We start from the raw sequence: 65,359 nt of genomic DNA, 5'->3' as shown, positions 1-65,359 counted from the left end.
AGAAGGGACCTCAGTCATGCAAAAGTCAGTAGACCGTAAGTTAATTCTTTTGAATCCTGACCCAAAATGACATGTCCATTCCCTCTACAGATGCTGCCTGAGCCACTGTTCCTCCAGCACTTTGTCTTTTGCTCAAGATTCTGGCATCTGCAGCTCCTTGTTGCTCCACCTAGTCCACCCCCAAACCTGTTGTCCTTATATCGTTACCCTGTATGAAATACAAGGAACTGCAGATGTTGATTTACAAAAAAAGACATAAAGTGCTGGAGTAACTCAGCGGGTCAGGCAGCATCTCTGGAGTACATGGATGGGTGCTGCTTCCTGTCGGGAGAAGTCTGAAGAAGGGTTCCGACCTGAAACGTCACCTATCCATGTTCTCCAGAGATGCTGCTTGACCCATTCAGTTACTCCAGCACATTGTGTCTTTTTTGGTAAACCAGCATCTGCAGTTCCTTGTATTGACCATGATATCCTTATCCCGAGAGTGAATAAATTAGAATATACTAATTCAATGTTACAAATCTGAACAGCTGCGTTTAGTTCAGTTTAGTTTAGTTTAGTTTATTTATTGTCATATGTACCAAGGTCTTTAGTTGCATGATTATGACTATGCATGATTACATTCGAGCTGTCCACAGTGTAGAGGATGAAGGGGATAACGCTTAGTGCAAGATAAAGTCCAGTGAACGATGGTCCAATGGTCTTCAATGATCAGGCTAGCCAGACGGCATGCAGGGGCCTTATAAGTGTAGTCCTGGAATACAGGCATTACACACATCTAACGGTGAGTTTCATTGCCACAGATCTGTTCGGATGAAGTGACCTGAGGGTCAGTGGTGCCATCTGCTGGCCATGTTGGCATTACAGGCATATTCGCCACCAATGGTATTTGCTTTGTTTGAAAGACGCAGGATAGAAACAGGACCTTCTGCCCACTGAGTCCACTCCGACCATCGATCACCCATTCGAAAGAGTAGATATTAATCTTCCAATTTATGTTTGGCCTCACCGTGGCAATGCTGAGGATTTTCACAAAGGTGTGTGAGGAGTGAGAAAGAGAGTTAAAATGCCATGGAACCAGAATCTCAAGATGACCATCGAGTTCCAGCAAGTCAACGCTTGGGTTCTCCAATAAGATGAGGCCACCCTTCCTTTTCATGTTTATGACAAATGTATTTCTTCCTCTAGGACAATAGCCAGCATTTTTGGCACAGACATTGTGGGCTGAAGACAGACACAAAATGCTGAGTGGGTTAGGCAGCATCTCTGGAAGAAAGGAATTGGTGATGTTTCGGGTCGAGACCCTTATTCCAACTGAGAGTCAGGTGAGAGGGAAATTAAAGGTATGAAAAGGTACAGAACAATACAGAGCTGACAGCGATGACCCAGGAACGATGGAGCCTACAATGATCCATTGTTGGCTGTGGAAATGGTGATAACGAAAGGGATATATAGACAATAGACAATAGGTGCAGGAGGAGGCCATTCAGCAGTGATACTAGCAGGACAACTAGGGTGGTGGAGGGACAGAGAGTTAGAGAGAATTCAAAAGTTACTTGAAATTAGAGAAAGCAATATTCATACCAATGGGTTGGTTGTAAGCTGCCCAAGCAAAATATGAGGTGCTGTTCCTCTAATTTGCATTTGGCCTCACTCTGACAATGGAGGAGGTCCAGATCTGAAAGGCCAGTGTGGGAATGGGAAGGGGAGTTAAAGTGTTTGGCAACTGGGAGATCACATAGGGCAAACACTAAGTGTTCAGCAAAACGATCACTGGGCCGAAGGGACTGTTCCTGTGCTGTACTGTTCTATGTTCCACTGAGGAGAATCAAAATTGTTCTTAGTGTTAAGGCAAGCCGATGCCAAGAATGATGATGCAATTCCCTCAAAAGAGATCCATTTCAAAATTTTAAAAATCACCAGCATTTGTTTCTGCATTAACAGCTGAAAAGTCAACATGTCCCTGTGCATTCTGTGCATGGTGTCAATTTCCAGTCTTGACAAAAGCGGAATGCGTGTGCCACAATTACGACTTTCCATCAGAATTATCAATTTCCATTGGAATTTCCACTGACCCTTGTAACCAAATAAAATTGCCATGGAAACGGTGTCTGGTTCCAAAGCATTGTTAAAAATTCAGCAGATTGATTGGCAATGGTTGTCTTCTCGAGTTCTGTTTGGAACAACAGCTATTCAGGCTTCCGCGGCTGTAAAATTAGAGGGCACAGGTTTAACACGAACACAGTTCGTTCCTTCGACACTGGAGCTCTTTTTTCCATTGCACAGTTGTAACGCTTGAGCGTAGATATGTAAGGAGCATTGGACCGGATGGTCAATCAGCTCTCAATAAAGCTTGCATAGATATTGCAGGCTGGATGATTTTCGCACGTCTACATCTTCCTGAGAGATCTGTGGGAAATTTGGAGTGTAACTTTTATTCCCTGATGACCCATCTTTGAAATAATCAAATAGTTTTAGCAATAACTAATAGCAATATTTATCAAGCAACCGAACCATCCTTCCAATAACTAGATAGCAGTCCTGAGCTACTATCTACTTCATTGGAGACCCTCAGACTATCTTTGATCGAACTTTACTGGGTTTTATCTTGCACTAAATGTTATTCCTATTATTCCCTTTATCATGTATCTGTACACTGTGGATGGCTCGATTGTAACCATGTATTGTCTTTCCGCTAACTGCTTAGCAAGCAGCAAAAAGCTTTTCTCTGTACCTCGGTACACATGATAATAATAAACTAAACAAACTAAGATGTGCTGGCGTAACTCAAAGGGTTAAGCAGCATCTCTGGAGGAAATGGATAGGTGACCTTTCGGGTCGGGACCACTCTACAGACTGAAAGTAGTTCTTGAACCTGGAGGTCACAGTTTTTAAGCATTACCAGCATTTTCACTTTTTATTTCACTCTTTGAGAGAGTGAAAGGGGATATAAAGGTATTTGTACATGTAATTTATGGAGTAACAGGTACAGGTTTACATCATCTACACAAAGAGATGGAGGGGCGAGAGGAATGTCGATCGTGCGGAGGTGGCCAAGGTTGTAGGAATGGGTGCTCCAATAATGGTTGGTTCCAAATCCTTCATTGTAGTAGGTATATACTCAGGTTTATTACTGTTACGTCAGTAACAGATTGGTACAGATCAGGTAATACTGTGCTTTAATACTATCAAGTGAAAATCCAGTGCAATATATAAAGGTAAAGATACAGAGTGCAGAACATACTTCTCAGCATTCCAGAACCAGTGGTCACAGCTTAAGGATAAGGGGGAAGTCTTTTAGGACCGAGATGAGAAAACATTTCTTCACACAGAGAGTGGTGAGTCTGTGGGATTCTCTGCCACAGAAGGTAGTTGAGGCCAGTTCATTGGCTATATTTAAGAGGGAGTTAGATGTGGCCCTTGTGGCTAAAGGGATCGGGGGGTATGGAGAGAAGGCAGGTACAGGTTACTGAGCTGGATGATCAGCCATGATCATATTGAATGGCGGTGCAGGTTCGAAGGGCCGAATGGCCTACTCCTGCACCTATTTTCTATGTTTCTATTGTAGCGCACTAGTTCCATGGACAAAGTCCAATGTCCGCAATGGGGTAGAGGTGAATTGGGCAGTACAGCTATGGATAGACCGTTCAGAAACTTCATAATAAGGAGAAAGCTGTTTGTGAGTCTGTTGGTTCAATGGTGCTTCATTCAATGGCACTTTATTTGCCACAAATGCAACTGCACACTGAAATTCTTTTTACATATATTACACATGTTGGTGCCGCCTTTTTTGGCGCAGTTATTCAAAGTCCAGCGTCTACCTTGAAGGCGTTGATGGCATCATCCCAGTTCACCCTCCCACCAGCCCTTGCTCCTCGTGTCCAACGTTTCCAGCTCCCTTCCGGTCCTGCTGTCCGACGAGCCTTCGATACTGCCGAGCCTTTGTGCGCATTTTGAAGCTTCTGTATTTTCTGATGGACGGAAGCAGGTAGATGAAGGAATGACCAGGGACAGGGGGAAGAAGGATGACTGGCAAGGCTCATCTCACCCCATCTGGTTATCTTGAACTGAAAGGAAGAGGAAACTAGATCAGTAACAGTTGTGCATTGTAATTGATGGCTGCATGTCCTGCAGACTGTGCAAGCTGTGATGAATGGGTATGCAACGTGAATTTTTAGTTGAGTCCTGAGATTGTTGGTGATAGTTGTTTCAAATTGAGGAGGGATGAAAGCTAATGCAAAAATTGTTTTGTGTATTGAGTTGATTGATTGAAAGATAACAGCATGGAAGCAGGCCCTGAGGCTCACCGAGTCCACGCTGGCTATCGATCACCCAATTCACACTATGTCATCACACTTTCGCATCCACTCCCTACACACTAGGGGCCATTTACAGAGGGTCAATTAACCTACAAACCCGCACGGCTTTTGGATGTGGGAGAAACCAGAGCACCCGGATGAAACCCCGCTTCGTCGCAGGGAGAACGTGCAAACTCCACACACAGACAGCACCCCAGGTCAGGATCGAACCTGGGTCTCTGGCGCCGTGAGGCAGCAGCTCTACCAGCTGTGCATTGTGCCACTCCAGTATTTAAACCAATACTTGCAGACCATAGATAAACACAAGGTACTGGAGTAACTCAGCGGGTCAGACAGCATCTCTGGGGAAAAGGATGGCTACCGTTTCAGGTCGGGACCTGGCACCTTGCAGACCATAACCAAGTTGCTTACAGTACTTCCAAATTCCAGGACTTGATTGTCCTCCACATCTATTTGCTTTCACTACCTTCTGACCATTCTGCCGGGCCCCCTGCTCTCTCAGCTGGCAGATATCTCTCCTCTCTTCTCCCCCACCAGGATTTCAAGTGGAACTCACTTTCTGACCTATAAAATCTCCAACCTCATTGTTCACCAGCTCCACTTCTACCTGCTTCCAAAAGACTGTCTTGGCAGACCCATTGTTTCTGCCTTCCTGCCCCACTGAACTCATCGCCGCATACCTCAATCCTAACCCCCCCACTTATCCAATCCCTTCCCACCTACATCCAGGACATAAAAAGTCTGAAGGGTTCTGATCCAAAACGTCACACTGTTTTTCTCGAGATGCTGCCTGACAAGCTGAGTTACTCTGCCATTTTGTGTCTATCTTTGATATAAACCAGTATTTGCAGTTCTTTGTGTAGGAAGGAACTGCAGATGTTAGTTTACGTTAGATAGACACAAGATGTTTGAGTAACTCAGCGGGTCAGGCAGCATCTCTGGAGAAAAGGAATATGTGACATTTGTTTGAAATCCTTCTTCAGGATTCGAAGAAGGGTCTTGACCCAAAACATCACCTATTCCTTTTCTCCAGAGATGCGGCCTGACCCACAGAGTTACTCCACCATTGTGTGTCTATCTGTAATTCTTTCTTTATTCACTGTCTCTGACATTGTACTGTGTCACCTTTTAAATTTTTTTTACTATTATTTATTTATTTTTATTTTTACAAAACTTTTTAGAAAACAAGCCCTCCCACCCTTCCCCCCACCCCCTCTTATACTAACCCCAAATAAGAAAAAAAAAAGAAGAAAAGAAAAAAAGATTAAAGATTGCCTGGGTGTTGGGGGTCCTGCACGCGCCCCATGGAATTCCAAACAGAATAAACTGTATATATATGTACATCTCTCCCAAAAGAACCATTGAGAATATGAACAATTCTTCTATATATATAGGCCCATCTTTTGTAGATAAGGACGCCAAATATTAAAAAAAGTATCATATTTGTTCCTTAAATTATAAGTAATTTTTTCAAGTGGGATACAGTTAGAAATTTCATTATTCCAAAGGTCCATACTTAAATAGGAATCTGATTTCCAAGTAACTGCGATAGTTTTTTTGGCTACTGCTAATGCAATTTTTATAAATTCTTTCTGATATTTATTCATTTTAAGTTGTGGTCTTATTCCTTCAACATCACCCAATAACAAAAATCTTGGGTTGTATGGAAGTTGTATTCCGATAATCTGTTCTAGAAAACTTCTTACGTTTGTCCAAAAAGGTTGTATTTTTGAACAGGACCAAGTAGAATGAAAAAAAGTACCAATTTCTTGATTGCACCGAAAACATTGGTCAGATAAACTTGAATTTATTCTTTAATTTTTGTGGTGTGATATATAATTGATGCAGAAAGTTATATTGTACTAGTCTAAACCGAACATTTATTGTATTTTTCATACTGTCAAGGCATAGTTTTGACCAATTTGTTCCATCAATATTAATATTCAAATCCGTTTCCCATTTTCGCCTTGATATATGAATTCCTTGTTTAGGGGGCTTTTTTTGAATTAGATTATATATAATAGAAGTAAATTTTTTAATTTGTCCTTTTTGAATTAGGTTTTCAATTTCCTTAGATTTCGGCAATAACATTGTTTGACCCAATTTATCTTTTAAATAAGCTCTTAATTGAAAGTAACAGAAAAGAGAATTATTTGATATATGATATTTATTTTTCAATTGTTCAAATGACATCAATATACCTTTTTCAAAGCAATCACCTATATATCTAATCCCTTTTTGATGCCACCTATATAGAAGCTGGTTATCCATTGTAAAAGGTATCAATCTATTTTGAATCAAAGTAGTCTTTCCTAATAAAGATTTTTTTGTTTCATCCTCAAAATTTACCTTATTCCATAATCCGATCAAGTATTTTAATAATGGAGATTCTTTCAGTCTTTCAGTCCCCGTATCAATTGTCACCTTGTGTCACCTTGTGTCACCTTGTGTCGATCCCATTTTTCCCAGGCCTGAAAACAGTGTCAGATGCAGTCTAGTTTTAAGAAGGTGCATGGAAATTGACTTTGTTTGTGGGAATTTCTGTCATATGAACTATTTTTTGAGTTGCGTTCTTTTTAAAAAAGAGATTGCAAAGGTTGATGATGGTAGAGCCAGCAGATGGTGGAGCAAGGCTTTTAACAAAATCCACATGGTCACTGGGAGAACGTACAAACTCCATACAGACAGCACCTGTAATCAGGATTGAACCCAGATCTTTGGCGCTGTAAGGCAGCAACTCTATTGCTGTGCCACTGTGCCAACCTGAAATGTTAGGTTTCTTTGCATACATTTGATCTAAGCCCACTAACCTTTCCTATCCATGTACTTGCCCAAATGTCTTTTAAATGTTATTATAGTACCAGCCGCAACCTGGGCAGGGGACTCTCAAAACTAGTGGGTGTCGATTTAAGGTTGAGGGAGCAAAGATTGAAATGGGACACGAGGGGCAATTTTTTTCTCACAGATTATGGTGCATACTTGGAATGAGCAGCCAGAGGAAGTGGCAGAGGCAGGAATAATTGCGACATTTAAAAGACAGTTAGATAGGTACATGGATAGCAAAGATTTGGAGACCAGAGACAAGCACAGGAAAGTTAGGCAGCGGTTGGCTTGAGAGTTGGCATGAGGAACTAGCTTCTATGATAAAGCACACACTGTTTGTGAGGCCCTAGGAAGTTTCATAAGCTTGAGGAAGTTACAAGAAATAATGACTCCTTGGCGAGAAGATATCACTAAGGAAGAACTTATTGAGAGGAAAGAAAGCAAGCAGTGAATGCATTTATACATTTAAACCATGTGCAAATTGAAAAACAGACAACACAATTTAGTTTACAAATATGTTTTACTTCTGCACAAATGTTACTTAGCCTTTATTAGAAATCTTCGTACATTTTGCAAATTTAGTTGAGGCCAATTAGCAGAGCTTCATATTATAAATTATGATTTTTAAAAAGTTTCCATTTTGACTATATTTTTCCACAGTACAAGGATCTGGTGTTAAATGGGAAGACATTCTTCTCTCGGGATGTCCAACACAACTTCTGTGTCTGGCGTACACCTGCAAGGCAAAGGAAAAAGGACTTGGCACTGTGAAATTGCACTCTTCCAGTTACCATGGACTTGTTTTTTCCCCCCTCTAATTTTAGGGCAGCACAGTGACACAGTGGGTAGAGCTTCTGCCTCACAGTACCAGGGACCTGGTTTTGACCCTGACTTTGAGTTCTATCTGCATGGAGTTTGCACATTCTCTGCGTGACTGCGTGGGTTTTCTCTGTGTGCTCCGGTTTCCTCCCACATCCCAAAGGGTTGTAGATTATGTGGCCCTCTGTGAAGTGCCTCTGTGAAGTTTAGTGAATGGATGTGAAAATGGGATAACATAAAACTAGTGTGAATGGGTGATCGGCACGGACTTGGTGGGCTGAAGGGTCTGATTCCATGCTGTATATCTCCAAGATTAAACAAACAAAAAACTAAATTAATTGTTTTACACAGACATCATATTTTTTTCCACAGTCCTTCTACTATCTTGCAAAATTTCATGTGTGTGTATAGTTTTTGTTTTAGTCTATTTTATGAGTGATGATACCTGTGATGATGCTGCAAGCAAGATTTGCATTGTATCTCACCGTATCTGTGCATGCAAACTTGACTAAATGCCAGCGATGACTTGGTGAGCCAAATTCAAACTGCAGCCACTTTAAATGCACAAAAGGGAAAGCCTTAAAGTCTTAAAGTAAATAAAGTAATTAAAAAAACATTTACAGGAATCCACTAGAACCATGAGTGGATTGGGGAAGGTTTAGAGGGATAGGGGCCAAACACAGACAAGTGGGATTGCGTACATAGTGCATTTTGGTTGGCATGGATAAGTGGGCTGTTTCCATGCTTTAGTTCATTTTATTTTAGATACAATGTGGAAACAGGCCCTTCAGACCACTTGCCCGTGCTGACCAGCAATCACCCCGCACGCGAGCACAATCCTACACACCAGGGATAGTGTTACAATTGTTTAGATGCTAATTAACCTATAAACCTTAACCCGAGTATGGGAGAAAACCAGAGCACCTGGAGAAAACCCACACAGTCACAGGGAGAACGTGCAAACGCCGTGCAGACAGCACCCGTAGTCAGGTTCAAACCCACGACTCTGACGCTGTAAGGCAGCAACTCTAATGCTGTGCCACCGTGCTACCTTCATGACTCTCTGTAAGACTTCATTACTATTCTCTCGTCCCTGATTTGTATCACTCCATTGTTTGCAGCTGCATTTGTCAGGTGCCATTGCAGTGTGCTCTGGAATTCCCTCCCCAAACATTGGCCAAGTGCTTTTTTTTTTAGTCACCTCGCATATGGAGCTCTTTGTCCAATGTTAATTAAATACCGTCCATTATATGCCTCATGATGTTTCACTACATTAAAAGGTTGTTAGTCATTAGTTTATTGTCACGTGTACCAAGGTACAGTGAAATGCCTTTGTTGCGTGCTAACCAGTCAGTGGAAAGACTATACTTAATTACAATCGAGCTGTCCACAGTGTACTGATACATGATAAAGCGAATAACATGAATAACATTTAGTGCAAGATAAAGCCAGTAAAGTCCAATCAAAGATAGTCTGAGGGTCTCCAATGAGGGAGATAGTAGTTCAGGACTGCTCTCTAGTTGGTGATGGGATTGTGCAGTTGCCTGATAACAGGTGGGAAGAAACTGTCCTTTAATCTGGAGGATTTGCCCGATGGGAGAGGGGAGAAAAGGGAGTGGCCGGGGTGTGACTTGTCCTTGATTATGCTGATGTCATGCTGGTGCTTAATATAACTTGCATAATTAAGGTATGACATCTTTTTTTTTAAATGTACGCATTTCTTATGAGTGACCGATAGCTAAAGGAAGGCAGCAGAAGACGGACTGTGTAATGTGACAGCTGCTATCGGCATGCTATATTTAGAAGAACTACTTAGTTTAGCAGAAAAATGCAAGTAGTGCACAATTTTCTTTTGGAGTGGGGTTACTTTATATGGTTTGTCTGCCACCACAAATGTGCGCTTTTAACGGGTGCAATCCTTTCACCGTATTGTGGAATACATATTATTAATTTCCTCTTAAAAGTGAGGCCCAATAGAGATAATAATAATAATAATAATAATATTCATTTATTGTCATTGCAACGAGTACAACGAAATTAAAAAATAGCCAATCCTGACGGTGCGTACAAACATATATGCAATAAATGCAAAAACAAATAAATACATAAATACAATTAAATACAATTATATTAAGTACAAGATTTTTTAACGGTGTTGCCTAGTGCAAAGGTAGTGTTCAGTTCTCGTATGGCCCTGGGGTAAAAACTGTTCTTAAGTCTGTTTGTTCGGGATTTGATCGACCTGCCTGACTCACTGAGTTAGTCCAGCACTTTTATTTGTACACCAGCATCTGCAGTTCCTTGTATCACTCCAGCTTAACAGCTCGATTGCCTTGACAATCTAAGACAATCAGGGCACGTGACTATTAATAGCATACGCTTCTGGCATGCTAGTGTTTGGACCAATCGTTGGAGGGTAAAAATAAGAACTCCTTGTCTACTAGCACTGGGAAAGCAACTTCAGAGGCTCCAGTACTTCGGACTCAACACCAGAGAAGAACAAGGAATTTGCAATGTAGGTGTAGGAAGAAACTGCAGATGCTGGTTTACCCTGGAGATAGACACAAAAAGCTGGAGTAACTCAGCGGGTCAGGCAGCATCTCTGGAGAAAAGGAATAGGTTACATTTCGGGTCGAAACCCTTCTTCAGACTGAGAGTCAGGAGAGATGGAAACTAGTCACTTTGCCAATGGTGAAGGAACGCGCTGCCAGGGGTTGGTGGCTGCTTCAAGATTAAGTAAGAGAATTCTTTGTTTAGTAGTATACCATTGCTGTCACATACAGGTGTCAATGGTAACCTGTACCACAGACAGGTATTAAGTAATGACTTCAAGAATGAGAAATGGTGAGCCAGAGAGATTTAGGAGGGATGTTTCAGAATTCCACATCAAGATACTGTAGAGATGGACGGCCACCAATGCAGGACATCAGAGAACACTCAATGTGACTGAGTCTCTTGTGGCAAATCCAAATCATCAAACGTGATAGCTCTAGGATTGGTGCCGATGTCTTCAGCTACCTAAGCCACAAGCTCAAGGTCACTCCATAAACCTGTCTCACTTTTCCAAGATGCTCCTTTCACCTCTCTTTGGTTCCAACGCCACCAAAATTTAGTTAAAGCTTTACATGGGGTGCATTCTATTCAATACTCCAATAACATACCCGCATTATTTTCAGTCAAACTAAAATTCATACGTACTTTGACTGTCTATTTAAAATGTCTGTGAAGATTTCATCCCTGCAGACCTTTTTTGATTTCAGTAGGTGTAATAAATTCCGCTGCAATTCCAAGTTATTCCTTTCCATATTTTTGTTCAGCTGCACATTAAACAAAGTTATAATATTACAATTGGTTTATGTAAAAGACCTATTCATCAAGAGCTCAATCAACCTGCAAACAGCAAATTTGATGTCATGACCTGCAAAAATAACAGCTAACAGTGAGTGGCAAAGTTTAGAGGAGATGTGTGGAGCAATGTTTTTTTAATACACAGAGGGTGGTGAGTGCCTGGACCATGCTGTCAGGGAGTGGTGGTGGAGGCAGATACAATAGTGCCATTTAAGAGACTTTTGGATAGGCACATGGATATGGATTATGTGCATGCAAGTAAGAGTTGGTCTTGGCTTCATGTTCAGCACAGACATTGTGGGCCAAAGGGCTTGTTCCCGTGCTATACTGTTATATCTTCTAAATATGCTCACCTAAACCCAAACCACAGCTTTATCCTATTCATGTCATTTTGATGGGACACTATTGTATCTGCCTCCACCACCACCCCTGGCAGCCTATGTGCAAAAAAACCTTACCTACACATCTCCATTAAACGTTCTCCCTCTCACCTTATTGCTATGCCCTCCAGTTGGACATTTCCACTCTGGGGAAATACTTGTAATAGTACTTTGTTATAATTCAAGTATTACAAACCCTCAACACTGACCTCTTTGTGAATCTCTATTTCTTTCTTCATCATTGCATTGTGAAGAATTAGCTCTTGAAACCCTGGAGGCATGAAATTGATATGCTCCTGTCGTAATAAAGCAGCAAACATTAAAACAATTATTCACTCGGTAACTTTGCAGCAAAACTGGAAAGGTATGGTGTTGCACCTATGATATCACTGAAGACTTGGATAATAAAGCAGAGAGTGGTAGCTCAAAGTCCAACATGGTAGCGTGAGAATTCAAATACACCGTAACAGAGATATAAGGGAATTAAAAAACTGGCAGAATAACACCCAAACTATTGGATGAGGAATAGATCTCAATGAAACTTACCGAATAGTGAAAGACCTGAATAGAGTGGATGTTAAAAGGATGATTCCACTATTGGGAGAGTCTAGGCCTAGTGGGCACAGCCTCAGAATAAAAGGACGTACTTTTAAAAATACCCAATGACTTGGCCTCCACCGCCGTCTTGGCAATGAATTTCACAAATTCACTACCCTCTGACTAAACAAACTCCTCCTAGTCTCCTTGCTAAAGTGGAGATTGACAGATTCTTGATTAGTAATGGTGTAAAAGATTATGGGGAGAGGGCAGGAGAATGGGGTCTTGAGGGAATGATTGATCAGCCATGATTGAATAGCGGGGTAGACTCGATGGGCCAAATGTCCTAATTCTGTTCCTATGACTTATGAACTTATTGGATGGTCATTAAAAACTGAACCAATTCTTTGGCATCCATGAGAAAACAAAACTTGTGGTTCTTATCCAGTTTGGCCAATAAGTGACTCAAATTTGATTCTAGTACAGATGATTCTAAACAGGCCTCCCAAGGCCATGCAAACCATGATGAATTCTGTATTATAATAATTTCATAAGTTCATAAGTATAGGAGCAGAATTAGGTCATTTGGCCCATCAAGTCTACTCCACATTCAATCATAGCTGATCTATCTTTCCTTCTCAACCGCATTCTCCTGCCTTCTCTCCGTAACCCCTGACCTCCAGTACTAATCAATAATCTGTCAATCTCCACCTTAAAATATCCACTGACTTGGCCTCTACAGCCATCTGTGGCAATGAATTCTAGATTCACCACTCTTGGACCAAATAAATCCCTCCTCATCCCCTTTCTAAGGGTACATCCTTTTATTCTAAGACTATTACATTTCTCACTCTCCCATTACTGGAAATGTCCTCACCACATCCAAATTTCTTTTAAATGTTGTGTTTTACTTTATAAAGTGCACTGTCTAAAAAAATGTTCAGTCATGAAAACTGCTGCACAATTTTTTCTGGGTCACTTATGGATGGACAATTTGCATCAGCCATGGCGACAGCTTCAACAACATAGAAATGTTTGTTAAAAGTGTTAATCTCTATCTAAAAGATATTTTCCAATTTTCTGGCATCTCACCTGAAGTGAAGTGCCTGCCCTTTGTAATGGAAATGCATAAGCTGACAGGTTTGTGAAGTGATTCTTCTGAAGATAGCCTTTACACTCGATACCATTGTTACGCCTAAAATTGTGAAGCTACAATCACTTTTAAATCTGGTTTTACAGGATCTTTAGAGCACCATCAGAAATTCTCACCATTGTGTTATTCGCACCTTCACGGCACCAAAGGACAATTTTCCCACTCTCAGCCTAAAGCTCTGTGATGCCCCCTGTTCAAATATTATCTAAATATTAGGAGTGGAAATCAAGGAAAGAAAAGAAAATGACAGATAGATACAAAGTACTGGAGTAACTCAGCAGGTCAGGTCAGTCTCTGAAGAAAAAGGACAGGTGACGTTTCGGGTCAGGAGTCTTCTACAGACTCAAAAAAAAACCTCATTCTTTTCCACCCAAACCACCCCCTCCCCCGGTACTTTCCCCAGCAACCGCAGGATATGCAACAACTGTCCCAATACCTCCTCCCTCAACTCCGTCCAAGGTTCCCGACAGTCCTTTCAGGCGAGGCAGAAATTCACTTGCCTCCAACCTCATCTACTGTGTCTGTGGTTCTAGCTGTGGACTCCTATATATCGGTCAGACCAAGCACAGACGACAATTGTTTCGCTGAACACCTTCACTCAGTTTGCCTAGGCCTCCTCGATCTCCTGATTGCCAAACACTTTAACACCCCTTCGCATACTGACCTTCCTGTCCTGGGCTCCCTCCACTGTCAGAGTGTGAGGCCAAATGCAAATTGGAGGAAGAGCACCTTATATTTCGCTTGTGCAACTTACAACCCAGTGGTATGAATATTGATTTATCTAACTTCAAGTAACCCTTGTTTCCTTTCCCCCTCTCTCCGTCCCTCTCCCACTCTACATCTTCGACTAGTTTCACTGTCCTGATTAATTTTACTGATTGTTTGCCTCGTTGTCACCTTCCCCCGTAGCCAGTGTACATTTCCTTGATCTTCGTAAGCTTTAATCTGTCCATTTCACACCTCACATGCTCTTTGTACCCTTCTATATCTCTAGTTTCCCTCTCCCCGACTGTCTGAAGAAGGGTCTCGACCTGAAACGTGACCCATTTCTACTCTTCAGACATGTTGCCTGCCCCGGGGAGTCACTCCAGCATTTTGTGTCTATCTTCAAGAAAATGAATGCTCCTTCCAAACCATTCATGGTAAATCTGATATCCACTGAATTTGACTTGCCAGTGACATCTGGTGGTAGTTGAGCAAAATTAGGCCCTTTAAATACAAACCCTTCAATAGCAAATTTAAACTCTCTTCCAGGGCAAACAAAATTTAGTTCAACCGCATTTCATCCATTATGCAACTTACACACTCAGAAAGTTAGTTGCGAGCTAAGGGCGATTATCTTGTGGAGATACCTCATGGAAAACAAAGTTCTTAAAAAAGAATAAACGCAAGATAGTTTGGATGCTAGAAATCTGAAATGGAAAAGAGAAAGAGAAAATATTGGAAATTCTCAACAAATCTGGCAGCATCCATGGAGAAAAGTTAATATTTCAGATGAATGCACTGCCATTGGAACTGGCTAAAGTGGGCTGTTGAATTCTGGTAAAATTGAGAGGGAGGAGACAACAAAAAGGGGAGAATTTTAATAGAGGAGATTTCTGGAAGGGTTAAATAATTAAAAAGATGGACAATACAAGGAGAAAAGGTACAGGTGCTCCTCTGCTTACGATGTTTCGACTTGCGATAGTTCGATTGCGATGGTGCAAACGGACGTTTGTTTCCGGCCACGTGATCAGGTGTATTACAATGCATTTCGACTTACAATACTTTCGGTTTCCGATGGGTTTCTCGGAACGGAACCCCATCGGAAGCTGAGGAGCACCTGTATTAATAATATAAATAAACAAACAGGAGAGTTGTAAAAACAATCTGCAGTATCACCAGCTGAAATTGTCAGATTAAATTGAGTGTAGCGTTATTCCTTGATCATGCATTTAATTTTTTTGTGAAAAAATGCAAGAGGCTAGAGTGCAACTAAATGGGTGGGAAGGGAGAAAGATAACCCATGTGCATTTGGAAAATTAGTGTCACACTAGTGGATTGAATAGAGGCATTTTGCAAATTGTCTTTATTTGTAGCATTAATAGCCCCTTCCACCTTATATCATCCACAAACCTGTCACCGTCTGAAGTCAGTATCCCCTGTGTCCGGGAGGCTACAACAAGAGCAGTGAATAAAGAAAGACACGAATATAAAGAAGAGTCCTGACCTGAAACGACACCTACCCATTCCCTCCACAGGTGCTGCCTGACTCGCTGAGTTCCCCCAGCATTGTGTTCTGACCAGGGAACACATTATACCAAAATGATGTACGTCTCTCAGTAACTCTCAGTCTCACTTGGAAGAGTATTTGTGGTCATGGAAGGAAGAGTGGAGAGGGATAAAGAAAGAGAATTAAAAAGAAAAATACAAGAATAGTAGATGATGGGTGATATGTTTAAAGATAGCTCGAAGAAAGATTCCAGCCCAAACTTCACCTATTCTTTTTCTCCAGAGATGCTGCCTGATCCACTGAGTTACTTCAAAGGAGGTTAAATCAGAGGGGATGGGAGACAAAACCAGCCACTATAGACCACGTCTTCATTGTGACAGATACTAGAAAAAGGGGTCAGACAAGGGGTCCTTTACTACAGTGCCACCAAGCTGGGGGCTAGATTTCAGTTTAAATAAAAATGCTAAAGTTGCCCAAAATGTGTCAATGGAAAGGAAATTGAAATGCAACAACAAAAAAATAGCTGAGAGCATTCATCAGAAATGATTGTCAAACAAAATTTGACAACGTATGTAAGTCTAACAAGTAGACACAAAGTGCTGGAGTAACTCAACAGCTCAGACCCTTCTTCAGACCTGCAGAAGACCAACAGGTGTTATGATCGAGTCTACCACCTATTAAGTGTTATAAAATCATTTGTTATATATTGATTAATTCTAAATTCTAACAGCACTTCATTTTGCTGTTAAACTGCAGGGTTTTCAAATGAATCTGTTAAGGGCCTGTTCCACTTAGGCGATCTTTTTGGCGATTGTCAAAGTCGTAGAAGATCGCCGAACTTTTCTTTCAGCCGCCGACAATGCCGAGTCAGGTCAGGATTACAGCGTCTTCTGAAACATCGCGGAAATTCCCACGCTGTCAATGCTTCTCCGGCGTCCTGGTTTTCACTGAAATCACTGACAAGTCGATAAGTACTTGAGAGTTTTGAACTATAACACCTTGTACGGGTTACTTAAAAACCAAGCTTCACTGTAACAAGGAATAAACCGGATTTACTTCCAGTTTACTAATAGCTGTATTAAAATAAAATAAAATTAAAATGGTTACGTGGATTTTTGTGAAAAGTGTGTGGGCATTCTTTGAAAATGTAAGGGAGATGCATATCTGGTTTTTGGGTTGAATATCTGGGTTTGAAGCCCACTTTAAATGTAATGGCTGAGGCCAAAAACATCGCAAAAATTCCCATGCTTACCTGACCATCAAACTGTAGCCTCCAATCTACCTGTCAAATGTCCTGACGGTAAATAAATTGGTTAAACACAAGCATTTTATGGTATTTTGAACTGACTTTACTTATTTTAATATTATGTGCTTCTAAATGCATCTTAAGAGAACCTATCAAACCTGGGGACAGCATGCGACAGCGACCGCAATAAGCTACGATGCCTGGCGACAAGCCAGCTGTCGCCGAGAGATTTCAAACCGTTTGATTTCCCGGCGACGCGCCGAGATCCTCTACGATCTTTGGAAGACTCCTCATGATCATGCCCGCGACACCCCGGCGAACTGTCGGCAACAGCCTAGTCGCCGGCAATCGCCTTAAAATCGCCTAAGTGGGACAGGCTCTTAAGTTAAGGGAAGCATAAATTCATCAAATGTGGAAGAGTTGGCTAAACTGATTTATCTATTCAACAATACAACTTGATCATTCCTATCTTACCAACAGGTGTCTGCTGTGGGTTTCATACTTAATGTTTTCCATGACCAAAAGCTATGACTTCCTGTTATTAATCTTGCACAGTGACCCCTAGTTTATTTGTTTTTAATGGAGAGGATATTGGGAAGATGTCTACTTACTGTTACTATTAGACACCGACCTTAGCGATCTTGTGAAATATTTTCTGTTCCTTATCTTTCAATGTGCTTTCCATTTTTCTTTTTTGAGCAAGTGTAATGTCCTCCACATCAGCAAGTTCATTCTGTTTAATACCAAAAGAAATGTTATAATAAGTGTCCATTATTTTTAATACACTAACAAGAGCATCAATGGTAGGACCAGTATTTATTGCCTATCCTTAATTGCCCTTGAACTGAATGGCTCAATGGACCATTACACAAGACAATTCATCATGGTGTTGTGGATGAGGAGTTGCTTCCATGTAGATCACATATGGACAGCAGATTTCCATCCCTACAGGGTATAAATAAACCTGGTGTTTTACAACAACCTAGTGATTCAACAGTTGGTGTTACTGATAAGAGATTTTAAAAATAAGTTCCTAACTACAAGTTTATTACCTGCCACGCTTTGTCCTGCGTCTCTCAGCTTTCTTCTCCCAACCCTACAATTAGTCAAAAGAAGGTTCTCTGTCAGAAACGTCCATGGTCTCCAGAGTAGCTGCCTGACCCGTTGAGTTACTGTGTCCTTTCGTGTATTAACCAGCATTTGCAGTTCTTTATTTCAATGTAATTAATCAGTCCAATTTAAATTTCAAGCCAAACATGTCTCCAGTTAGATGCGAGTTTTGGATCACAGCACTCTGGTAACATAACCACAATGTCTCTGGAGAGCACGATTGACTATTTCATTTTTTGTGCACAATTTTTTCATCTTTTATTATGTTATCCATTGAATACTGTGTTTACAGACATGTTATGCTAGTAGGAATTTCATTATTCAGTTTCAGTACATATGACAATTAAATACTCTTGACAATTATGTTCATGTTATGTATAGAGGCCAAGTTATTGGGTATTTTTAAAGTGGAGATTTTTGATTCGCATGGGTGTCAAAAGCTTAGGGGGAGAAGGCAGGAGAACGTGGTTGAGATGGAGAGATAGATTAGATGGGATGGACCAAATGGTCAAATTCTGCTCCCATCACTTATGAACTACCAGGTCATACTTTTCACAGGCGACTATGTATTCCAACATCTCCTCCATCTCAGTACCAATTTTACACCCTTGCTATCTCGTCCATTAGCTTGCTGGCACCCATAACGTCATCCCCATCCAACATTAGAATTGGAGCGAATGCCACCTGAAAACGTCAAAAATGTAAAAAAGGCAAAACTGGATGTGTTGCCTGAATGATTTTCCCTACCTGAAACTTTTTTGTGAGCTTCTGGATCTCTTTTTCCAGCTGTGTAATTTTCAAAGCAAACGAAGGGAGCTCTTTGTCTCTAAACTCCTTCAATATACGAACTTCTATGTGTGCATTCCGGATCCTTGTGTTAATTTCTTCCACATGACTATACAACTCTTTGAAAATGAAAATACTTACTAGTGATTTACTAAAGAAACAACTCATCTTTACTGTGTAGATTTAACACCTAGTCATTCATCTCAATTTATCTATGCTGGTGTGATTTTTTTTCCAATATTTAAATTCGTTACACTTTAGAAATGTAAAATTTTACCAAAGCCAATTAACCTTCAAACCTGCACAATTTTGTAATGTGGGAGGAAACCAGAGCACCTGAAGAAAACCCATGTGGTTACAGGGCGAATGTACAAACTTCGTACGGGCAACATCCGTAGTCAGGATTGAACCTGGGTCTCTGGAGCCATCAGGCAGCAACTCTGCCATTGCACCACTGTGCATTCACGGGATATACTGTAGATGTTACGAGCTGTGCTGGCATTTATTACCCTTCTTCATTGGTCCTGAACCATGGAGGCAAATTACAGCCAATCACGCTGATGAGTCACAGACTAAAGATGGATAGCAGATTCTTCCTCTCCCCCCCCCCCCCCCCCCCACCCCCCACCCCTACCTCCGCAGGACATTGGTGAACTAGGTGAAGCTTCATGATTACCATTACCAAATTACATAGATATTCAAATACCCTTCCACCTATATTCCTTCCTCTGCGGTCACATTTCACTCCTCTTCTCTCATTAATATACACGCTTTGCTCCTTTATATCTCTCGCCCTTGTTCACCCATCTGCCAATCTAACCCCCTTTATCTGTATCAACATCACTTGCCAGGTTTTGTCCAATCTCCATCTCTTTCCCAGCTTTCTCTCGCTCCCCCACATTTACCATCAGTTTGAAGGGTCCAAACCTTAAACGTCACCCACCCATGTCCTCTAGAGAAGCTGCCTGATCCGATATTGTAAATTGTTTGTCAGGCTCCTCAAAGATACCTTAAGGCACATTAGAATTTCTTGATTATTCTTGGGAGTCAACCCGTAATGGGTTTAATATAACTTCACTGCAGCAATAAAAATTAAGCAAAATCTTTTGTTTTAGATAAAACTTCCAAGAATATTAATGATTGAATATTGAAGACCAATAGGATTCAAGCAACATGCTACTGCTATTGAGAATCAAAGTTAATTACAGTGAAACCTCGTTATGACAGACCATCGTGGGAGGGTGAGTGGGGTGTTGTGTCCTTTAATGCCGATTGCCCACTATAACCGAGTAACTGATTATCAGTGTATAATTAGTATAAACAATAACCGCAGTTGCAGGTTAATATACAAAAGGACACAAAATGCTGGAGTAACTCAGCAGGTCAGCCAGCGTCTCTGGAGAACATGGATAGGTGATGTTTCAGGTTGAGAGCCTTCGTTGGACTCTTGGTCTGGCACTGGGCCTGGAATCCAGGTGAGTTAATGGCCCCGGTCTGCTAGCGGCTGGGGGAGGAACAAGGATCGGCAGTTATTGGTTGCAGCCTGCATGCGGCCAGAATGCAAGCAAGGGTCAGCGGTGGCAGGCGCATCCTGGAAGTGCTCAGAGAAGCTGAGTGGCTGGGCATGGCTTCGGCAGCCCGGCCTGGTGGCGAAGGCTGGCCTGGAAGCAGCCGGGGAGGTGGTGCGGGCAGGAGGTGGCAACGGTAAGCCAGCCTAACGAAGGTTGGTAGATCCGTCCATTATAACCAAAGTCTATTATAAAGAGGTATATTAAAACTGTACTGTACCTAAAAGTGGATTGCTAGCTGGTATTGCTAAACACACCAAATAGCTGCAGCTACCATTGGAGTCAATGTGACAGATCTCGGAGCTATAAATGAATGCACAAGAGGCTTGCAACTGACCTTCAGATTTTTGATTCATTGTTTTCTCTGTGTCTTTGAGATCAGCTGCTGCTGCTTCAATTTCCTGCCGTTTCCATTCAGTTACACCAGAAATTCCTTTCTTGCGTATAAAAATGAGGGAGGAAATTGAAAGGGTGACATCACAAGTGAACTAATCCATCATCCACATACACACCATTTATTTCAGATTCCATCTGTATATTATTCCAGTATTGCATTGCCTCTTTCTGCAATAGACTGAAAGGATTCTGGACAAAAAATGACTACTATGGCTATAGTGCACTTTCTCCATACTTTCTGAAATCAGATGATTATTCTGTCACCAGAACCTGCCATCAGGAGCTACTAGTTGAATTACTTATTTTAGTGGAAAGTTATTGCCATATCACATTTAGAATGGGTTTCAAGGCTAAACTTTCCCATCTAAGATTCCTTTCTAATCTCTCTTTCTTTTACCTTAAATCTAGGTAATGGCCAATCTAAATCAGAAAAGCTTCTTCTGATTCAATATAAGCATCCAAATTTTATTCATCCAAATTAAATTTCCCATTGCCCCATTCAACCAAAGAGTCAACCCTGGATCAGTCAATCCTTTGAAAAATTTAAACTTTTCCAATCTTAGCAATATTTTTATAAATAAGAAATAGAAGTAGGATCGGGTCATACAGGTCATGTTACTGCTACCATTCGATAAGATCATTGCTGATTTTTCACCTTTGTCTACATTAATCCCACATCCAAATTCCCTTAATAATTCATTGATACTCTTTTGTTATCACCAACTATTTTGTGGATTACATTAACTCACTGTTTACCCTCATTCATCTCCGATTCTGTATGTGGAAGCAATTTACAAAGGGGCATAGATTAAGTGAATTTAATTGATTGAGAGATACAGCATGGAAACAGTTCCTCCAGCCCACCAGGTAGACACGAACATTAAACACCCCTTCACACTAGTTCTAGGTTATCCCACTTTTGCATCCACTCCCTATACACCAGGGAGCAATTTACAAGGCCAATTAATCTACAAAACCTCAAAAACTACAAAATCTACAAAAATGGGACATGGGAGCAAAATGGAGCACCATTGACACATGGCCAGTCCATTACCTTAAACTTGCTATACCGAACCAAGAGACTTCTCGATTCTTTCATGGCATTTTCCTCCAAACTTTTCAATTCGTCCGACAGCTTCATGTTAATACCCGAGAGCTTCTTGCTGTATTCCTTGTATTCATCCATCTGCTTCTTCTTGACTGTTATTAAATACTATTAAACAGCATGGTTAAACAAAAGAGGCTTTTGTATTAGCAACAGAATGCTCATGGCAAGAAGTAGACCCTTAAAGGACAATCAATAAGGTTCCCCTTTAAATATTTGACACTTGGACTTTAACTTAGTGAACTCCAGGGCATTAGCAAAACTGCAAACATTCCCCTTAAAACACCTGGACTCCCGCCTATTTTTTCCCTACAACAAGCGACCCCCCCCCCCAACTTTCCTCCTCCTGGCTTCACAATCCGTCTCACACCGACTGTTCTCATCTCTGGCCTTTGTCAAAAGATGTCCCTTCCCTGTGTCGACCCATTTCCTGCCACGTTTTGACCTGCCTTGCCCCTTTTCCAGCTTTCTTCTCCCCCCACCCCCGTACAATCAGCCTGAAGAAGCACCTTGACTTGAAGTGTCACCTATCCATATTCTTCAGAGATGTTGCCTGACCTTCCGAGTTACTGGTCCCGGCATGGCACATGGGGAAAAATGAGACAATACAGTCGCAGACCTCTTAAATTTTGCTTGAATAAGAAAACATCTAATGCATATGTATAACATTGTTGAAGAGCTTCACAATATAGACACAGGATGATTTTTCTCTTACTAAAGAGTCTGGGGCCAAGGGGTACAACTTGACAATAAACTTCAAGTCTGAGGATGTTTAGAGGCGAGTTAAGGAAATCTTTCTACAGAATCTAAAGAATTTTCTATCCTGATGGGCTGTGGAGGTCATTGTTTTTCTTTAAACAGAGGCTGACAGAATGGTGAATATTAAAGGAAGGGGTGTAGTGATAGTGCTGGAAAATAGCACTGAGGTAGAAGATTAGTCATGGTCTTAATAAATAGTGCACAAGGCTTGAAGGGTCAAATGGCTTACTTCTGCTCGACTTCATATGTTCTGGGGAGCTATCTGGCCTCAACAGGGAATTTTCCTCAAGTCAAGTGACATGCACTTTTCTTGTGTATTTCTCTTCTCTACAAGTTGTAGTTCAGGCTATTAATAATCGCGAGGAATTTCCAAGGAAGCTAGATAAATTTGTGTGAATGAAAACTAGTGAAATATTTCTCAAGGCTTGATGAATAAAGATAGGCGATTCACAAGCAGCATGGATCTGTTAGAGAAAACATCTTTTGTAACAAGTTTTGTTACATGTGCACCTTTGATTTACAGCGCTTGATCCCAGCTTTGACGCCATATGATGGACAGTCACAGAACCATACAGCACGGAAACAGACTCTGACCCAACTCATCCATGCCAACCAAGGCGACTATCTAAGCTGATTCTTTTTGCCCGTTTGGCCCATATGCCTCTAAACCTTTCCTACACATGTACGAGTCCAAGTGTCTTTTAAGCATTATAATGGTATCTGCTTCCACCACTTCCTCTGACAGCTCATTCCACATACTCACCATCCTTTCTGCCTCTGCCCCAGAGATCCCCTTTAAATCTTTCCATACTCATCTTAAACCTGCACCCTCTAGTTCTAGACTCCCCTAATCTAGTAAAAAGACTGCCCATCTACCACATAGTTTTATAAACCTCACTAAGGTCACCATTGAACCCCCTTTGCTCCCAGGAAAACAGTCGCTGGCTATCCAATCTCTCCTTATACCTCCAGTACATGTCATCATCTGCTGGCAAAACAGTTCTCTAAAGACCCATCCTCCCCAGTTCAAAACTTGATTGCAGAATTTTACAAACCTCAAAAATAATAAACACCATGAATTGTATGCACGATTAACTTAACTCCGTTTGTATTTCTGTTCATGGTAGGTTTATTTGGAATACAAATCACAAATGGTGATTAAAAATGACTTGGTTTAATATTTGTATTAATGTTTTAATAATCAATTATGTTTATCTATTGAGTAGTTACGCCACACAATGCAGGAAAATATTGGGTGTCGTCACATTATTTGATGGAAGAGGAAGGATGAGGACCCACAACCCTGTTTATATCAACGGGACGATGGTGGAGAGAGTCAAAAACTTCAAATTCCTGGGCGAGCATATTTCCAAAGATCTTTTCTGGACCCAGCACACTGATGCAATTATAAATAAAGCACATCAGCGCCTCTACTTCCTGAGAAGATTACGGAGATTCGGTATGTCAAAGAGGATTCTCTTGAACTTTTACAGGTGTACACTAGAGAACATATTGACTGGTTGCATCATGGCCTGGTTTGGCAACTTGAACGTCCAGGAGCAGAAAAGACTGCAAAAAGTTGAGAATACTGCTCTGACCTCCCCACCATCGAAGGGATTTATCGGAGTCGCTGCCTCAAAAAGGTAGCCAGCATCATCAGAGACCCACACCATCCTGGCCACACACTCATTTCACCACTGCCATTGGGAAGAAGGTACAGGTGCCTGAAAACTGTAACGTCCAGGTTCAGGAACAGCTTCTTCCATACAGCCATCAGGCTATTAAACACTACAACCTCAAATAAGCTCTGAACTACAATAGACTATTATTATTATTGCACTACTATTGTTTTTTTGAGTACGTGTGAATGTGTGTGCGCACGCACGCCCGCACACACAGATGAGCCAAAACATTATGACCACCTGCCTAATTTGCTGTTTCTCCTCCGTGTGCCGCCAAAACAGCATCAACCAGCCGAGGCGTGGACTCTACACGACCCCTGAATGTGTCCTGTGATATCTGGCACCAAAACATTAGCAGCAGATCCTTCAAGTCCTGTAAGTTGTGAGGTGGAGCCGCCGTGGATCGGACTTGTCGATCCAGCACATCCCACAGATGCTCAATCAGATTGTGATCTGGATAATTTGGAGGCCAGGGCAACAATGTGAACAATTCATCATGTTCCACAAACCATTCCCGAACAATGTGTGCAGTGTGGCAGGGCACATTATCCTGCTGAAAGAGGCCACTGCCATCAGGGAATACCGTTGCCATGAAGGCATGTACCTGGTCTGCAACGATGTTTAGGTAGGTGACACGTGTCAAATTGACGTCCACATGAATGGCCGGACCCAGGGATTCCCAGCAGAACACTGCCCAGAGCATCACACTCCCTCCACCGGCTTGTTGGCTTCCCACAATGCATCCTGGTCCCATCACTTCCCCAGGAAAACGGCGCACACGTACACGGCCATCCACGTGATCTAAAAGAAAACGGGACTCATTGGACCAGGCGATCTTCTTCTACCGCTCCAAGGTCCAGTTCCTACGCTCGCGTGCACAATGTAGGCGCTTTCGACGGTGGACAGGGGTCATCATGGGCACTCTACGGCTAAGCAGCCCCATACGTAGCAGGGTGCGATGCACTGTGTATTGTGGCACATTCCTCCCGTGACCACCATTAAAATTTTCCGTGACTTGTGCCACAGTAGACCTTCTGTCGGTTCAGACCAGATGGGATAGCCTTCGTTGCCCTCGCACATCAATGAGCCTTGGGCACCCAACACCCAGTCGCCAGTTTGTGTTTTGTCCCTCCTTGGACCATTGTCGGGTAGGTACTCACCACTGCTGACGGGGAGCACCCCACAAGTCTTGCCGTTTCAGAGATGCTCTGACCCAGTCGTCTGGCCATACCAATATGGCCCTTGTCAAAGTCGCTCAGGTCTTTACTCCTGCCCATTTCTCCTGCATCCAACACATCAACAAGAACTGACTGTTCACTTGCTGCCATATATCCCACCCCTTGATAGGCGCCATTGTAACAAGATAATCAATGTTATGCACTTCACCTGTCAGTGGTCATAATGTTTTGGTTCATCAATATGTATAAATATATAATAGCAATCTCAAAATGGTGATCTCATCTTGTATATATATATATATATATATATATATACACAGGGAGCCACTCACCCCGGCCCGGGCGGCCATCTTGGCGGCCAGCTGCAGGAGAGCAGCCGCAAAGCGCTGCCCCATGTTTGTCCTGCCGGCGGCCATCTTCTTTGACCTTCTCTCTGCCACCACGCTGCACCACAGGAGGAAGGTCAAGCTCGGGGCATGCCGGGACAGGCACCAGACCTCCCGGCGCGGCTGTAAAGGCGTGCTACCGCCGAGCCCGGCAACCCTCCCCCAACTGCGCACGTGCGGATACCCGTTGGGTTCCCATTATAATGCAAGATGAACATGGAAGTATTAGATGAAACTGGTGATGTTTATTTTACGGGGGATGTTTCTGAAATACAGCCAAAACAGTACACGGGAGCGGAACAATTTGAACAAAACTTGATACTGCACACCGCAGACGAATGATGAGTAAGGTGCCCCTAAAATTGTTGCGCTATCATGTGCCGCTTTGGCTGTATTTCGGGAACATACATAGGTACATTCACGATGTCTTTTGGTAATATACTAGACCAAGTGGACCCGTTGGGCCCAAACCTCTCCTGCATACGTGCAGCATCCTCCCCTCCCCCCCACTCCCCCCCCCACTCCCTCCCTGCTCCTCCTCCTCCCCCCCTTCCCCTCCCTCCTCCCCCACTCCCTCCCTCCTCCTCCTCCTCCCCCCCTTCCCCTCCCTCCTCCCCCACTCCATCACCCTCAACCCCCCTTATCCTCCCCCTCCCTCCCTCCCCCTTCTCCCTAGGAGGTAGATTTAAACTTTAAAATGTGAATAACTTTAAAAATATAACACCGATTTCAATGAAACTTCTTGCATTAGCACCAAAGGGACGACGGTGAGTAAGGTGGGCCTAAAATTGTTGAGCTATTGTGTACCGTTTTGGCTATAGTTCAGGAACAAATAAACAAACGAGTTTCAATAGATATATATATATATATATATATATATATATATATATATATATATAGATGGAGATATATATAGATAGATATACATACATATATATATATATACACACACACAGATATACATATATATATTCACACACATACACATATGTGTGTACTTGTGAGTATGTGTATATATACACACTGAACTTATTTTCTCTCTCATTTATCATATTGTTTATAGTGTACTATGTTTACATATTCTGTTGTGCTGCAGCAAATAAGAATTTCATTGTTCTCTCTGGGACATATGACAATAAAACACTCTTGATTCTTGACATCAGCGTGATACATTTTGAGAAGCAAGATTAGTCAGAACTGTTGCCCTGCCCTGGGTGGTGTTGTGGTTGCATGGATATTAATACCTACAATTACAGGCTGTGATGTCCTGCCAAAGCTCATGATTCTTGAAAGGCTGTGTGCTCAGGCAACTTACTGTTTGGTGCTCAAAAGAAGAGACAATGCAAAGTCCTAATAGGGAACTTCTTCAACAGGCACATCTACTGATTGCTCACTCCAGTGTTACGTATATTGGTTTACATTTCTTATTGCCATGTGTACCCAGGTATAGTGAGAAGCTATGTTTTGCATGCTACCGAATCAGATAATAAATGCAATTAACTCAAACTCAAGTAGAATTGATAGAGCGAAGGGAAAGATAGAGTGCAGAATATGGTTCTCAGCATTGTAACAAAAGTAATCTACAAGATTCTCTTCCACATCCAGTATTTACAATATAACCAAAGATAATAATTACCTTAAGTATATTGATTTTTTCTTTCATTTCCATGTAGCAGGCATCATCTCCCTTTAAAACCTTTCTTTTATGCCAGACATGATTGCATTTCTTTGAACAGGTCTTCTCTATACACAGCCGAGCTAAAACAGATCAAAGCTTTGAGGTTAGACATCAGGTCCAATATTTTAACAAAATAACTTTCAAACACATGCTCCCTTATCACCAAGGTAGGAGATAACAAGAACAAGATGTTATGCACAAGTGTGCAGAATGAGCAAAAGTAGACTTGTAGCGAAGCTGTTGTTCAAAAAATCAATTAAGTTGGAAATATGAGACAACTTGAATGTCTTCATGTACTTACACAGCAAATTAACCCTGACCAAATACAAAGAGCTGGAGGAATTCAACAGGTCAGGCAGCATCTGGGGAAGCAATGGACATGCTGTGTTTCAGGTTGAGTCTCTTCTTCTTTAGATGCTGCCCAACTTGTTGAGTATACATTAATGACTTAGACGAAGGGATTAAAAGTACCATTAGCAAATTTGCAGATGATACTAAGCTGGGGGGTAGTGTGAATTGTGAGGAAGATGCAATAAGGCTGCAGGGTGACTTGGACAGGTTGTGTGAGTGGGCAGATACATGGCAGATGCAGTTTAATGTAGATAAGTGTGAGGTTATTCACTTTGGAAGTAAGAATAGAAAGGCAGATTATTATCTGAATGGTGTCAAGTTAGGAGGAGGGGGAGTTCGACGAGATCTGGGTGTCCTAGTGCATCAGTCAATGAAAGGAAGCATGCAGGTACAGCAGGCAGTGAAGAAAGCCAATGGAATGTTGGCCTTCGTAACAAGAGGAGTTGAGTATAGGAGCAAAGAGGTCCTTCTACAGTTGTGCCGGGCCCTGGTGAGACCGCACCTGGAGTACTGTGTGCAGTTTTGGTCTCCAAATTTGAGGAAGGATATTCTTGCTATGGAGGGCGTGCAGCGTAGGTTCACTAGGTTAATTCCCGGAATGGCGGGACTGTCGTATGTTGAAAGGCTGGAGCGATTGGGCTTGTATACACTGGAATTTAGAAGGATGAGGGGGGGATCTTATTGAAACATATAAGATAATTAGGGGATTGGACACATTAGAGGCAGGAAACATGTTCCCAATGTTGGGGGAGTCCAGAACAAGGGGCCACAGTTTAAGAATAAGGGGTAGGCCATTTAGAACAGAGATGAGGAAGAACTTTTTCAGTCAGAGAGTGGTGAAGGTGTGGAATTCTCTGCCTCAGAAGGCAGTGGAGGCCAGTTCGTTGGATGCTTTCAAGAGAGAGCTGGATAGAGCTCTTAAGGATAGCGGAGTGAGGGGGTATGGGGAGAAGGCAGGAACGGGGTACTGATTGAGTGATCAGCCATGATCGCATTGAATGGCGGTGCTGGCTCGAAGGGCTGAATGGCCTACTCCTGCACCTATTGTCTATTGTCTATTGTTCCTCCAGTACTTTAGGTTTTGCTAAAGATTGCAGCATTTGCAGTCCCTGCATCTCCAATTTAATCCTGAGAGCAGTAGCCAACAAGAGTCTATTACAAAGACAGTATCACATCAATAATGTTCTTAAATTATTTTCTTCTGATGCCAAAATCTTTTCTTGCATCCACTCAACCCGGATAACCGTGTTGCTAACTATTGACAATTATTGTAGAGGATTATATGATTACGGACTGTCCCCAAGCTGAAGTTGTGAGTTGTAGTTTTCAGCAGAGTCTATTTAGAATAAATAAGTGCGTACATCGAAGAAATTTTCAGGGGGAGTGGAATGAAACTCTCAAACAGATATTTATAAGTAGATACAAAGAACTACAGATGGTAATTTTCAAAAAAAGACAAAGTGCTGGAGTAAATCAGCAGGTCAGACACCATCTTTGGAGAGCATTGATGGGTGATGTTTTAGGTTGGGAGACTTCTTATTTATATATTTAAAAAAATAACTGAAATAATTTGCTGCAGTCTACTCTACAATCTATCAACTGTTTGGGGCGGCGTTGTTGCCTTACAGCGCCAGAGACCCGGCTTCAATCTGGGTTCACCCGGGTGCTGTCTATATAGAGTTTGTACATTTTCTCTGTGACTGCATGGGTTTTCTCTGGGTGCCCCAGTTTCCTCCCACATTCAAAAGACGTACAGCTTTGTAGGCCAATTGGCTTCAGTGAAATTGTAAATTATTCCTAGTTTGTAGGATAGTTCTAGTGCACTGGTCGGCACGGACTCCATGGGCCGAAAATCTTGTTTCCGCACTGTACCTCTAAAGTCTAAACTACTTTCAATGTCATACAGTAATTATGTTATTATATTTCTGGAGGTATCCAACTACATTGTCACTTGCTTTGCAGGCCAGTAGATGCATCCAAAGCATTAATGTAGATAACAAATAACAGTGGACCCTCGTGGCACACCAGTGGTCACAGGCCTCCAATCAGAAAAGCAACCCATCACAAATACCCTTTGACTCCTTCCGCTTACCCAAATTTGGTTGGTTCATCTTGTGATCTAACCTTCCAGCCGTCTACAATGTGGGGCATTATCAAAGACCTTGTTAAAGTCCATACAAACAAGATCCACCGTCCACTTAAAAGACATCATCTGAAGTGTTCGAAAAATTTATTACTGTAACAGTTAGATTTATTAATCAGCACAATGTGAGAGTTGCAAAGTGGTCAGGATAGGGAATGTGAAATGATCCTAGACTTCCGGCAGCCTAAGGATTGAAATACCTTCTGTTTTTTTTAGATCTTGGGTTGCAAGATGTTTTGTTTTCACTTTGTCCTTCTTCACAATCTTCCAGCGATTTCCCAGAGCTTCTGGTAACCATTTGATAGGTGGGAGTGAAGGAGTCTCACTTTGTTGTGTTCTACGTCTGTCTGTTCTCTCCCACTGACTGTAATCCTGAAGGAAGCATAAATCAAAGCACTGACAAAGCTGCTTCATTGATAACCACTATTAGTTTGGCTTACATCTAAGCCAGAAAGTTCAAACCACACTCCAGAACGCAACAAGATAAAATGGGCAAGCACATGAATGCAGTGGGGTGCTGCATACTGGAGGGGATGCCCTGAATAATGTCAGGCTCAGTGTACCTGCTCAGGTGGCTGTGACAGTGCAACATATGTTGTCTATGTCAATGGATTTTATTGAATGTACTGATAATATCCCATGAAGCTTTTATAATTTCATAGAGTGCAAGAAGTGCTTTATGTAGCATACATAATACCATTTCTTTATCCATAATCAAATATGCACCAATAACATGGCAGTAAAAAGAAACAAAATTCGGAGAGAGGGAATTGATGACAGGTTAACCATTTAAAGTTAACACACAAAGTACTAGAGTAACGTACAGGCAGGCAGCATTCCTGAAGGACATGGACAGGTGACGTCTCAGGTCAGTACCCTTCTGCAGAGGTCTGCAGAAGGGTCCCGACCTGAAATATTACCTATCCATGTTTTCTGAGGAGGCTGCCTGACCTGCTGATTTACTCCAGCACTTTCTGTCTTTTTTATACACCAGCATCTGCAGTTCCGTACCTCCTTTAGAAAGGAGGTGAGGAGGAATTTATTTTGTCAGTGGGTGCTGAATCTATGGAATTTGTTGCCACGGTTGCTCCTATGACTTATGAACTTATTTAAGTTTCCATCTTTGACTTGAAACTCTGAATGGATGATTTCAATTCATGCTTCAATAATCTGACCTCAACTACATTAAAACTGAAAATCCACTGTTTGATTTTTTTTGGCATCAGGATCACTCATTTAAGCATTAATTCCTCACTTCTTGGACCTGCAGTACTTGCAGTACTGCAGTATTTTTTACAGGTTTGACAAACTGAGATTTAACAGATTTGGTTTGTTGTGCAAGCTTTAATCTCACTGGGGCTCATTTTTCAGCTGCTCCCTTTAAACTCACTGGGTTGACTGGAAAATGTAAGGGTGTTTTAAGAAAAAGTGAAATGCAAGCGTGTGGGTTTCATAAGGGGTCTGAAGAAGAGTCTCGACCAGAAAGATGACCTATCCATTTTGCGTCTACCTTCGATTTAAACCAGTATGTGCAGTTATTTTTCCTGCCCTGGATAATGTACCTGCTCAATTGGCTACGAGAGTGAAACACGTGTTGTCTATGTCAGTGGTTTATATTGACAAATATAATCCACAAAAACAGATGGCTTACAAAACAGGAGGGCATCCAAGATGTGGCCAATGGCAAGTCTCAGATACTATCCACTTTCATTAGTCATGTCTTTGGCCATCAGACTGATGGTTGAAAAAAACAGGAATTTGTTTCAGAAACATTCATCAGAAATTGGCAATCACTTCCCAAAGCTAATTGCAGCTGGAGATTACTACAACCTTTTGTCCAAATTTAGTCTTGTTTAGTTTATTGTCACATGTACCGAGCTACAATAAAAAGCTTTTTTGTTGTGTGCTGTTCACTCAGTGGAAAGACCATTTACCCAATTACTCAATCAAGCCATCCATAGTGCACAGATACAGGATAAAGGGAATAACAGTTAATGCAAGATAAAGTCCAGTAAAGTCCAATTAAAGATAGTCCGAGGGTCTCCAACAAGGTAGATGGTAGGTTAGGACCCCTGCCCTCCAGCTGGTGATAGGATGGTTCACTTGCCTGAAAGCAGCTGGGAACACTCTCCCTGAATCTGGAGGTATGCATTTTAACATTTTTACTAACATTGGATATAGAGTGTAGCAGATTTATGGTATCTGGATTACTCTTTGCTACTCTAACCAATGATTAAAATAGGTCATATCATATATATATATATACAGCCGGAAACAGGCCTTTTCGGCCCTCCAAGTCCGCGCCGCCCAGTGATCCCCGCACATTAACACTATCCAACACCCACTAGGGACAATTTTTACATTTACCCAGCCAATTAACCTACATACCTGTACGTCTTTGGAGGTCAACACATCACAACACTCTTCCCCTAGTACTTACCACCATATCAAATTCTTTTTCCAAGGACTTCACAATATTGCAGTCAGTGATTGTCGCCATCTCCTTTCAAAGGCCCTGTAGATAACACAGCAAATAAAATTATAGTACTGTATAAAACATTGCAGGCAAAGACTCCAAAGAAGAGCTAGCTCACCCTTCATTGTTACCAAATTGGGCCTCCAGGTATCTTCTAGCCTCATTGACATAAATTACAGTAAGAACTGAGAAATTCTGGGGCATCAAAATAAAGGTGAAACTTTGCTCAGAGGCTTTCGGTCTCATTTCCTTTTAGCCTTAATTACAAATTAAGAATTTTCTGGGTATGAAAGAAAACCAATTGCTGATCTGGTAAAGACAGACACAAAGTGCTGGAGAAACTCAGCAGGTCAGGCAGCGTCTCTGGAAAAGGATGGGCGATGTTTCGAGACCCTTCTTCTGAAGATAAGGTGGAGATGAAACAGTGTCCTTTATGGACAGACCATTCAGAAGCCTGATAATAGCGGGCGGAAGCTGTTCCCGAGTCTCGTCGTGCACACTTTCCAGCTTCTGTACCTTTCAGCACACAGCTAGGAGGAATGACCGGGTGGGACAAATCCTGGCTGCCGTTCGAGGCTGCTTGACCCGCGAGTTTCTTGAACGGTTTTGTTTTGAGATGGTCTGCATGGGCCAGCTGCCATTTCAGGCCAAACCAGGCAAGGGGGTGGGGGAAAGCACCCAGGCAATGGGGGATTTGTAAGCACCAGTCGGGGTGGGGGGGGAGGCCAGATGCCGGGCAGATGTGGTGGTGGCAAGAAGTCTAAATGCCAGCTTCGGGATGGTTGGAGGGTGGGAAAATGCGTGCTAGACACCGGTCGGGGGAGAAGGGGCAAGCCTCAGCCGGGGAGGGGAGGGGGTCAAAGATTGGCCACGACGATGGGATCCGAACACACGCGAGCACAGCACAATGGATGTTGCCGGGATGTAAATAAAACAAAGCGCTTATTGTTCAGTGTACTTGAAGCGTGTTTATTACATTCGGATCAAGGCGAGGATCTGACAGGGGTGGGGGGAGAGGAAGTGGACAAGATGCCTGCATGTGGGGGAGGGAGGTTAAGCACTGTGGAGGTGCCGGGCATGTGAGTGTTAAACAGCGGGCTGGGCGGGGGACGAGACGCCGCCTCCCTGACCCTGGCTTCGCGCTGTTGTACGTTGCCATGGAGACCGGGCGTACCCAGCCAGGCCGCGGCGTCCATTTGCTTCCTCCTCCTCCTCCTGCAAACTCCTTCTCCCACCTTTGACCGAGTCGTGATCCTGACCCTGCCGCACGCCGTGGCGCTGTCAGACCCGTCCCCAGCCCTCCTTCCCTTCGCCCCCGAATCACTCACCAGTTCCGAGCCGCCACTCGATTCCTTGGAGACGGCTGCCGCGGCCCGGTCACTGCGCATGCCCAGCGTCGGCGCCGCGGTGGGCGGGGCCTATTATTACGCATGCGCTGCCGGGCCCTTGCCCCGGTCACGCTACTGCGCATGTTCACCGTCGTGCCGGCTCCACTCGCATGCGCAGTCCCCATTCGGCGTGGAGGTTAACTCTGCTGCAACTCGACCTCGCGTAATAGAAAACCGTGCCGTAAAGGTAATTGTGCCAATGGAGGGGCAGTGAGTGTTAGGGGCAAGAAAGTTTCAGATCCGCAATAACAAACTTATTTTTCCCTGTAGGATATTCAAAAATAAAGATAAAATGATATTGTTTACAAAAAAAAGACAAAGTGGCGCAGCAGTCGAGTTGCTGCCTTACAGCGCAAGAGACCCAGGTTTGATCCTGACTGCTGACAGTTTGTACATTCTCCCCGTGAGTGCGTGGATTTGTTGGTTAATTACCTTCAGTGAAGATTGTTTAGTTTAGTGTTGAGATACAGCGCGGAAACAAGCCCTTGCTTCGGCCCACCGAGTCCGCGCCGACCAACGATTAACACATTAACACTACCCTACACACACACAAGGGATTTTTAAAAAACATTTATGCCAAGGAAATTAATGTACAAACATGTACGTCTTTGGAGTGTGAGAGGAAACCCACGCAGGTCACGGGGAGAAACGTACAAGCTCCATACTCAGACAGTAGTCGGAATCGAACCCGGGACTCCGGTGCTAAAAGCGCTGCAAGGCAGCAACTCTACAGCTGCGCCACCAATTACATGCCGTCCAATTGTAATTGGCTTCGGTAAGTTGTAAACATTGTCCCTAGTGTGCAGGTTAGCGCGAGTGTACACAGTGTTTGCTGGTCAACTCGTACCCAGTGGGCCGAAGGGGCACGGTGTCCGCAGCAGTGAACATACCATCAGGGGGCGCCGCACGATGGATGGCTGCCTCGCCTACAGTCTGTCCTTTTCGAACTTAGTTTTTGTTATTTTTGGTAAGTTTTAAAAGTTTGTGTAAATGTTCTCTGGTTTGTTTTATGTGGGGAGTGGGTCGGGGGGAAACTTTTTTTCAATCTGTTACCTTGCCGGAGATGCAATTGTTTTCCGGATCGTATCTCCAGTCGCTCTGGCTTAACATCGTGGAGCTAGAGGCCTTGCCTGGGACTGGCTTTGAGCCCCCGCGGGGTGTGGACTTACCATCCCTTGTCTAGGATTGACGCTCCAACGCGTCCTGCAGACTTTAACATCAAAACGGTTGAGACTGGTCGGGAGCTCCAAGCCACATGAGGTTTGACAAGCCCCGACCCGGGGTAGATCGCCCAGCATGGGGGAGCTGAAACCCCCCCCCCATGCAGGAGCTTAATCGACCCTATGAGGAAGGCCCACCGCCGGCTACGGGAGTCAAGATCGTCCCATCAACGGAAGGTTAGAGGCCCCCGACCGCTGGGGGTCAAAGATGGGAGAGATTGAACTTTTTTTCGCCTTACATCACAGTGAGGACTGTGAGGGAATCACTGTGGTGGATGTTCATGTTAAAATGTATTTTGTGTGTCCTTTTGCTTTTTATTGTTATGACTGTATGGCAAATGACATTCCTCGTATGTTGCAAAACAAACCTGGCTAATAAAGTGTGATTGTGATATTGTGCTGTATCTCTAATGTCTAAAGTGCTGGAGTAACTCAGCGTGCCAGGCAGCATTTCTGGAGAACATGGATCGGTGAGGTTTCGGGTTGGTTGAAGATGGGTCCCAACCCGAAACATAGCCTATCCGAGTTCTCTAGAGATGCTACCTGACACTCTGAGTTATTCCAATACTTCATGGGGTTTTTTCCCAAAAATAATGGTCTTTTCAATAGAAATATGTTTGGTTTGCTACTGTAAGCTAAAATACTAAAGGTCTATGTGTTATATTATTTAATAGAGTCTCATTGCATGTGTCCATGGAAGCAATTACATTTTGGTTACAATGGCTTAGGGTGTTCTTAAGAGATAATGGTGTCTGATTTAGGGTGGCACAGTGTAAAGTTGTTGCCTCACAGCGTCAGAGATCTTGGTTCAATCCTGATCTTGGGTGATGTCTGTGTGAAGCTCCACATTCTCCTTGTGACTGCGTGGGTTTTCTCTGGGTGAGCAGAGAAAACCCTCCACATCCCAAAGACACGTGTGTTTATAGGTTAATTGGGCTCTGCAGCACAGCGGCACAGCAGTAAAGTTGCTGCCTTACAGCGACCCGGGTTCCATCCTGACTACGGGTGCTGTCTGTAGGGAGTTTGTAAGTTCTCCGAGTCCATGTCCATCTTAAATTTTGCACTACAATGCTTTCATACATAGTTAATCTAAAACTGTTACTGAGATTTCACCTCTTCAAGAATGTGATTTCTTCACACTGCCATGCTTTCATCCATGTGTGTTGCATTAATCTGCAATTCATCAACTGTGACAAATAATTTGTTTAAAGTAGTTTTGTTTTATTTCAATTATACTTTTAAAGAGCAGTGCAAACAGCCACCAGAGTGAAACAATCTAAAACTAAGTTTCAGTTACATGTAAATATATTGTATTGCAAAAACTGCAGGGCAAGTAAAACTCAGATAATCCACTACACTTGGGACTTTAGTGATGCTGGACGGCAGATTTTCTGGACTATTGGATGTTGTTCAAACTAATCACAAACAATTTAAAATCATTTATGATGTTGCCAGTACTCGGGCCTGAGCTATTGGGAGAGGTTGAGCAGGCTCATACTCTATTCTTGGAGTGCTGTAACTGTAATTATTATGCTGTAACTGTAATTATTTTTGTGCACAACCCGCAGGCATTGCCACTTTCATTTCACTGCACATCGAGTATGTGTATGTGACAAATAAATTTGACTTGACTTGACTTGAGGATTGATCTCATGGATGGGGGTGTACAAAATCATGAGAGGAATAGATCGGATTTGACGCATGAGTCTTTTGCCCAGCGTAGGGGAATTGAGAACCGGAGGAGGGCGGGGAAGATTTAATAGGAACCTGAGGGGTCATTTTTTCACACAGAGTGGTGGGTGTATGGAACGAGCTGCCAGAGGATGTAGTTGAGACAGGTAGTATCGCAACATTTAAGAAACATTTGGAAAGGTACATGGATAGGACAGGTTTAGAGGGATGTGGGCCAACGCAATAGGGGGGGACTAGTGTATATGGGGCATGTTGGTTGATGTGGGTAAGTTGGGCCGAAGGGCCTGTTTCCACACTGTATGACTTGAACTATTATTTTATATTATGTCACATTGTATTATGATTTTATAGTGAACCTGATCATTTTAAGGGGAATGCAAGAATTGGATTCCCGGTCAATTTGAAGCTAGCATGGGAATGGCGGCCCCAATCAGAAGGAACTGCAGATACTGGTGTCGAACACAAAGTGCCGATGTAACTCAGTGGGTCAGGCAGCATCTCTGGAGTCCATGGGTAGGAAATATTTCGGGTCAGAACCCTCTTCAGACTGATTGTAGTGGGGGAGAAGCAGAAACACAAAATGGGGTGCGATTTACCTAGATTGGAGAATTCAATGTCTGAAGAAGGGTCCCGACCCGAATCATCACCCATCCTTTTTCTCCAGGGATGCTGCCCGAGTTACTTCACACTTTGTGTCTATCGTCAATGTTCATACCATTGGGTTGTAAGCGGAATATGAGATGCTGGTTTCTCCAGTTTGTGCGTGGCCTCACTCTTGCACTGGAAGAGGCCCAAGACAGAAAGGTCAGTAGAGGAAAGGAAGGGGGAGTTAGTGTTTAGCAACAGGGAGATCGTGGAGGCCCTGGCAAACTGAGCGAAGGTGTTCAGGGAAAAGAAAAAAAGAGGAAATAATCAATGTTGGAGAAGGGGACTTAAAATGATTGGCAACTGGGTGATCCAGCAGGCTTTGTGAGACGTAGGATTTCTGAATAGCCTGATGGTGTAGCATTGATGTTTTACTGTATTTGTTCTCCTGGGATGTCTTGCACACCCGTGGATGTCACCTCCATGCGACCCACAAGCTCCATTATCAGGCGTTGCACCACCTCAGCCCTCATTTTGCCGATACTCAGAACAGCGTTGTGGTCCACTGCTTCAGCGCTGTTATACTCCTTCGTCACTTTGTTGGTGATCAGTGAGAGGCCAAACACTCGCAGGCCGCAGTGTCTTGCCACAGTGACTTCAGGAACAGTGCTCATTCCTGTGGGGAGTGGGAGAATGCATGGTTTAGTTTAGTTTCGGGATACAGCGTGGAAACAGGCCCTTCGGTCCACTGAGTCTGTGCCGACCAGCGATCCCGTTACACTAACGCTATCCTACACACTAAGGACAATTTACAACCAAAGCCAATTAACCTGCAAACCTGTACGTCTGGAATGTGGGAGGAAACAAGAGCTCACAGAGAAAACCCACACAATCACAGAGAGAATGTACAAACTCCGTACAGACACCACCTGTAGTCAGGATCGAACCTGGGTCACTGACGCTGCAAGGCAGCTGCTCTACTACTGTGCCACCCCACATTTACAGAAGGTTAAAGATATGCTGAAGCATTATTTATGGTTAAAGTGATTTGAGCAAAAGGACACATATAACTGAAGAATATAATAACAAGGAAGTGCAGATGCTGGTTATTATCTGGAGTAACTCAGTGGGCCAGGCAGCATCTCTGAAAAACGTGGTTAGGTAACGTTTCGGGTCAGGACCCTTCAGACTTTTTCAGATGGGGACGACTCTTCAGTCTGAATTGGGCACAAATTTGGGGGATAGGAGAATCATGAACCAGAGGACAAAGGTTTACGGTAAGAGGGGAAAGATTTAATAGATACTGAAGGGGCAACTTTTTCACATAAGTATATATATGGAACAAACTGCCAGAGGAGATATACACAAGTAACTGCAGATACTGGTTTAAAAAAAGAGTCAAAGTGCTGGAGAAAGTAGTTGGTGCAGAAACTATATTAGCATTTAAAAGACACTTGGACAGGTACATGGATAGGAAAGATTTAGTGGGATATGGACCAAACGTGAGCAAATGGGATTATCTTCGATGGGGCATCTTGCTCGGCATGGACGACTTGGACAGGAGGGTCTGTTTCCCTGCTGCATGGCTCTATGGCTATTTGTATAAAAATTCTTACCCACAACATCAACTCCAAGCTTGTGAAGAAAACGTGCTTCAGCAATTGTCTCGAAGCTGGGGCCGCCAACCATGGCGTACACACCGTGATGCACTAAATGAGCACAGTCCAGCTCAGTGCTTAAATCCAGAGCCAGCTTGCCCAGTGCCCTGTCATACGCATCAGACATACAGGGGAAGCGGCCACCAAACCTACATACAAGAGCACCTGGGTTACTTCATTATCTCAGCAAGCCATGGCAAAACCCCAACAGCAGGGAACTGAGAGAGGGAAGCTGCTGAGCCCAGCCCCTGCTAGTCCCTGAAGACTGGGAATCGGGCGGGGAGGGAGTCGGCAACGGTGGCGGACGCTGGACAAGGGCCGGTAAGAAGGAACCTGGGGTCTTACTTTCTGCACCCTCAAGATCAGCTGCGAGAGGTGTCCCTGGGGCATGAAGGCTCCAGGTGGCCGGGCAAGGAGAGGGACGACGGTCCGTGGCACCGTCCATTAGGAGGCGACGGCTGCAGCTGGGACTGTGAAAATGGCACTAAAACCTGGCAACTTTTGCATATAGACTCCTGGGCCTCCTCCATTGCCATGCACAAACTGGAGGAACAGCACTTCATATTCTGTTTGGGTAGCTTACAACCCAATGTATGAACATTGAATTCTCCAATTTTAGTTAACAACCCACCCACGCCCTTCCACTTTTCACCCTCCCATTGCTGTGTCCTATTCGGATGTACACCCTCTCTTGTGTTGAAAGGCATGGTGACGTACTTTTCATCATTGGGTCCCCGAAGAGGATGCTGCCCTGCCATCCCCAGCAGATTAACGTGATCCTTGATGATCATGATGTCCCCCGTGTTGTAATCATCCGCAATCGATCCGGCCGCATTGGTCACAATCAGAACTTCAACCCCCAGCAGTCGGAAAACCCGGACAGGGAAAGTTATCTTGGGGTAAACGGGGAGCACAAGTACACATTAATGACCTTGCATCTAGGTCATACTTTATAAAATCCTATGGGATGTCCTTATACATCCTACGGTTTTTAGTTTTACAGATACAGCGTGGAAACAAGCCCTTCAGCCCACCGAGTCCACGCTGACCATCGATCACCCCGTACACCAGTTCTATCCTACACGATAGGAACAATTTACAGAAGTCAATTACCCAACAAACCTGCTCGTCTTTGGAATGTGGAAAGAAACCAGAGCACCCTGAGAAAACCCACGCGGTCACGGGGAGAGCGTACAAACTCCGTACAGACAGCACCCGTAGTCTGAATTGATCCTGGGCCTCTGGCGCTGTAAGGCAGCAATTCTACCGCTGAGCCTCTGTACCGCCCTTATGCATTATGTTTACCTATACTGTGAAAGTGCTCTACGAATACGATATGATAAAATTTTATTCATCCCCAGAGGGAAATTGGTCTGCCAACAGTCACAGGACACAACAAGGTACACAAAATTAAAAATGACAAAAAAAGAAAAGGACAAGCGACTTTTGGCTGGCTGCCGTGTGCATAGCGCCTTAACCGGAACAAACTGGAACAAATAAACACAGGCGTATCCTCTGGGCAGAGGATTCTAAAACTAAAGATTTATAGAACTAAAGTAGTGGGATCCCATTGGAGGTGGCAAAAATGTTGGAGGATTATATGCTGTATACGATGACTGATAGGGTGGAAGGTGAGGACAAGGGGGACTCTGTCCTTGTTACGAATGAGGGAAGGGGGAGCAAGAGCGGAGCTGCGGGATATCGTGGAGACCCTAGTGAGAGCCTCATCCATAATGGAAGGGAACTCCCGTTTCCTAAAGAATGAGGACATCTCCGACGACCTGGTATGGAAAACCTCATCCTGGGCGTTGATGGAGGAATGGGACTCCCACAGCAATCTAGATTAAACTTCTTCTCACCCTGCTTCCTGTAAAGAGTCCATCCCCTACTCCCAATTCCTCCGTCTACGCCGCATCTGCGCCCAGGATGAGGTTTTCCAAACCAAGTCATCGGAAATGTCCTCATTCTTTAGGAAATGGGAGTTCCCCTCTTCCATTATAAATGAGGTTCTCACTGGGGTCTCCGCGATATCCCGTAATTCTGCTCTTGCTCCCCCTCCCCCCCATTCATAACAAGGTCAGAGTGCCCCTTGTCCTCACCTTCCACCCTATCAGCCGACGCATACAGCATATAATCCTCCAACATTTTCGCCACCTCCAACAGGATCCCACTACTGGCCACATCTTCCCATCTCCACCCCTTTCTGCTTTCCACAGAGACCGTTCCCTCCGCAACTCCCTGGTCAACGCGTCCCTTCACACCCAAACCACCCCCTCCACAGGTACTTTCCTCTGCAACCACAGGAGATGCAACACCTGTCCCTTTACCTCCCCCCTCGACTCCATCCAAGGCCCCGACAGTCTTTCCAGGTGAGGCAGAGGTTCACTTGCACCTCCTCCAACTTCATCTACTGTATCCGCTGTTCCAGGTGTCAACTCCTGTACATCGGCGAGACCAAGCGCAGGCTCAGCGATCGTTTCGCTGAACACCTCCGCTCAGTCCGCCTTAACCACTTGACCTCCAGTTGCTCAGCACTTTAACTCCCCCTTCCAATCCCAATCTGACCTTTCTGTCCTGTGCCTCCATTATCAGAGTGAGGCCCAGCGCAAATTGGAGGAACAGCACCTCATATTTTGCTTGGGTTAGCTTACACCCCAGCAGTATGAACATTGACTTCTCTAACTTCAAATAGCCCTAAGTATTTTACACAGACAGCGGTGAGTGGCTGGAATGTACTGCCAGAGGCGGTGGTTGAGCCACATTCGATAGTGGCATTTAAGGTACATATGGATAGGCACATGGATATGCAGCAGATGGAAGGATTTGGATTATGGACAGGCAGATAAGAGTTGGACTTGGCGTCATGTTTGGCACAGACATTGTGGGCCGAAGGGCCTGTTCCTGTGCTGTACTGTTCTCTTCTATTGAGAAAGTGTTGGAGGAATGCAGAATCTATTGGACTGAATGACAATCACCTCCATGAAGGATTTTGTTTAAATATATCTTGATGCCCTCTTGTTATAGAGGCCAATTAACTTGAGGAGCTGGTTTAGTTTGGTTTAGTTTATTGTCACTTGTACCGAGGTTTAATGCAAGGAATAGTTTAAACACAGCAGGTATCAGATGTTGTCTTTACCTTTGTGAGTGGGTAACCTTCGAACATGTGGAAACGTCCCTGCATACATACGCAAGTCTTCCCCTTCATTTCTCCAAAGACTAGTTGTCCAGCATGTCCTTGCACTGAACAAACAGAAGCCAACCATCAGTGCAGTTTCTGTTTCATTTTAGAGCTCCTTCTGCCTTCTTCCCATAACCTTTGATGCCCTTACTAATCAAAAACCTATTAATCTCCACTTTAAATATACCCAATGACATGGCCTTCACTGCTGTCTGTGGCAATGAATTCCAAAGATTCACTACCCTCTGGCTAAAGAACCTCTTCCTCATCTCCTTCCTAAAGGCAAAATGTGTTGAACCCAGTCCATCATGGGTACTGACCTCCCCACCATTGATGGATCTACAGGAGTCGCTGCCTCAAAAAGGCAGCCAGCTCATCAGAGACCCACACCACCCTGGCCATGCTCTGATTTCACTCCTGCCATCGAGACGAAAATATAGGAGCCTGAAAACTGTAACATTTAGGTTCAGGAACAGCTTCCCTACAATCATCAGGCTATTAAACACTACAAATCAGCACCAAACTACATAGATTTAGGGGCATTATTTTTAACTTTGCATTATTATTGTTTGTTTATTTGTTTGCTTTCATATATACATATCACACACACAAATATATACTGAACTTTTTTTGTTATTATGGATTTTACAGAGTACTATGTTACATGTCTGTTGTGCTGCTGCAAGTAAGAAGTTCAACGTTCCATTATTGGGACATTTGACAATAATACATTCTTGACTCTTGACATCCCTTTTTTCTGATGCTATGCCCTCTGGTCCTAGATCCACTCCACGTCCACCCTATCCTGGCCTTTCATTATTCCATCAGTTTCAATAAGTTTCACCCATAGCAAATGTTTGAGTCCACGATTTCCGTACCTGTGCTTTTCAGGAAGTTGGGAATATCTGTGTACTTGAAGGTCTCCTGATCAGCGAGTGTCTCAGCAAGAGCTCCTAATCCCGAGCCACAGATTATTGCAACCTTTGGCCGATGTTTGGTCCTTGACAACAACCATTCTGCTGTCTCCAGATAGGTCTCATAACTGAAAAAATCCACGCAGTTATTTAATCATCGAGGGCAAACAGAAAGTGATATTATTTCCCCAGAAAGCCGCCTCAAGAAATTTGCGAGCAACCACATTTTATAAATGTGTGGAGCCAATAATGTTTGCTGAGTGAATAAGGTATTGTCTGATTCATTTCTTCCCATTGTAGCCCAGTCCATCACACAGACCAGACACCCCACCATCGACTACATCTACTCTGGGAGAGCTGCTAACATAATCAGGTCCTGACCGAAAATGTCGCCTATCTATTTTCTCCAGAGATGCTGTCTGATCCGCTGAGTTTCTCCAACATTTTGTGTCCACCTTTAATATAATCAAAGACTTGTCTCATCCTTCGTCTCTCCTGCTTCTCTCATTCCTTCTCCCTAGTCCCATCCGGCAGAAGATACAGAAGCTTGAAAGCGAGCACCACCAGACTCAGGAACAGCTTCTTGCCCTCTGTTATCAGGCTTCTGATTTCCTGACTCTTGTACTCAATGTGTAGAATGGAACTTTACACCGAAGATAGACACAAAATGCTGGAGTAACTCAGCAGGTCAGGAAGCATCTCTGGAGACAAAGGATGAGTCTGAAGAAGGGTCCCAACCTGAAACCTCACCCATCCTTTTTCTCCAGAGGTGCTACCTGACCTGCTGAGTTACTCCAGCACTTTGTGTCTGTCTTATACTCAAAACTCTGACCGATCAAAGCAAGCCTACATTATGCCTAATATAAACACAAAGTGCTGAAGTAACTCAGCGGGTCAGGGAGCAATTTTGGAGAAAAAGGATGGGTGACATTTCAGGTCAGGACTCTTCTTCGACTCTTCAGCCTGAAGAAGGGTCCCGATCCAAAATGTCATCCACCCCTTTTCCCCAGAGATGCTGCTTGACCTGCTGAGTTACTCCAGCACTTTATGTCTATCTTTGCTATAAACCAGCATCTGCCGTTCCTCTTCTCTGTACCTTACACCTTCTTTACTTCTCTATCTTCGTGTGTTGCCACTTTAAGGAAGCAATGGACTTTGTCTGCAGGATTTCTCTGGTACATCAATTCGGATGGGAGGCTTGCCATTAATGGTATACTTTTCCACTACATTCGGCTTCACAAAGTGCAACACCTCATACTTTGGATTAAAATTCATCTGCCACCTGACATTTCTCCGCCCATATCTGTAACAGATCTTTCTCTCTGCGTCTTTTGATAGACCACTCCGATATCTGCAACTCCACCAATTTTGATGCTGTCTGCAAATATACACCCCAAAGTCGTTTTGATCCTCCAAATCTTTCAGTTTCCCCATATTTATTTTCAAACCACTTTAGTTTAGTCTAGTTTAGAGTAGAGACACAGTGTGGAAACAAGCTCTTCGGCACACCAAGTCCGCGCCGACCAATGACCACCTGCACACTATATCTATCCTACACTCTACAATTTATGGAAACCAATTAACCTACAAACCCGCACATCTTTGGAACGTGGGAGGAAACCGGAGTACCCAGAGAAAACCAACATGGTCACAGGGAGATTGTACAAACTCTGTACAGACAGCACCCGAAATCAGGATCGAACCCGGGTCTCTGGCACTGTAAGGCAGCAACTCTACCGCTGTGCCGTCCTGCAACACTTGCCTTGCTGCACCTCCCCAAAAGGATTATTTAATAATTCATTGTAGGAAATTCCATTTGCTACTTCTCTGCCCAATTGTCCGGACCAATGTATCGGCGAAAATAACATCTTACCAAATTATATCCGCAGAATGCATCATCTCAAATCTCAAGTAGTCTCGTTCAGTTGTTTGACAGAGTGCTTCCCTTGGTCAATTGATTAACAGAGTACAATGTTCACTGTGTAAATGCTCACTTAAACGTCATCCATGGTTTCAATTTATATTTAAAAGGAGGCTGGAGTTCCAATTGGTATTTGGGTATGGCACCATGATTGGCTCCAGCAAGCTGATGGATGGATACAATTTGTCATGGTTTGGGTGGAGAGATGAATGATTACATTCAGTCAATTTTTGCCCTTGCAAGACAGTGTATGAATTGAGAAGGTAAAAGAATAATGAGCAATAGAAAATGATTGTTAACCCTTTGATGTGTAGATGAAAGTCAATAAAACTATGGACATACACATCAAGGTCTTTCTGTTCTTCACAGTTTTCACATATTTATTTTCTAGTCTCTTGCCTTGTTACACCTCCCAGAAATAATTATGTCAGAATTCTTTGATTATATTCCCTCTCTACAAAACTACCCAGACATTTACACCTTTCTGGGCAGCATGGTGGCGCAGTTGTAGAGTTGCTGCCTTTCAGCGCCAGAGACCCGAGTCCGATCCTGGCTCTGGGTGCTGTCTGTACAGAGCTTGTACATTCTTCCTGTGTCATGTTAGTTTTCTCTGGGTGCTCTGGTTTCCTCCCACACTCTGACATACAGGTTTGTAGGTTAATTGGCTTCGGTAAAATTGTAAATTATCCCTAGTGTGTAGGATAATGCCAAGGTACAGGGTGATCGCTGGTTGGCGCGGACTCGGTGGGCCGAAGAGCCTGTTTCTGCACTGTGTCTCCAAAGTAAAGCAAAGTAAAGAAATGGCGCAATCAGACTGACTGCCAATGTTACAGATTGCTCCTACAAGAAGAGTCCGACCCAAAACGTCACCTGTCCATGTTCTCTGGAAACGTTGCCTGACCCGACGAGTTACTCCAGCACTGTCTCCTCCCTACCCTGCATTAGATCGCAGGGTATGGCTGAATTGTACCTCAGTTTGAGTTGTTGAGGGATGGAGAAAGCCAAATAACTTACATTTTTGAATGCCTTTAGCACAGTAAAATGCCTCCAAGTTCCTCATTGGAAAACTACAGGTAATGGAGGGATATGGATTGGTATATAGTTATATAGTTTATGGAGGGATTTAGTTGGTCTTGGCATCATATTCAGCACAGACGTCGTGGGCTGAAGGGTTTGTTCCTATGCTGTACTGTTCAGTGTTCTATTATCAAATAAAACTTGTCACTTTGCTGCCAAGTTTTTTTTAGTTTAGTATATTTATTGTCATGTGTACATTGAAAAGCTTTTTTATAGCGTGCAATCCAGTCAGCGGAAATACTATCCCTGATTACAATCAAGTCTTCCGCAGATAAAGGGAATAAAGTCCAGTAAGTCCAGTAATGTCCTATTAAAGATAGTCCAGGGCCTCCAGTGGCGTAGATGGGAGGTCAGGATCGCTCTCTAGTTGGTGATAGAATGGATCAATTGCCTGATAACAGCAGGGAAGAAATTGTCCCTGAATCTGGAGTATAGACCATTAAATTCTTCTGAGAGGTAATCAACATTGAAAAAATGCAACTGTACTAGACAGTGTGTGCCCGGTAAAATGACTTTGCTAGAGTGGCACGGTGGTGCAGTGGTAGAGTTGCTGCCTTACAGCGCCAGAGACTCGGGTTCAATCCTGATTATGGGTGCTGTCTGCACAGAGTTTGTACACTCTCCCTATGACTGCGTGGGTTCTCTAGGTGCTGTTCCCACATCCCAAAGACTACCAGGTTTGTAGGTTAATGGCTTTTGTAAAAATTGTAGAATTGTCCCTAGTGTGTAGGATAGTGCCGGTGTTTGGGGTTAGCTGGCCGGTGCGGATTCAGTGGGCTGAAGGCCCTGTTTCTGTGCTGTATCTCTAAACTGAGCTAAAAATAGTAATGCATTCTCTGATCATTTGAGAAAACATTCAGCATCTCCAAGGGTGTGAGTACAACACCTTGGCAGGCTCTCTTATACGGAGCTGAGGGTACGCTGTAGACACGACAAACCGCATATGCTACGAGTTTGAGTACAAAAGAAGTGGTGGAGAAACCTAGCAGATTAGGCAGCATCTGTGGAAGGAAAAAGACATGACATTTTGGGTCGGGGCCCTTCTTCAGACATAGAGAAGAGTGGAGAAAGCTGGGAGACAGAGGTTATAGGAGGAAGGTGAGGAACAACAACAGGCAAGTGATAGGTGGATACAGTGAGGGTGGGTGGAGATAGTAAGCAAGAATGGAGGTGAAGTGGAGACAGCGGGGAGCAGATGTGGAATCTGACAGGAAGGAAGAATAATCTCTCGTTTGTTATCTTGTTTGTGACTGAACTTCAGCCAAAACGGTACACGATAGCGTGACAATTTTAGGCCCACCTTACTCACCATTGTCACTTTAGTGATAATGCAAGTAGTTTCATTGAAATCGGTGTTATATTTTTTAAGTTATTCACATTTTAAAGTTTAAAAGGAGGGGAGGGGGAAGGGAGGAGGGAGTGGGGAAGGGGGGTGCGGGGGAGAAGGGAGGGGGGAGGGGGGAGGGGGAGGGTTGAGGACAGGGTGCTGCACCAATGCAGGAGAGGTTTGGGCCCAACAGGTCCACTTTGTCTAGTATGTAATAAAAATCAACTGCAGATGCTGGTTTATACCAAAGATAGCTACAAAAAAGGTCCCAACCTGAAACAACACCTATTCATTTTCTCCAGAGATGCTGCCTGACCCACTGAGTTACTCCAGCACTTTGTGTCGCTCTCTGATAAGAAGGAAGATGGGGACGACTGTAGAAGCAAAGGGAGGAATCGGGCGTGGGTGGAAGGGAACGGGGTGCAGGGAGAAGGGAAAAAAAGGGGAAGGAACGATCTCTTTTGGAAGGGCCATTAAAGGGAGAATGTGGAAAAAACCCCATCTATTCATGTAATACACCATAAAAATAGATTATCCATTCAATGCCTCATTGTTCACTGAGCATGCTAATTCAATTTGCTTGCCATATTTCCTACAGCATTAGAATGACTAAAACTCAGTAGCTCATAAATGGTTCAACATGCCTCAAGGATGTGAATGAAATGTATATTTAGTAACGTATATTGGATACATTGGTCCCAAGCTGCAGTTTTTCCCAGTTGTACTATTAAGTTGAATTACATAGAAGAGGAATCATCCTGTTTTATTTAGCCCATGTCAACATCTACAAAGAGCCATCCAGTTAGTTCCTAGTCTTAAAGATATACTCAGGGTGCTCAAGTAACTCAGCGTCTCTGCAGAGAAAGGTTAGCTGACATTTCCGGTCAGGACCCTTCTGCAGACTCTATCATGGGTACTGACCTCCCCACCATTGTAGGGATCTACAGGAGGTAAAAAGGCAGCCAGCATGATCAAGGACCCACACCACCCTGGCCACACTCTCCTTTCGCTCCTACCACCGAGAAGAAGGTACAGGAGTCTGAAAACAGTAACCACCAGGTTTAAGAATAGCTTCTTCCCAACAACCATCAAGGCTCTTGAACACTGTACAACTATGAACTATAGACTGTCTTTGCTTGTACTAAAGACTTTTTTTGCACTATTATTAGGGTTATATATTTCTTGAATTTTGTTTATTATATTTTATATATATATATATGTATATTTATATATTATCTATGTGTACTGTGTTTACAAACCTTTATTGGTGCTGCAAATAAATATGTCATTGTCAGTACTAAGACAATTAAACTCTTGACTCTTGACTGCACACCCACCTCCATATCCTTGTAAACTTCTTCTTAATTTAATTCAACTTTAGAGGTACAGAACGGAAATAAGCCCTTCAGCCCACCGAGTCTACATGGACCCTCGATCACCCGTTCACACTAGTTCTGTGTTGTTCCCACTTCCCCTACCACTTCCTACACACTAGAGGCAATTTACAGAGGGGCAATTAACCTGTAAACCTGCACGCCTTTGACATGTGGGAGGAAACTGGCGCACCTGGACGAAACCCACGCGGTCACAGGGAGAACGTGCAAACTCCACACACAGACTGCACCCGAGGGTGGGATCGAACAACCCACGTCTGGCACTGTGAAGCATAGGCTCTACCAGCTGTGCCGCCTTAGAAGGACAGGGAGCTGGAACACACAATGTGACAGTGGCCATTCCAGTAAATCATGTGCCTCGTGTTTCCGGAAGACCTTTCTGCCCGATGCACTTCACATGTGATCTAATCGTCCCATCTGCACAGCTGGACTTGATTTAACTCACATGTCACATGCCTAAGGCCTGCAATAACTTAATAAAATCATCAATGGAGCTTTGGTCACAAGACAGTCTTGGATCCTGTTAATTAGTAGCATCTTGCTTCATACTCGTGATCGCTGAGATTTTAAAGAATGTTTTTGATAATTAACTTTGCAACTGGTCACTGGTTACCAGACAGTTAACCCTTTGTGAGCCGAAGCACTGCTGTTATATCTGTACAACATAGAACAGTACCGCACAGGATCAGGCCTTTCGGCCCGCACGGTCTGTGCCGAACATGATGCCAAGACCAACACTTATTTGCCTGCGCATAATCCAAATTCCTTCATTCCCTGCATATCCATGTGCCATTCCAACAGTCCCTGAAATACCACTATTGTATCTACTCCCACCATCAACCCTGGCAGCGTTTTGCAGGCACCCACCACCCTCTGTGTAAAAGACTTGCCCCCGCCCATGTCCTCTAAACTTTTCCCTCCTGGGAAAAATGTTCTGACTGTCTACCCCATCTATGCCTCTCAAAATCTTACATGCTTCTATCAGGTCTTCCTGCAACCTTCGGAGGTCCAGAGAAGAAAGAATGTCATTGTTCCATTTCAGGACACATGACAATAAAACACTCTGGAGTATTGGCTCTCCTGACTCTTGAACAACTTTAGGTTTCAACAATTCAAGGGACGGTTCCATTCGAAATTCCCCAAGAGAAGATGATGAGGAGCTGCCTTCTTAAGCTCTGTGTTGAAGTTGGCCCACTGTGCTTTACAGGGAGAGTGGTCCAGGAAATAGACCCGGTGGCAATGAAGGAGAGGCAATTTACTTCTGAGGCAGGATGGTGTGTGACTTGGACTTTGGTGCTTTCATCTGTCTGTTACCTGAGCTGCACAGTGGTGCAGCTGATAGAGCCGCTGCCTCACAGCGCCAGAGACCCAGGTTTGATCCCGACCTCAGGTGCTTTCTGTGTGGATGGGTTTCCTCTGTGTTAAACTAAACTGAACTAAACTAAATTAGTATCTAGGGTGTAAATGCGAATGTGGGATAACATAGAACTAGTGTGAATGGGTCAGCGGTGGTCAACATGGACTCGGTGGGCCAAAGGAGCTTTTTCCATGCTGTATTACTGAAACTAAAAACTAAAACTGTCCATTTCACACTTTATTCTTATGTTGCTTGGGCAGGAGGAGGATTATGTTTATAGAGGCAGAATATTTCACTCACTATCTCAACAAGTGCTTGAGTTGGCAAAATACAGAACATAATGGTCCAAGAGCTAGTAAATGAGATTAGAATAGATGGATCTTTAATGGTTGGGTGTATCAAAGTTTCTGCTTCTGTGCTGCATGACTATGTCCCATCACAGGTACAAGAACAGGAAATGGGCTAAACATGGGCAGTTGGGACTAGTGTAGAGGGGGCATCTTGGTCAGCATGGACGAGTTGGGTTGAAGGGCCCGTTTACTTTACTTTAGATTTTAGAGATAAAGAGTGGAAACAGGCTCTTCGGCCCACTGAGTCCGCACCAACCAACGATCGCCCATACACCAGCACTATCCTATATACTGGGGACAATTTAACATTTTACAGCCAATTCACCAACAAACTTATACGTCTTTGGAGTATGGGAGGAAACCGGAGCACCCAGAGAAAACCCACTTCATCACAGAGAGAACATACAAATTCCGTACAGACAATACCCATAATCAGGATCGAAGCTGGGTTTCTGGCGCGGTAAGGCAGCAGCTCTACCGCTGCGCCACTATGCCGTGCTGTTTCCGTGCTGTATGACTCTATGATAATGATGAAGCAAAATTGGTGTGTGCTTGCAAAAGAAGATGAGCTCCAGTTTACAGAGGGACGTTAGCCAGGGAAGAAATTATCTCGTCAAACCCAGCAGACAGAAGAACGTGGAGGACGGTTACATAATAGCTAAGGTAACATTGGGAAATAGTCTGGTCTCGTGATGGAGAAGGTTCAAGGTTGGAAGCTCATCTTGGGGCAGCTGAGTAGTGCAGCTGGTAGAGTTGCTGCCTCGCAGCGCCAGAGACCCGGGTTCAATCCTGATCTCGGGTGCTGTCTATGTGGAATTTCCACCCTCTCTGTGACCGCAAGGATTTTCTCCGGATGCTCCTGTTTCCTACCAGATCCCAATGATGTGCAGGTTTGTAGGCTCATTGGCCCTCAGTAAAGTTGCTCTGATTGTCTAGAGAGTGGATGCAAAAGTGGGATAACACAGAACTGATAACATAGTGCTAGTGTGAACAGGTGATCGATGGTTGGCATATATTCAATGGGCCAAAGGGCCTGATTCCACAGTGTATCTCTAAAACTAAAAACTAAATTAAACTTGACCTAGTTCAGCATCAGAGAGCAACAAGGTTGAAATACAGTGAGACGTAGACACAAGAAACTGCTGGTTTATACAAAAAGACATAAAGTGCTGGTGTAACTCAGCGGGTCAGGCAGCATCTCTGGAGAACATGGATGGGCGACATGTTAGGTTGAGACCCTTCTTCAGACTGATCCCGACCCGAAAAGCCACCTATCCAAGTACTCCAGAGATGCTGCCTGACCCGCTGAGCTACTCCAGCACATTGTACCTTCTGGAGGAGGTTATCTGTTTATTCAGTGTGATTATCAAGGCAAGGACCTCTGATTAACTCCCTGTTGAATGGAACTATGCAAGGATCAGGAAAAGAAGTGAGCAATGCTTAAAAAGTCTAATCTTCAATGCAAGAGAACATAACCTCTCAATGGGGCAATGCTCACCACCACTTTCGCATCCACTCCCTAGAAATCAGGGCAAATTTACAGGGGGCCAATTAACCTACAAACCTGCCCTGTTCACAATTTTTTTTCAAGCAACGATTGAATAATCTGTGAGTCTGATGTAAGCTTCTGTTTTCGCTGGCTGTGCATAATTTGCAATTCATTTCCATTTCTATAGCCACAGGATGTTGTTCAACATCTGGGCTGGTGTTGAGAGAACATCTGTTGTGGAAGCAAAGTATCGGTACTGACACAAGGGCGGCATGGTGTCGCAACAGTAGAGTTGTCGCCTTACAGCGCCAGAGACCCGGGTTTGATCCAGACTACAGATGCTGTCTGTACAAAGTTTGTACGTTCTCCCCGTGTCCTGCATGGATTTTCTCCGGGAAGTTCCGGTTTCCTTCCACATTGCAAAGACATACAGGTTTTTAGGCTAATTGTCTTGGAATAAATGTAAATTGTCCCTAGTGTGTGTAGGATGGTATTAGTGTGTGGGGATTACTGATCATTGGTAGGCCGAAGGGCCTATTTCCGCGGTGTATCCCTAAATTAAGCTAAAGTGTTTGTTTAGTTTCATTTATTTTATTGTCACGTGTACTGAGGTACTGTGAAAAGCTTTTTGTTGCATGCAATCCAGTCAGCGGAAAGACTATACATGATTACAATCAAGCCATCCATAGTATACATGTGATAAAGGGAGTTACATACAGTGCAAGATAAAATCCAGTATAGTCCGATTAAAGCTGGTCTGAGGGTCTCCAATGAGGTAGCTCACAACCGCACTCTAGTTGTTGGTAGGATGGTTCAGTTGCTTGATGACAGCTGGAAAGAAACTGCCCTGAATCAGGAGGTGTGTATTTTCACACTTCTGTACCTCTTGCCTGATGGGAGAGGGGAGAAGAGGGAGTGACTCACTTGCTCTACTCTGGGCAAGAGACTGTGCCTATTCCTCTCATGATTTTGTGCACCTCTGTAAGATCACCCCTCATGCTCGCGCTCCAAGGAATAGAGTCCTTGCCTGCTTGACATCTCCCTGAAGCTCAGACGCTCGAGTCCTGACAACATCCTCATAAATCCTCCTGACTTGGTGGGCCAAATGGCCTGTTTCCATGCTGTATCTCCCTATGACTAAATTAGATTGATTGAAATGTTTTACACCAAGCAGACAAACCAGATGGATGGAATAGTCTCCTTTGAGCTGTAAAGAAATTATGAATGTAATTCAGGCTTATAATGATGAAATAATTATCTTTGACTTCATAAGTGCAAAAATGTAACCATGACAATATGAAACCTTGAAGCTTAATTTTCATTTTAGCTGCATGATTTTGTGTACAAAAGATTTGCACACAATTTGTATACAAAATTGTGAGAGGAAAAGATCAGATAAACGCAGTCTCTTGCCCAGAGAAGGGGAATCAAGAACCAGAGGAGATAGGTTTAAGGTGAGGGGGGAAAAATTTAATAGGAACTTGAGGGGCAACTTTTTTTACACAAAGGGTGGTAAGTAAATGGAACGAGCTGCCGGAGAAGGTAGTTGAGGCAGGTTGAGTTGAGTGTAGTTTATTGTGGCGTGTACTGAGGTACTATGAAAAGCTTTTGTTGCGTGCTAACCAGTCGACGGAGGTACTGTCACAATATTGAAAATACATTTAGATGGGTACATGGAGAGGATATTTTGGAGGGATATGGGCTAAACACAGGCAGGTGGGACTAGTGTAGATGAGGCATGTTGATGGGCATGGGCAAATTGGGCCACAGGGCCCGTTTCCATTCTGTATGACTCTATGACTACCGGGAAACAATGACGTGGGTTTTAGCTTGAAGCTGGGTTTTGCACAGTTTTGGACATCGGATTGGAGTGAGATGATAGAGATGCAGTGAAATGGGTTACTGAAGTGCTTAACAGAATTTGGTGTCAGACTCGTTTAAGCAAGGACCCCTTCCCTGAGGTAGACTGATCAACAGGAAGGTTTCCTCTCAGATGGAAGACTTGCTTCATAAAGGTGAGGTTTATGAGAGGAGATTATAGAACACAGAACATAGAACATGGAACATAGAACATGGAACATAGAACATAGAACAGGACAGCACAGCAAGGGGCCTCTGACCCACAACTTATGTGTCAAACATGATGCCGTCAAACTGATCTCATCTGTCTGCACATAATCTAAATCCCTCTATTCCCTGCACTTCTAGAACATAGAACAGTACAGCCTAGGAACGGGCCATCAGCCCACAATGTTTGTGCCGAACATGATCCCGTTAAACTGATCTCATTCCATGTGCCTATCTAAAAGCCTCTTAAATACCACTACCGTACCTGATTTCACCACTACCCCTGGCAATGCAATCCAGGCCCCCACCACTCTGTGTAAAAAAACTTGCCTTGCACATCTTCATTAAACGTTCCCCCTCTCATCTTGTAGCTATGCCGTCCAGTGTTGGTCATTTCCAACGGGAATTTCGGAGGCTACAGTTCAGGTAGTGATACAGAACACTGGAGAAATGTTGGAAGGATTTCACTGTTTGTCAGGGAATTGGACAGAGATGGGCTTGGTGGGAAAGGGGCAGCAAAGATGGTGATAATGGAAATGCGTTTAATGTATCCAACACTGGCCAGGGGATAGATGTTTCTCAGTGTCAGGGAGTGGGTAGTGGGTAGGGGATCTGATGATGTTGAGGTGTGGGGATGGGTTCAAAGGGGGTCCAGGTATCGGGACTGGGGCGTGTCATGAGGGGGTGAGGTCGCTCTGTCGGTAAGGAATGAAATTTAGTCCTTTACGAGGGGTGACATAGAATCAGAAGATGTAGAGTCATTGTGGATAGAACTGAGAAATTGTAAGGCAAAAAGACCCTAATGGGAGTTATCTACAGGCCCCCAAACAGTAGCCTGGATATAAGGGTGCAAGTTGCATCAGGAGTTAAAATCGGCGTGTAACAAAGATAATGCTATGGTGGTTATGGGAGATTTCAATATGCAGGTAGACTGGGAAAATCAGGCTGGACCCCAAGAAAGGGAGTTTGTAGAGTGCCTCCGAGATGGATTCTTAGAGCAGCTTGTATTGGAGCCTACCAGGGAGAAATTAATTCTGGATTTAGTGTTGTGTAATGAACAGGATTTGATAAGGGAACCATTTGGTGAAGGAACCATTAAGAGGTAGTGACCATAATATGATAAGTTTTAATCTGCAATTTGAGAGGGAGAAGGTGAAATCGGAAGTGTCAGTATTACAGTTGAAAGAAAGGGCTTATGGAGGCAGGAGGGAGGAGCTGGCCAAACTTGACTGGAAAGGGATCCTAGCAGGAGAGAGGGTGGAACAACAATGTCAGGAATTTCTGAGAATAATCCAGAAGATGCAGGATCATTTCATTCCAAAGAGGAGGAAAGATTCTAAGGGGATTAAGAGGCAACCGTGGCTGACAAGAGAAGTCAAGGACAGTATAAAACTGAAAGAGAAGACATATGTTCTGCAGCTGCGGCTCACCGGCAGTCTCTCCGTTTTTTTTTTGTGTTTTTTAGTCAATGTTGATGTTAAATGTACGTTTTGTTTTATTTTTAATTCTGTGTATGTAGGGGGGTGGTGGGGGGGGTTGGGGGAAACCTTTTTTTAAATCTCCTCCTCAACGGAGATGCGACCTTTACCGTGTCGTATCTCCGTTCGCGCTACGGCCTAACATCGTGGAGTCGGCGGCCTCCAGCTGGGATCGACCTCGAAGACTCCGGTCGCAGGGCCTGGACTTACCATCTCGGAGGCTTCGGCCGTGGGCCCTGCAGACCGCAACATCTGGAGTTCGCAGGTCCCTGGCTGGCGACCGGCTTTTGGGAGCTCCAGCCGCAGCAGCTTCGACCGCCCCGAAGCACGAGGCACGATCAACCCGCCCGCAGGCCCTTCATCGCCCTGCGTGGCTCGGCCGCAGCACTTTACATCGCCCGGTGGGGGCTCAGGACTCTCATCGCCCTGCGTGGCTCGGCCGCGGCATTTTCCATCGCCCGGTGGGGGCTCAGAACTTTCATCGGCCTGCTCGGCTCGGCCCTGGGACTTTCCATCGCCCGGTGGGGGCTTCAAGGGGTTGGGAGCCTCGACTGCCTCGTGGCGCCACGGGAGAAGAATGAGGAGGAGATAAGACTTTGCCTTCCATCACAGTGAGGGTATGCCTAGAGCAATCACTGTGATGGCTGTTTTGTGTAAAAAATTGTATTTGTGTGTCTTGTGTTCTTTAATGTCTACTGCCGGACCCTGACGTGAGAGGACGCTGGCGTTGATTATTCGCCGCTTTTCCGTCAGGATAGTTTGTCTGTTTGTCTGTTTGTTTCTATGTTAATTGTATTTGTAAAGCGCTTTGTGCATGTGTTAAGGCGCTATATAAAATAAATATATTATTATTATTATTATTATATAGCATAGCACAGATGAGCAGGAAGCCAGAGGGTTGGGAAACTTTTAAAGAACAGCACAAGGTAACTAAAAAGGCAATCCGGGGAGAAAAGATGAAGTATGAAGGTAAGCTAGCCAAGAATATATAGGAGGATAGTAAAAGCTTCTTTAGGTATGTGAAAAGAAAAAGATTAGTTAAGACAAATGTGGGTCCCTTGAAGACAGAAACAGGTGAATTTATTATGGGGAACAAGGAAATGGCAGACGAGTTGAACAAGTACTTTGGTTCTGTCTTCGCTAAGGAAGACACAAATAATCTCCCAGATGTACTAGGCGACAGAGGATCTAGGGTTACAGAGGAATTGAAGGAAATTCACATTAGTCAGGAAATGGTGTTGGGTAGACTGATGGGACTGAAGGCTGATAAATCCCCAGGGCCTGATGGTCTGCATCCCAGGGTACTCAAGGAGGTGGCTTTAGAAATGGTGGAAGCATTGGTGATCATTTTCCAATGTTCTGTAGATACTGGATCAGTTCCTGTGGATTGGAGGGTAGTTAATGTTATCCCACTTTTTAAGAAAGGAGGGAGAGAGAAAGCAGGGAATTATAGACCAGTTAGCCTGAAATCGGTGGTGGGGAAGATGCTGGTGTCAATTATTAAAGATGTAATAGTGACGCATTTGGATAGCAGTAACAGGGTTGTTCCAAGTCAGCATGGATTTATGAAGGGGAACTCTTGCTTGACTAATCTTCTGGAATTTTTTGAGGATGTAACAGGTAAAATGGAGAAGGGAGAGCCAGTGGATGTAGTGTATCTGGACTTTCAGATAGCCTTTGATAAGGTCCCATACAGGAGATTAGTGGGCAAAATTAGAACATATGGTATTGGGGGTAGGGTATTAACATGGATAGAAAATTGGTTGGCAGACGGAAAACAAACAATAGGAATTAATGGGTCCTTCTCAGAATGGCAGGTAGTGACTGGTGGGGTGCCGCAAGTCTCGGTGCTGGGACTGCAGCTATTTACAATATATATTAATGATTTAGATGAAGGAATTAAAAGTAACATTAGCAAATTTGCAAATGACACAAAGCTGGGTGGCAGTATGAACTGTGAAGAGGATGCTATAAGGATGCAGGGTGACTTGGATAGATTGGTTGAGTGGGCAGATGCATGGCAGATGCAGTATAATGTGGATAAATGTGAGGTTATCCACTTTGGTGGCAAGAACAAGAAGGCAGATTATTATCTGCATGGTGTCAGATTAGGAAAAGGGGAAGTGCAACGAGACCTGGGTGTCCTTGTACATCAGTTGCTAAAACTAAGCATGCACGTACAGCAAGCAGTGAAGAAAGCTTAATGGCATGTTGGCCTTCATAACAAGAGGATTTGAGTATAGGAACAAAGAGGCAGTTGTACAGGGCCCTGGTGAGACCACACCAGGAGTATTGTATGCAGTTTTGGTCTCCTAATTTGAGGAAGGACATTCTTGCTATTGAGGGAGTGCAGCGTAGGTTCACGAGGTTAATTCCTGGGATGGCGGGACTGTCATATGATGAAAGAATGGAACGACTGGGCTTGTATTCACTGAAATTTAGAAGGATGAGAGGGGATCTTATAGAAACATAAAATTATTAAGGGATTGGACATGCTGGATGCAGGAAACATGTTCCCAATGTCGGGGGAGTCCAGAACTAGGGGCCACAGTTTAAGAATAAGGGGTAGGCCATTTAGAACTGAGATAAGGAAAAACTTTTTCACCCAGAGAGTTGTGAATTTGTGGAATTCTCTACCTCAGAATGCAGTGGAGGCCGATTCACTGGATGCATTCAAAGGAGAGTTAGATAGAGCTCTTTGGGCTAGCGCAATCAAGGGATATGGGGAGAAGGCAGGAACGGGGTATGATTGTGGATGAACAGCTATGATCACATTGAATGACGGTGCTGGCTCGAAGGGCCGAATGACCTACTCCTGCACCTATTTTCTATGTATCTAAGTATGATATTTGGGTGGCTTGAAGTTCTTTGGGTATCCAAGGATGATGTTTGGTGGAGCAGATCATTTGTGGTCCGATGAGGATGGGTGGAGGGAAGGTAGATCATATTGTGTCGGTACACAAGAACTGCAGCTGTTGGAATCTTGAGCAAACTACAAAGTGCTGGAGGAACTCAACAGGCCAGGCAGCATTTGTGGAGGGAATGGACAGGCAATATTTTGGGTTGGGACCCTTCTTCTGATCTTGGTAGATAAGATAAAGACAGGTGGGGGCAGGACAAAGCCTGGTGAGTGATGGGTGGATACAGGTGAAGGGGGGGGGGGGTTGGATTGACAGATGGGTAGAGTAAATGACAAAGGCTAGAGGAGAAAAGAAGAATGCCAAATTAGGAGAGAAAAGCAATGAAATGTAAGGCCGGAGGGAGGGATCTACATGTGTGGGTATTGGGACTCCATGAAGAATTATTGGACTTTGAGGAAACATTCTTTCTTCTCTGATCCCACAAACTGTGCAATAAAGACTCTTATCATGCATTCTACCTTCCTCAACCCTATTCACCTGGCAGGATCTCCGAACCCTGAGATACTTGGCTGCTTCTATTACAAACTGGAATGAATTAAAATGAAGCCAAACATATTTAACTTGCCAAGCTGTTTCCCACAAACAGATTTGCTTACTGCTGATTAAACAGGATATGGGCAAAAATCCTGAACGGGTTTATTGCATTTTAATCTCCGACAGACACCCAAAACCCTCCTGTCTAGGGAAGGAGATGTGCATAAATTGATTAATTAACAGATGTAGCAGGCCCTTCGGCCCACTGAGTCAACGCTGACCATCTTCCATGTCAACCAGTGATCACCCGTTCACACTAGTTCTATGTTATCTCACTTTCTCATCCACTCCCCACCCACCAGGGGCAATTTACAGAATGGTGGAGCAGTGGTAGAGTTGCTGCCTTACTGCGCCAGAGACCCGGGTTCGATGCTGACTAAGGGTGCTGTCTGTAAGGAGTTTGTACGTTCTCCCTGTAACTGCATGGGTTTTCTCTGGGTGCTCCAGTTTCCTCCCACATTCCACAGACGCACAGGTTTGTAGGTTAATTGGCTTCAGTAAGAATTTGTAAATAGTCCCTGGTGTGTAGGATGGTAATAGTGTGCGGGGATTGGTGGCCGGTATGGACTCGGTGGGCCGAAGGGCCTGTTTCCGCACTGTATCTCTAAATTAAACTAAACTAAAATTAATCTATAAACGCACGTCCTTGGGATGTGGAAGGAATCTGGAGCACCCGGAGGAAACCAGGGAGAACATGCAAACTCCGCACAGACAGAACCTGAGGTCAGGATTGAACCTGGGTCACCGGCACTGTGAGGCAGCAATTCTACCACTGCACCACTGTTCCACCTTGGACGCCAGTGCTTCTGAAGTAAATTTGCTTGTCCTGCATCTCTTGAGCACAAGAGGTCAGTATTTTATTAGAAAAGAGATTATTGTCCCCTTATGCTCATGAATTGCGATGTTACGGTAATGAGGTCGTGACCCTCCTTTATTACTGTAATCAAGATTCTTAATTGTCGCCATGGAAACACGCGTGCATGATTCCCTGACTGAAACTCCAGGACTTTTTTTCACTTCTGTTTCAATCAAGTTGCTTTTAAGGAAATTAATTTAGCCGGAGGATGTCTCAGAATCGGCAATTCACGGCACCCTTGGGTGTGTGCTTTGTAGAGAGATGTCTGTAGCTGGTGGGGTGTGGGAGAGGGAACGCTACATCTTGATGTGCCTTTACACAGCATTCATCTCACTCTCCCCATCAGCGTCTTTGTCCTTTAACACCTCTCTCTCCTTCCCTTTCTTTACTTTAGAGATACAGTGCAGAAACAGGCCCTTTGGCCCACCATATGGGCAGCACCAGTAGTCAGGATTGAACTTGAATCTCTGGCTCTGTCAGGCAGCAACTCTACCACGGTGCCAACGTGCTGCCTTAATAGCCAGATTCTAGTTTGCTCCTTTCCATGTTTCATCTTTCCTTCATTCATCTCTTTTATCTAATTTAATCCCTCTCTGAAGAAGGGTTGCGACCTGAAACATCACCTATCCAAGTTCTCCAGAGATGCTACCTGACCCGCTGAGTTACCCCAGCATGTTGTGCCTTTCCTTGGTAAACCAGCATCTGCGGTTCCTTGTCTCAACATCACTCAACACGTAAATTTTCCCACCCATAACCGTGGGCACATTCTGGACCTTGTCTGCTCCACTGGACTAAATCTACATCACCTCTCTGGCTCCGACCCCACCCTCTCTGATCACTTAGCCATCACCATGTCTATCAACATTCCCACCCCAGCTCCAAAGCAAAAACGCAAAATAAACTTCCACAAGCTGAACTCTGTTTCACCTACCTCGCTCTCATCCTCCCTCTCTGAAATAATGTCCGCCTCTCCCTTCGTTGACCTCCACAGCCCCTCTGACCTCACTGACTACTACAACCGCACTCTCTCCTCCTGCCTCGACCAGCTTGCACCTATAAAAACCAAAACAGTTTCCTTCACCCACTCTGCTCCCTGGTTTACCCCTGAACTCCGCGTGATGAAAACTCATGCCCGCCAACATGAAAGACTCCGCAACAAAACAGGTCTCACAATTCACTCCCAAGCCTACAAAGACCACATACAGCACTATAAAGATGCCCTCTCCCATGCCCACTCCACCTACTACTCTCAAATAATTCACTCTGGCTCCGGAAACCCAAAAACACTCTTCTCTACAATAAACAAACTCCTCAGCCCACTGGACACCATCTCCCAATCATTCACAGTTGACAAATGCACCACTTTCCTTTCATTCTTCCAAAGCAAAATAGACAACATCTACAGCACCTTAACCACCAACGCACCTGCTCCCCCTCAAACCACCTGCCCCCCCTTATCCTGTCAGCCCCTGCCTCAGTTCTCCCCAATCTCCACCACCGACCTCTCTGACCTCTTCACAGGAATAAAAACTGCCACCTGCTCTCTGGACCCCATCCCCTCCAGCTTTGTCAAGGCCTGCCTTCCTGCTCTCTCTCCACTTATCACTGCAACAATAAACTCCTCCCTGTCCACTGGCATCGTCCCGCCATCCCTCAAAATCGCTGCTGTCACCCCCATTCTGAAAAAACCTGGTCTAAACCCTGACACCCCAAACAACTTCAGACCAATCTCCAACCTACCCTTTCTGTCCAAAGTTTTGGAACGTGCTGTAGCTTCCCAACTCAAATACCACCTCTCTACCAATAACCTGTATGAAACTTTCCAATCCGGATTCCGCTCAAACCACGGTACTGAAACTGCGCTCCTCAAAATCACAAACGACATTCTCCTCTCCTCCGACGCTGGCAACCTCAACATCCTCATCCTACTTGACCTCAGCGCCGCCTTTGACACCATAAATCACTCCATTCTCCTCACCCGACTTGAAACCTCCCTTAACATCACCGGCACAGCCCTATCCTGGTTCAAATTTTACCTCTCTGACAGACACCAGTTCATCTCCATTAACAACTGTAAATCCCCCACCGCTCCCCTCCCCCAAGGTGTCCCCCAAGGCTCAGTCCTTGGCCCCCTCCTCTTCATCCTCTACCTGTTCCCCCTTGGTCAATTAATCCGCCGTCATGGTCTCAACTTCCACTGCTTCGCCGATGATATCCAGCTCCTCATCTCCACCAAGTCAATCTCCTCCACCACACACTCTACACTGACAAACTGCATTACTGAAATAAAATCTTGGCTTCAATCAAACTTCCTCAAACTCAATTGCAACAAATCTGAAATCATCATCATTGGTCCAAAAATGCTCACCAAATCCACCCAAAACTTCATCCTCAACATTGATGGTCTCCCAGTATCCACCTCACCTCACATCCGGAATCTTGGAATCATCCTTGATCAAACCCTCTCCTTCGACAAACACATCAAACACATCACAAAGACAGCCTTCTTCCACCTCAAAAACATTGCCCGTCTCCGTCCATCCCTCTCCTCCACAACTGCAGAAACCCTCATCCACGCCTTCATCACCTCCCGTCTGGACTACTGCAACAGCCTCCTCTATGGCGCACCCTCAAAAATCATCAATAAACTTCAATACATTCAAAACTCCGCTGCCCGTCTACTTACACACACCTCGATCCGTGACCATATCACCCCCGTCCTTTATAAACTCCACTGGCTCCCCATCCCCCAGAGAATCCAGTACAAAATCCTCCTCATAACCTACAAAGCCCTCCATAACCTGGCCCCATCCTACCTGACCGACCTCCTCCACAGGCACACTCCCACCTGCACCCTCCGCTCTGCCGCTGCCAATCTCCTATCCCCCCACATCCGGACTAAACTCAGATCCTGGGGGGACAGGGCTTTCTCCATCGCTGCTCCCACCCTATGGAACTCACTACCCCAAACCGTTAGAGACTCCCCCACACTCACCACATTCAAAACATCGCTGAAGTCTCACCTGTTCAGTACTGCCTTCAACCACTGAAGGTCACCTCACCTTCTGTCTCCTTTCTCTGTTCATTTATTTATTTACTTATTTATCTATTTATTCATTTCCCTATGTTCTCAAAATCTCTGTAAAGCGTCTTTGAGTATATGAAAAGCGCTATATAAATAAAATGTATTATTATTATTATTATTATAATCCTTCTCCCTCTAGTTCCTCTCCATTTCCCTCGCAATCATACTGTTTTTTTCCCTTTCTCTCTTGCCCCTATTCTCCATTTTACGTTGAGCTTCAGTTTTAGAGATACAGCATGGATACAGGCCCTTCGGCCCACCAAGTCTGCAACGACCTGCGATCCCCGTACGCAAGTTCTATCCTACACACTAGGGACAATTACAGAAGCCATTGAAACAACAAATCCACTCTTCATTGGAATGCAGGAGGAAATCAGATCACCCGGAGAAAACCCACATGGTCACAGGGCGAACATACAAACTCCGTACAGATAGCACCAATAGTCAGGATCGAATCTGGGTCTCTGGCACAGTAAGGCAGCAACTCTACCGCTGCGCCATTGTGCATGCCCGAAATGAGGGAATGGGGGGTAGGTGATGAAGTTAACGGTCAGCAATTCAGGCAGCGTTAGTGGAGGGAAATTAGACTGATGATATTTCCGGTTGTGACCCTTCTTCAGACGATGTTGTAGAGGGGAGAAAACTGGTGAGAGAATGGTGCACCACTCCAATTTTCCTCCACGGATTCTGCCTGACCTGCTGAGTACCTATAGTACTTTGATTTTTGCTCAGATTGAACAGTATGCCATTCAAGTGACCTGTGCCCGGATCAAATGACATCTCCTAAGTTAGTTGCAAAAAATGATACAGAGGCTTCAAGGTATTGAGATTGCAATAATGTGTTTTGTTTAGTTAAGTTTAATGTCAGCTTAGTTTATTGTGTAGGTATAGTGTTCATTTTTGTACAGTTAGCGGAAAGACTATACATGATTACAAGTGTGTAGGAAAGAATTGCAGATATTGGTTTACACCGAAGATAGACACAAAATGCTGGAATAACGCTCTAGAGAAAAAGGATGGGCGATGTTTCAGATCGGAACCCTTGCTGGCCACAGTGTTTAGTTGCGGGATAAAGGGAATAACGTTTAGTGCAAGATAAAGTCCAGTAAAGACCAAAAAGAGATAGTCTGAGGGTCTCCAATGAGGTAGATGGGAGCTCAGAACCGCTCTCCAGTTGGTGGTAGGACAGTTCACTTGCCTGATTACAGCTGGGAAGAAACTGTCCCTGAACCTGGAGGTGTGTTTTTCACACTTCTGTACCTCTGGCTTGATGGGAGAGGGGAGAAGAGGAGGTGACTGGGGTGAGACTGGTCCTTGATTATGCTGGCAGCCTTGCCGAGGCAGCGTGAAGTGTAGATAGAGTCAATGTAATGATTGTGGTCAATGGTCAATGGTTCTTATCACAAGTGCAGCCAAACAGTGAATTTCTTTTTTTGCATTGAGCTCTGTAAAGTGTTGCCATTATTAATGCAAAGTGCACTGAAATTGTCCACTCGGACCACATGCAAGGTTTTAGCACCATTTTCAAGGTCCAGTCCGGTCCACGCTTTCAGTCTCCTGGAGCGGCCGGATCATCCAGTGAACCGACGTCCCTCTCCTCACCCAGCCACCTTCAGCCTTTGTGCCCCAGGGACATCTCCCACAGCCAATCTTCAGAATTGTCTTTAATGCCAGAATCCCAATAATCCTCTCAATCAATCAATTAGTCAAGGTGCTCCCCTTGGTTATGGATACAGAGTACTTAAACTCTGTGAATTTAGGACTATCACTGATTAAATAGGTTCATTCTCCCCCAAAGGAAGGATTCAAAATTAGTTTAAACACAGTAAAACCTGAGACACCAAGAGCATGTTTGAGTTCTGAGGAGTTATGGTGAGAAATAAGCTGGATATGTGGGCAGCATGGTGGCGCAGCTGGTCGAGTCACCACCTCAAAACTTCAGAGACCTGGGTCCCATCCAGACCTCTGGTCCAGTCTGTGTGGAGTGTGCACGTTCTCCCTGTGAATCCATGGGTTTTCTCTGGGTGCTGCAGTTTTCTCCCACATCCCAAAGACGTGTGGATTTGTAGGTTAATTGGCCCTTTGTAAATTGTCCCAACTATGTAGGGAGTGGATGAGAAAGTAGGATAACATAGAACTAGTCTGAATGGGTAATCAATAGTCTGCATGGACTTGGTGGGCCGAGAAGCGTCTGTTTACCTTGCCGAAGTAGTCTGAAGAAGGATCCCGACCCAAAACGTCACCTATCCATGTTTTCCAGAGATGCCTGACCCACTAAGTTACACCAGCACTTTTGTGTCTTTTTGTCTTGGTAAATCAGCATCTGCAGTTCCTTGTTTCTAGATCTCGGAGAGTTGTTCAGCCAAAACAGATTACAGAGAGAGGAAGGAGTGAGTCTGTGGAAGAATGTGAA

At 44.1% G+C, this 65,359-nt stretch overlaps 2 protein-coding genes across 6 annotated transcripts; both read right to left on the bottom strand.

Annotated features, from left to right (window-relative positions):
• Nucleotides 1-7,671: 7,671 nt before the first annotated feature.
• LOC144604428 (uncharacterized protein C20orf96-like) lies at nt 7,672-33,854 on the bottom strand. Of its 5 annotated transcripts, none has more exons than XM_078418825.1 (11): nt 33,784-33,851; nt 32,420-32,494; nt 30,180-30,351; nt 27,444-27,565; nt 21,752-21,910; nt 20,639-20,738; nt 18,695-18,852; nt 17,469-17,570; nt 11,899-11,985; nt 11,160-11,278; nt 7,678-7,878 (listed from the first exon to the last, which is right to left on the bottom strand). In XM_078418825.1, the coding sequence occupies exons 2-11, from the start codon at nt 32,477-32,479 to the stop codon at nt 7,818-7,820; spliced, it is 1,140 nt and encodes a 379-aa protein (XP_078274951.1). In that variant the 5' UTR covers nt 32,480-32,494; nt 33,784-33,851; the 3' UTR covers nt 7,678-7,817. The 5 variants fall into 5 exon arrangements, with proteins under 5 accessions (XP_078274954.1, XP_078274951.1, XP_078274953.1 ...); XM_078418827.1 differs by lacking the exon at nt 33,784-33,851 and adding an exon at nt 33,630-33,726; XM_078418826.1 differs by lacking the exon at nt 33,784-33,851 and adding an exon at nt 32,574-32,702.
• Nucleotides 33,855-36,313: 2,459 nt separating this feature from the next.
• Nucleotides 36,314-44,996, bottom strand: LOC144604657 (purine nucleoside phosphorylase-like). Its single transcript, XM_078419298.1, has 6 exons — nt 44,964-44,996; nt 43,055-43,218; nt 42,135-42,238; nt 39,716-39,891; nt 38,957-39,147; nt 36,314-38,016 (listed from the first exon to the last, which is right to left on the bottom strand). The coding sequence occupies exons 1-6, from the start codon at nt 44,987-44,989 to the stop codon at nt 37,772-37,774; spliced, it is 906 nt and encodes a 301-aa protein (XP_078275424.1). The 5' UTR covers nt 44,990-44,996; the 3' UTR covers nt 36,314-37,771.
• Nucleotides 44,997-65,359: the final 20,363 nt, after the last annotated feature.

The sequence above is a fragment of the Rhinoraja longicauda genome, chromosome 22 (genome assembly GCF_053455715.1).
Source record: "Rhinoraja longicauda isolate Sanriku21f chromosome 22, sRhiLon1.1, whole genome shotgun sequence".
NCBI classification, from domain to species: Eukaryota; Metazoa; Chordata; class Chondrichthyes; order Rajiformes; family Arhynchobatidae; genus Rhinoraja; species Rhinoraja longicauda.
The sequence above is the reverse complement of the archived record's forward strand: the minus strand, read 5'-3'. Positions and strand labels throughout refer to the sequence as shown.

Excerpts from the sequence above, each read along its gene's own strand:
- LOC144604657 (XM_078419298.1), bottom strand. The coding sequence starts at position 44,989 with ATGATGCATTCTGCGGATATAATTTG. Across the intron at positions 43,219-44,963 it reads CATTCTGCGGATATAATTTG|TTATGAGACCTATCTGGAGA; the intron begins GTAAGATGTTAT and ends GGATTTTTTCAG. Across the intron at positions 42,239-43,054 it reads CAACTTCCTGAAAAGCACAG|TGCAAGGACATGCTGGACAA; the intron begins GTACGGAAATCG and ends CTGTTTGTTCAG.
- LOC144604428 (XM_078418825.1), bottom strand. The coding sequence starts at position 32,479 with ATGGCGACAATCACTGACTGCAATATTGTGAAGTCCTTGGAAAAAGAA. Across the intron at positions 30,352-32,419 it reads AAAAAGAATTTGATATGGTG|GATTACAGTCAGTGGGAGAG; the intron begins GTAAGTACTAGG and ends TGCTTCCTTCAG. Across the intron at positions 21,911-27,443 it reads AAAAAATCAATATACTTAAG|TATTTAATAACAGTCAAGAA; the intron begins GTAATTATTATC and ends GCTGTTTAATAG.